This window comes from Bombina bombina, chromosome 1 (genome assembly GCF_027579735.1).
Source record: "Bombina bombina isolate aBomBom1 chromosome 1, aBomBom1.pri, whole genome shotgun sequence".
In the NCBI taxonomy this organism is placed as follows: Eukaryota; Metazoa; Chordata; class Amphibia; order Anura; family Bombinatoridae; genus Bombina; species Bombina bombina.
The window spans coordinates 1,338,103,848-1,338,164,795 of NC_069499.1; the positions used below are offsets into that span (position 1 = coordinate 1,338,103,848).

General features: G+C 38.1%; 1 protein-coding gene across 1 annotated transcript; it reads left to right on the forward strand.

Annotated features, from left to right (window-relative positions):
- The first annotated feature begins 23,632 nt into the window (after positions 1 to 23,632).
- Positions 23,633 to 60,033, forward strand: GOT2 (glutamic-oxaloacetic transaminase 2). The gene is made up of 10 exons (XM_053702400.1): positions 23,633 to 23,771; positions 38,418 to 38,574; positions 41,188 to 41,316; positions 41,991 to 42,050; positions 42,557 to 42,718; positions 42,992 to 43,096; positions 50,032 to 50,182; positions 52,752 to 52,917; positions 59,085 to 59,235; positions 59,407 to 60,033. The coding sequence occupies exons 1-10, from the start codon at positions 23,692 to 23,694 to the stop codon at positions 59,527 to 59,529; spliced, it is 1,284 nt and encodes a 427-aa protein (XP_053558375.1). The 5' UTR covers positions 23,633 to 23,691; the 3' UTR covers positions 59,530 to 60,033.
- The last annotated feature ends 915 nt before the right edge of the window (positions 60,034 to 60,948 follow it).

Sequence of the window (60,948 nt, forward strand, 5' to 3'; positions counted from 1 at the left end):
AGCAGATCAGAACTGACCCCCTCATAAAAGGAGTCACCTTGTCGGGCACTGTGCACAAAATTGCACTCTTTGCTGACGACGTAACTTTGTTTCTATCACACCCCGATCAAGGGATACCTAGGCTTCTCGACATACTCACCACGTTCGGGGCCCACTCTTACTATAAGTTGAATTTATCAAAAACACAGGTGTATACGCAGGGGTTTACGAAGGCTCAATTAGTTCCTCTTACGGAGTCTTATAAATTTAACTGGACTGAACACTCTGTCCTACACTTGGGTGTCAGGATCTCTAGCAGCTTTCCCCAAACAATAAAAGACAACTATCTCCCTCTCCTAACCTCCCTTCGCTCTCTACGAAAGGACTGGAACCTCCAGCATGTCTCCTGGGTGGGTAGGATTGCGGCTCTGAAAATGTCTTTCCTTCCCAAGCTGACATACCTATTCCGCTGCCTGCCTATTAAAATACAGAGGCATCTGCTCCTTCAATTTCAAAGTGGGTTCACCAAATTTATATGGTTAGATAAACCTCCCAGAGTCGCACATAGAGTACTTCAACTTCCCAAAACCGCGGGGGCATGCATAGCTTCACCGTCGGTGATACGGTACTATGAGGCTGCAATGCTTACCCATGTATCTCAATGGGGGGTAAAGTCATCGGAGGCCAAGTGGAAATCCATTGAACAGGCTTCGCTGCCCTTTCAAATTGCCTTACGCGACTTAATTTTGTCCCCTCCACACTGTCGTAGGGAGCTTGCCCTAACAAACCCTGTGGTTTGCGAATGCCTCAGCTTTTGGGACAGAATACGGCACCACCCCCTCGTGGCCCCGCATCCCTCCCCAGTCGCCTCCATAGTAGGCCTCTTATCGGGCCTCCAAGACTCTCACCCTAATAAGTGGGTCCAACTGGGAATCAACAATATAGCGGACCTCTGGTCCACGTCCCCTCGAAACTCATTTAAACAATTATCCCAGATCAGTGCCGAGGACCAGATCCCATCGTATCTACCTTTTGAATACCAGAGGATTAAGAGCTTTTTAAGCAGTTGGGGCTTCAAGCCTACCCTAGACAGACCTCTGACCCTCTGGGAGTCCATCTGGGCAAGGGGAGATAGGCTGTGTAGGCCACTTTCCGTTCATTACAAGCTGCTAGGGGGGTCCCAAGACCTTGAGACCCCTCCCCATCTCTCCCGTTGGGAGACGCTGACAGGTAGGCACGCTTCTTTGGAGGAGTGGGAGCGAGCTCTCTCCCTGACCCAGAAAGCTATACATTGCACAACATTATATGAAACTTATTTTAAACTTCTCACTCATTGGTACTACGTACCCACTAGGTTAGCGAAAATATTCCCGGCGGCGTCCCCCAATTGCTGGAGGAATTGTGGCCACAGGGGTAATGCACTACATATATGGTGGGAGTGCCCCGTGATCCGGCCCCTGTGGACTAGGTGCTTCTTGGTGCTACAGAGCATTGGCATCGGGCTTCCCAGTCTAGCTGACTCAGCCCTCCTCCACTTAAATCTACACTCTTTACCTAAAAATCACGCGTATATCTGCATTTACCTGTTCATGACTATAAAGTACTCTGTTGCATGTTCCTGGACGAAGGAACGGGCACCAAGTTGGGCAACGATCTATAATAACATGGCATACATTTACACAATGGAAAAGGACATCTTTTACAAACTAAATAAGTCTGACCTGTTTGAGTTAATTTGGGCTGACTGGAAGGAGCTCCAAAATACAGACTGGAGGCCCAATGCAACTGCCCAAGACACATAGTTCCAAGCCTATATCCCCTCTACGACAGTAGCCCTCCTAACACATACACTACCTCAATTAGTTGGTCCAGGCTCCCCTCCTGATACCTTTCTTTATACTTCCCCCCCTCCACTTCTACCACACCTCCTTTCCACCACCCTCCTTTCTTATGCTTAGAAAATCTATTATATGATCAGATATTAAGTCCCCCCCCCCTTTTTTTCTTTGATCTCAGACTTGTCAGCCATGAATCAAGGCTTGATAAGTCGACTCTGTTCATAGTGCTATGTAAGTGTTGAAAATATGTTTCAATTTGTAGGGCGCAGACCCCCACTTGTTATATCTGTAAACTTCATCTTGTCAGATAGGAGCTGCGTCTCCACAGTATTTGTACATTCTTCTATTTACTACCAATAAAAATTATAAAAAAAAAAATCAAGACTTTGTGCAACTGCCGGACGGAGTATGTGGTATATGTCCTACAATGTGGATGTGGTCTCCAATATGTGGGGCGGACTACTAGGCCCTACAAAAAGAGACTACTAGAACACATTAATAATATAGAAGCAGGGGAGAAAACAGCCCACTATAAAGAGAAACATCAACAAAATCCAGGCTGTCTAAGGGGCACTATTCTTGAATGTATTCAAAACAACAAAAGAGGGGGCAGTAGAGAGCTCCGTCTACGTAAAAGGGAGACATTTTGGATCTACACCCTTGGGTTTCTGGCTCCCCATGGCCTGAATAAAGATATAGATATTGGAGCATTTTTGGTCTGAATATGAACAATAAATATTTCTAGAAACTCTAAATTTTGATACATGACCCTCTCCAATCCCTGTTTTAGATTTTACTATAAGTCTCCTCTACACCATTACAAATGTTCTCTACATTTCTACATTTCTTTTGGGGACATATACTAGTAAATCCTTCCTAATTTTTACACAAGGTTTTATCACTGGTTATAAATCCAGTTGTTACTATCAAAAATATCAAAAATATAAATTTATCTTTTACTATCTCTCCTGTTGAAGATATATACTATCTGCTGTAACAAATATACGGGTGTTAGGTAGTTTTATAAAACACGGATACAGGATGAGACCTAACAGCTTTTTTTATTATGGTTGATGACATCACATTGGTAGTAACTATTCAACCAATATAATCAATGAACTACCATGTTATTAGATTAGCCACACATACGAGTTCATGTGATCAACAAGTGACCAATCATTTACTCGCATCACAAAGGGGGCGTGTCGCCGCTCCGGTTGAAAGGAGTCCATTACAGTGCAGACATTAAGATCCTCTAAGGAAGAAGGTCACCATTATTAAACCTTCGAAACCTGTCAGAATACACTAGTCTGCTGTTCCACAATTCAAAGAACTTTGTTTCTGACTGTATATCTGTTTCTGTGGCAAATAAAAAATCACTAATTTGGATGCCGGTTTGCTTATATCTTGTGAGCATACATGTATATGTTTTCTGATTACTTCATATGACATTGAGGTCTTTTAATGTGAGCACCTGAATTTATAATAAATATATCTGTTTGACATTTTACAAACAGTGATGCACTATTATTATCCTTCTGTTTTACATGTAAACTGCCATTTGAAAGGAGACTACAGCTGGTTTCTACATCTATGATCTACATCCTTGGATGCCCTTGAAAAGACTCTCCCTACACTGCGTGACACTTAACTCATATTGATTGAGGGTTAGGAGTGTAAGTAGACACCCTACGGGGTCACTCTTTTCCTGGCTCTTTGGACTATTTTGTGCACCCATTCATATACCATTTATATGGTTTTTATTGTGCACCGTCTATTCAATCCACTGAATCTATTGCATCTATCGCATTTTAGTGACTTTTTAAATAAGATTATTCTATGTGTTTTTTTAGACTGTAATTTATAGTAACTGTATTGTATGTATCCTCACATCACCAAGCGTATGCTATAAACACTGTTATTTATTGATAGGATATATAGATATATTTTCATTTACGGATACTTCTGCAAGCATTATTATTATAAATTACCATATATTTGTATTTTTTGTGACAAAGCTTATGGACATCGTGCTAATTACAATACCAATATATTTCTAAAGCTCCTCTTTTACTATTTGCTGCTATGGTTTAGCTATCCTGTAAATATTCACACAGTAATATATTTTTTAACTATATACTTCATTGCATACAACTGGAGTTCAGCATAGTACATCAGCTTACCTTATCTAAACTAATGTTGCAACAACCACAAAACACTTTGGTACCTTATAGGTGACACCTTTTTCTTAGTTAGCTTAGTGCGCCCTCTAGTTCTATCATACCCTCTTGTTTCTACACACACACACACACATATATATATATATAGAAATGTACAGATATGTGTGCAAGGAGATTTGCAACACACAAAAAGAAAGACTGCAGGTTACTGGATTGTGTAATAACTGTACCCACTGTAGGCAAGGGTCAGACACATAAAGAATAAGTAAATATAAGAATCAAAATCATCCAATCATACTCATTTGTACTAAATAACTTTATTAGTGAAAAAATATTGAAAGTCCGACTGGACTCATACACATGCACACACACACATACAATTAAAACTAGCTGGAACTCAGATAATATTATTGGTATATCAAATAGCACTCACGCGTTCAAATTATAGTAACTAACAGGGAATCTTAACTATTTATAGTGTTACAATATTGAACCCTGTTAGTGTATAATAGATTATAGACAGCAAGAAAAAATAATTGCTGTATTAGTTAGTCCTCCTTAAAGGAAAGTCTACACTAAGTTAGATAGGCAAAAACACTATATAATCTGAGGTGCTGGGTATTAGTGCACAAATTAGCCAACCCAAGCACGGCCTTAAATATCTGCGTGTTTGAGTCCTAAACTGAGTGAGAGTTGCACTATAATTATTGGATACTATTGCTAATAATAGTTAAAGTGGTCAGTATATAGGCCCCATAGATATAAAGTATAAGCCTTGATTTAAGAGACAAAATATGGTGAGTGCCTCTTATTGAACCACAGTATAGCTGTTTGCTGTGTGTGACCTGATATTCAGGGTGAGTATATTGGAATAAATTAGCATAAACCGATATTGTTTGCTACAAACTAACAAGCCTTGTCGCAATTTAAACACATCCAATAGTAGTGCTTAATCAGCTAGTTTGAATGCTGTGCAGTTAGCCTGCTTAATAACATAAGTTTACAAATTTATTAAATAAATTAGCATAAGCCGATATTGTTTGCTACAAACTAACAAGCGTTTCCGCAATTTTAACACATCACATAGTAGTGCTTTATCAGCTAGTTTGAGTGCTGTGCAGTTAGTCTGCTTAATACCGTAAGTTTATGAGTTTTAGAAATCTGACCCCTATTATCGTCAGGAGAATTACCACAGAAATACTTAGAAATTTCCCATTACAAACAGCCACCAAGTTAAATCGTCTACAATCAACATAAATGAGGACTAAGCTACCAAAAGGTCTCTTCTATAGCGGAGACCTGATTACTTTTAACTGTCTATAGATATTATGGTTGTATCAAGAGTGCTATGACTGAGTCAGCAAATTAAAAATTAGGGGTTCAATAACCCCGTGTTCGTGCCCCTATTGAACCCCTAATTTTTAATTTGCTGACTCAGTCATAGCACTCTTGATATCTATAGACAGTTAAAAGTAATCAGGTCTCCGCTATAGAAGAGACCTTTTGGTAGCTTAGTCCTCATTTATGTTGATTGTAGACGATTTAACTTGGTGGCTGTTTGTAATGGGAAATTTCTAAGTATTTCTGTGGTAATTCTCCTGACGATAATAGGGGTCAGATTTCTAAAACTCATAAACTTACGGTATTAAGCAGACTAACTGCACAGCACTCAAACTAGCTGATAAAGCACTACTATGTGATGTGTTAAAATTGCGGAAACGCTTGTTAGTTTGTAGCAAACAATATCGGCTTATGCTAATTTATTTCATAAATTTATAAACTTATGTTATTAAGCAGGCTAACTGCACAGCATTCAAACTAGCTGATTAAGCACTACTATTGGATGTGTTTAAATTGCGACAAGGCTTGTTAGTTTGTAGCAAACAATATCGGTTTATGCTAATTTATTCCAATATACTCACCCTGAATATCAGGTCACACACAGCAAACAGCTATACTGTGGTTCAATAAGAGGCACTCACCACATTTTGTCTCTTAAATCAAGGCTTATACTTTATATCTATGGGGCCTATATACTGACCACTTTAACTATTATTAGCAATAGTATCCAATAATTATAGTGCAACTCTCACTCAGTTTAGGACTCAAACACGCAGATATTTAAGGCCGTGCTTGGGTTGGCTAATTTGTGCACTAATACCCAGCACCTCAGATTATATAGTGTTTTTGCCTATCTAACTTAGTGTAGACTTTCCTTTAAGGAGGACTAACTAATACAGCAATTATTTTTTCTTGCTGTCTATAATCTATTATACACTAACAGGGTTCAATATTGTAACACTATAAATAGTTAAGATTCCCTGTTAGTTACTATAATTTGAACGCGTGAGTGCTATTTGATATACCAATAATATTATCTGAGTTCCAGCTAGTTTTAATTGTATGTGTGTGTGTGCATGTGTATGAGTCCAGTCGGACTTTCAATATTTTTTCACTAATAAAGTTATTTAGTACAAATGAGTATGATTGGATGATTTTGATTCTTATATTTACTTATTCTTTATGTGTCTGACCCTTACCTACAGTGGGTACAGTTATTACACAATCCAGTAACCTGCAGTCTTTCTTTTTGTGTGTTGCAAATCTCCTTGCACACATATCTGTACATTTCTATGTATATTATTGCAATAGGTTCTGGGATTCTGGGACTATAAGTATTATACAAAGTGATTCAGTCCTTGAATATAAGAATTACAACCCACTTCCTTTCCCTCGCCATCCTCATATATATATATATATATGAATACACAGAGAAAAATACAGCGCTATAGGAAAAAGGAATCCCAATGTAGTAGTCACCAACGTAGATTCTGTAAATATAGTGCTCCTTTGTCTTTAAATCACGGTCAGTTCCTGATAAAGAGGCAAACAAGGTTCCCAGTATACTCGCAGCCTAATCCCAGAGAAGGGGGTCACCAAAGAAGGAAATCCTGTATGGCATCTAGAACAACAGAAGAGGGAAGGGCACACAGACAACAGGGCCCTCTTGGTGTAGTATGTTAGGTATCAAATGCAGCTGTACAAACAACAAGCCAAATGAACACTCACTTATAATAACCTCAACTCAAATGAGGTATGGAAACGGCAAGGAGGGTAATTTAAGCCCCAGGTTCCTCTCCAAATTGAAATCCGAGCCCAGTCAACAGAAGATGAACCATTGAAAATTGTGGAATTCCCAGTCCCTATATTCTCATGCACAGGACACAACAGTGCAGGAATCTAGGAAAGGAAACTTGGCAGGTGATGACTGTTGTAGCACTGCTAGTAGAGCACAGTGTATCACTGCTTCCTTGTGATCTGACGAGAATAAAAGAGCACCTCTTAAGTGCTAAATCCGCAGGCTGGAGCTTCTCAGTAGTCCAGCAGACTGACACTGGCAGATCTGGGAATTTGCTTGTAGAAGGCTTTCCAATCCTAAATAGAGAAGGCACAAACAGCACATCAGCAAACCAGCACATCCTTATTCTGATAAAAAATAAGGAGCAAGTGGGAAAGCAAGTGTTGAAATGTAATATAAAAATAGTGACGCGTTTCTCAGTCACAGAAAGACTGTTTCCTCAGGCTAATACAATCCATTATGTAGGAGTTAAAAAAATCCCCCTTTTGCATCATGGCATCACACTATACTGCAGAAGAGGCTTACACAATTCTTGCACAGGATTCAGGGAGTGACACCTTATCTGCCTTATCTGATTGTGGAAGTCTAACTGCATCACAAATAAAGCCCCTAAGTGACACATCTAGTGTTGGTGCTCCCACCCTACCACTATCTAAAAGGAGGTATCCAATAAGTTCTGATGAACATTGGCAACCCCTAAACTTAACTGCCCCTAAAATACCCCATTTACAGCAACTCCTGGCATCACAACCAGAGTTTCATATCTGGTTCAGCTCAACACCAAAAGCTGGTACAAAAAATTAGCCATGTATGTAACGCAGACAGCAGTTTTTAATGCATATGTGCTGTACAAAAAAGCAAGCACAGGGAAGCCGTACACTTTCCTGGAATTTACACTAAATATTTTGTCAGATATTTTGTTTAACCAGATCCCTAATCCTCCCACATTTCAGTTAGAGAATGACCAGATACTTTGTGGCAAGAACCTTCTTTCTAGCCCCCCCCCCCCCCCCCCACAGCCTGCAAAAACTTACCCAAGAAAAAGAGTCTGCTACAAAAAATAAGTTAGGAGGGACTCTGTATCGGCTAGATTACAAGTTTTGTCGGTAAAAACTTGCGTTGCTAACAAGCCTTTTTTTTCCAGCGCTCACTTTAAACAACACTGGTATTACAAGTTTCTGAATGGCTGCGTTAGCCTCAGAAAAGTGAGCGTTGAGGAAATTTAGCGCCACTTCTCACTGTAATACCAGCGTTGCTTATGGTAGCGGTAAGCTGGCAAAACGTGCTGAAAAAAAAACCTAACACCTGCAAAAAAGCAGCGTTCAGCTCCTAACGCAGCCCCATTGTTTCCTATGGGAAAATACTTTCTAAATCTACACCTAACACCCTAACATGAACCCCGAGTCTAAGCACCCCTAACCTTACACTTATTAACCCCGACATCCTCGACACCTGCATTATATTATTAGCCCCTAATCTGCCGCTCCAACACCGCTGCCACCTACATTATACCTATGAGCCCCTAATCTGCTGCCCCTAACATCGCCAACACCTACATTATATTTATTAACCCCTAATCTGCCGCCCCCAATGTTGCCGCCACCTAACTACAATTATTAACCCCTAATCTGCCGCCCCCAACGTCACCGCTACTATATTAAATGTATTAACCCCTAAACCTAAGTCTAACCCTAACCCTAACACCCCCCTAACTTAAATCTATTTTTAATAAATCTAAATAAAATTACTATAATTAAATAAATTATTCTTAATTAAAACTAAATACTTACCTATAAAATAAACCCTAATATAGCTACAATATAACTAATAGTTACATTGTAGCTATTTTCGGATTTATTTTTATTTTACAGGCAATTTTGTATTTATTTTCGGACTAACGACGAATGAATATTCCTTTAAATGATGTCTACCAAGATGGCGTCCCTCGAATTCCGATTGGCTGAATCAACCAATCGGATTTTTCCTACCTTAATTCCGATTGGCTGATAGAATCCTATCAGCCAATCGGAATTCAAGGGGCGCCATCTTGGATGATGTCATTTAAAGGAATATTCATTCGTCGTTAGTCCGTCGGCCGAGAAGGATGTTCCGCACCGGAGGTCTTCAAGATGGAGCCGTTCCTCGTCGGATGGATGAAGATAGAAGATGCCGCTTGGATGAAGATGTCTGCCGGTCCGGATGTCCTCTTCTGCCCGGATAGGATGAAGACTTCTGCTGGTCCGGATGTCCTCTCCTGCCCCATTCGATGACCAGTGGTGCCCGGCTTTTTTAAAGGGGGATCAGGTGGGTTTTAGAGTAGGGGTGTGTGGGTGGTGGGTTGTAATGTTCGGGGGGTATTGTATTTCTTTTTTTACAGGTAAATGAGCTGATTACTTTGGGGCAATGCCCCGCAAAAAGCCCTTTTAAGGGCTGCTAAAAGAGCTGATTACTTTGGGGCAATGCCCCGCAAAAAGCCCTTTTAAGGGCTGGTAAAAGAGCTGATTACTCAGGAGGAAATGCCCTGCAAAAGGCCCTTTTAAGGGTTATTTGTAATTTAGTGTAGGGTAGGGAAGTTTATTATTTTGGGGTTTTTTTTATTTTATTAGGGGGATTAGATTAGGTGTAATTAGTTTAAAATATTGTAATTTCTTTTTTATTTTCTGTAATTTAGTGTTTGTTTTTTTCGTAATTAAATTTAGCATATGTAATTTAATTGTAGGTAGTTTAGGTAATTAATTAATTAATTTTAACTTAGGTTAGGGTTTATTTTACAGGTACTTTTGTATTTATTTTAGCTAGGTAGTTATTAAATAGTTAATAACTATTTAATAACTATTGTGCCTAGTTAAAATAAATACAAAGTTGCCTGTAAAATAAAAATAAATCCTAAAATAGCTACAATGTAACTATTAGTTATATGGTAGCTATATTAGGGTTTATTTTATAGGTAAGTATTTAGTTTTAAATAGGAATAATTTATTTAATTATAGTAATTTTATTTAGATTTATTAAAAAATAGATTTAAGTTAGGGGTGTGTTAGGGTTAGGGTTAGACTTAGGTTTAGGGGTTAATACATTTAATATAGTAGCAGCGACGTTGGGGGCGGCAGATTAGCAGTTAATAATTGTAGTTAGGTGGCGGCGATGTTAGGGACGGCAGATTAGGGGTTAATAACAAATTTTATAGTGTTTGCGAGGTGGGAGTGCGGTGGTTTAGGGGTAAATACATTTATTATAGTGGCGGCGATGTCCGGTCGGCAGAATAGGGGTTAATAATTGTAGTTAGGTGGCGGCGACGTTGGGGGAGGCAGATTAGGGGTTAATACATATAATGTAGGTGTCAGCGATGTTAGGGGCAGCAGATTAGGGGTTCATAGGTATAATGTAGGTGGCGGCGATGTCCGGTCGGCAGATTAGGGGTTAAATCATTTTATTATAGTGTTTGCGATGTGGGGTGGCCTCGGTTTAGGGGTTAATAGGTAGTTTATGGGTGTTAGTGTACTTTGTAGCACTTTAGTTAAGAGCTTTATGTTCCGGTGTTAGCCCATAAAACTCTTAACTACTGACTTTTATTTGCGGTAGGAGTCTTGGAGGTAGAGGCTGTACCGCTCACTTCTTCCAAGACTTGTAATACCAGCGTTAGGAAAATCCCATTAAAAAGATAGGATATGCAATTGACGTAAGGGGATTTGCGGTATGGAAAAGTTGCAGAAGAAAAGTGAGCGGTACACCTGTACCTGCCAAACTTGTAATACCAGCGGGCTTTAAAAAGCAGCGTTAGGACCCCTTAACGCTGCTTTTTATGGCTAACGCCAAACTCGTAATCTAGCCGTATGTGTTCTTTTTTATTTTATTATTCTGTATTCCTGACTTCATGGACCCCCTGACCTTGTCCTTAGAGTAACCCAGTCACTCTAAGGTCATGATAAATTAGCTACACAAAACAACTTAAAATACCCAATTTAGAATACCCTGGGTTATTTACTTTTGCAAATGATATTTGCCATGATGGGGGTAATTTTCATTTCTGGGCTGTCATACTGTCTCAAAGGCGTTATGGGCCCAGAAAATCAATGTGCCAAATTTCCATGTAAATGGACAGGCCCCATATTTGGCCCTATAACGTGCTGAAACTCCATACAATCTGTACATGGGGGGTATTGTTGTACTCATGGGAGATTGATGAACACAAATATGGGTGTTTTATAGCAGTAAAACACAGTAAGATTATATAAGTACCAAACATGCAGTGCTTGTATGAAAAAGCAAAAATAAATAAATAAAAAAGGCCACTAAACCTGGCCAGGTGTTGTGACTAAGTGGCTACAAAAAAAAGACTGGACATACCCTTTTGGAATACCCTGGGTTGTCTTATTTTGCAAGTGGTATGCCATGATGGGGGGTAATTTTATTTTTTCTGGGCTGCCATACTGTCTCAAGGGCGACATAGGCCCAAAATATCAATGTGTCAAATATCTATGTATGAAGACTGAAATGGGCAGTCCCCATATTTTATCCTGTAACTTCCCGAAACACTATAAAACCTTTTATGCCCACAAATATGGGTGTTTTATAGCAGTGAAACATATAAGGATGATGATATAAACAGCGAAAGTACAGTGTTTATGTGAAAAATTAAAAAAAAAATCATGACCACTACGGGCGAGATTACATATGCGGTGCAGGCTTCAGCTTAATTTCTGAAACCTGCGCCACCATTTTCTTGGTTGTGTTTGGATTGTTCATTGAGCTACAACACACGGCCCAGGAGTGAAGGATTAGTGAGAGTAGAGAGAGAGTAGCGCAAACAGAATAAATAGTTAGTTAGGTCGCATTGGTGGATTGAGTAAACTTCTACACTTACACATATTCTGACATATTGCACACATTGCATACATACATATACAAATACACCACACTTTTTTTTCTATCCCCTCACATATTTTATTTTATTTTTACAGTGTGATAGGCTGAGTGTTTAGTTGTGATTGTGTGTGACTGAACTGGGAGTGAGTGTGAGTGTGTGTAGTGTGATTAGTGTGAGGATGGCAGGGAGAGGTAGAGATGAGGAGGGGAGGAGGAGAGACGGGTGGCAGAAGGGAGGAGCGAATAGGAGAGGACAGGAGGAGCAGTGGGCCCCACGACAGGGAGTAGGTAGAGTGGGGAGAGGGAGAGCCAGAAGGGATGATGGGAGGAGAGATGCCAGAGAGCCCCAGATACCAGGCACATCCAGGAGAGGGACAGAGGGTGCACATGGGGACAGAAGGGGGGAGGAGGGAGAGGATAGGGAGGAACCCACACTGCCAGGGACATAACAGGAGGACTTGGAGGAAGCCAAGTGGCCATGGAGGATAAGAGGCTGAGATGTCCCAACATCTCATTTGATTAAAATTTTTCCTAGTCCAGGCCATCATGGACAACTACAGTGACCTCATTGGGCAGGAGAAGGGCAAAGGCAGTGCCAAAAAAAAGCACTGCATGAATGTCGGTAGAGGATGTATGTCGTCAACAGCGTGGCCCTGCAGAGGAGGACTGCAGAGGGCCTGAAAAAAAGGTGGAATGATTGTAAGAGGCGGGTCAAAGAGAATATAGGACAGGAAGCTATCCACCAGAAGGGAACAGGCGGTGGGCCATCCCTGGAAATGGAGTACAACACCTGGCAGGAGATGATATGCAGATCCCTGAGTATGACAGCAGTCCGTGGACTTCCAGGGGCTCGGGACTCAGGGGTTGCAACCACAGCACATCATGCTGGTGAGTAACACCCCACACACCTCTATTATATGTAATTGCAATACATCATCCGTTAATATCACACATTCATGTACATGATGAGGAGCATGGTATTTGGAGTACTAACAACAACATCTACAATTATACTTGACATATATATGATATATGATATACTGCTACATAACACAATGCAATTCATGATGTGAGGTGGAATAGTGCAATATTAACATGTCTCAGAGTAACACAGGCCACAAGCCACATGTAGAGTTTTCATTAAATGGACACTATAGTCATCCCAATACATTTTAGCTCAATAAAGCAGACTCTGTACCTAGATCAAACTAAAGTAAATTGTGTGACCATACTGTCACTTAAAGAACACATTATTTCATCATTGATATGTACACATAACTATTGTATGAAACACATCCCTGTAAACTGCTGATATTTAAATCCCTCATAGACCAACTCACAATGCGCACATGCATGTTTTAGAGTTTGACATGTGAATCAGTATAGGCCCTTGCATGTATCAATGTACATTATATGCCCACATGGACAAATATCTGACTGTACTAATCCCTCTTATCCTTTAACTCCTCCACAGAACCTCCTGTCAGAAAGATAGAAACCACCACCAGTCTTCAGGCAGCCACAGGAACAGTATGCTCCCAGGCATGAGCATACTTTATTTCTGAACAAAGGGGATCCCAGAGAAGCATCCAAGTATTGGTGATTGGTTTATGAACAGATATAAAATAAAGAAGCAAGTATATGAACACACTGTGATAATGAGATCTGATTATACCTACAAGCTCAACCCATTTTATCATGTTGTGACTTCAAAACACAAAATCAGCTATTTCATATACACAAATAAGCCTTAAAAAGCAAATCTCATACATGTTATACTCTGCAGCTAGTAAAAAAGTAATTGTAAAGAGAAAAACTATTTAATAGTATACTGTCCCTTTAACTATTTGAGATGCTGCTTAAAGGGACAGTCAAGTCCCAAAAAAACTTTCATGTTTCAAATAGGGCATGTAATTTTAAACAGCTTTCCAATTTACTTTTATCACCAATTTTGCTTTGTTCTCTTGGTATTCTTAGTTGAAAGCTAAACCTAAGAGGTTCATATGCTAATTTCTTAGACCTTGAAGGCCGCCTCTAATCTAAATGCATTTTGATAGTTTTTCACCACTAGAGGGCATTAGTTCATATGTTTCATATAGATAACATTGAGCTCATGCACGTGAATTTACCATGGAGACAGCTCTGATTGGCTAAAATGCAAGTCTGTCAAAAGAACTGAAATAAGGGGGCAGTCTGCTGAGGCTTAGATACAAGGTAATTACAGAGCTAAAACGTGTATAATTATAACTGTGTTGGTTATGCAAAACTGGGGACTTGGTAATTAAGGGATTATCTATCTTTTAAAACAACAAAAATTCTGGTGTTGACTGTCCCTTTAAATGTATGTGTTTGCAAGGCGCACGATCTCCCTGGTCGACTACCTGAGCAAAACGCGGACGCCTTCTCTGCTCCTCTCACTGGCCGCGGAGAAGGCGTTCAATAGAATAGACTGGGACTTTATGCTGGAGGTCATGGCTAGGATGGGATTTGGGGGACCATTTGTCCAAGCAATAAAAAGCATATACTCATACCCCACTGCACACATAAGAGCAGCAGGCTATCAATCTAAAAGGATAGACATTAGAAACGGTACAAGACAGGGCTGTCCTTTATCGCCACTCCTGTTTGCTATATGCATAGAACCTTTAGCGGCAAGGATTCGCCTTGCCCCAGAAGTCCATGGGGTCTCAATAGGGGGAGAGGAATTCAAAATTTCTCTGTTTGCAGACGACGTTCTCCTCACCCTGACTAAACCTCTGATATCCCTGCCCCACCTATATCAAATCATACAGGATTACTCATGTATCTCAGGCTACAAGATCAATCAAGACAAATGTGAGGCATTACCTATAGCCCTTCCAGCCCACACTAAAAAACTTATTGAAACTAATTTTTCATTTGTATGGGCCAAAGAGGCAATTAAATATCTAGAAGTTCAGATCTCAAATGATAATACACAACTCTATAAACTGAACTATATCCCTTTATAGAAGGCAAATAGAAAGGAGATTAAAAGCTGGAGAATAGGTGGCTTTTCGTGGTATGGCCGACTGACGGCGATTAAAATGAATATTCTCCCAAGATTACTATACCTTTTTAGGGCTTTACCAATTAAGATTCCCTTACCAGAACTTACCAAACTCCAGACAGATTTAGTCGGATTTCTGAGAGGGAACAAGAAGGCTAGTATACCCTCACAGATATTAATGCAGCATAGACAATTGGGGGGGGGGGGGGGTTGGAGTTCCAAATTTGATTAATTACTATCACTCAGCAAGACTGGCGCAAACTACACTGTTGAGCCAAAAAAATAACATACTGGTATGGTTTAGAATGGAGACTCTGATGGAGGGTTATAGCCATTCAGACGATATATTATGGGATTACACGAAACACAAACAGAAACTGTCAAAAGCCCCAAAACCAATGGAAGAAATGATGGCAATGTGGTATTCTCTAACCACTAATCTGAGGCTGATGCCATCGGATTCTCTAATAAGACCGCTAAGGACACTGCTGTGTCAAGACTTTCATGGACAAATTGGAAAATGGGCAAATAAAGGGCTTTATAGAGTGGCGGACTTCCTCCACAAGGGTAAAATAGCCACATACCAGCAGATACAGGAAAAAATACTACCAGAAAAATTACAATGGTTTCTGTACCTGCAGATGGCGTCAGCTGTCACTAGGGTCTTACCTCAAACTTGTAGGAAAAGCCTGACTACAATTGAAAAACTCTGTAGCACTGAGTCTAGACACACAAAACTAATTTCCACCGTTTATCTCACATTACAAACAGCTAAATCTACCTCAAAGTCTCTTTTGATGGACAGGTGGGAACGGGACACTAACATTATATACTCAAAAGAAGAGTGGGAAGAGATATTTCATAACTCTGGAAGGGGTATGGTCAGTGCAGATTTTAGGGAAAACTGCATAAAGACAGTTTTTAGGTGGTATCTTACTCCGGTTATTACTTCACACTACACTCAGAACAGGAGTAAAGATTGTTACAGGGGGTGCAGGGAAACAGGAACATATATTCATATGTGGTGGGAGTGTCCTCAGATACAGCAAATATGGACCAATTTATCTAGACTACTGAGTGAGGTGCTCTCTGAAGATATTGCTTTAACAATGATTCAGGCTCTGTTGAATGAGCGAGTGAAACCCTTCAACTCAGCAACAAATACATTCATACGCACCCTATGTACAGCCACCAGGATAAGTGTAGCTCGTTATTGGAAAACGGGGATACCCTCATGGGGGGAGGTATTGGAAAAAATTAAGATCACATATAAGCTATCTGAGTCAGCATCATTCATACAAGCTAACCATGAGCAGTTCCTTAAGGTCTGGAATTATTGGATATTAAGTGGCCACTAAGTTTTACACAGAAAAAGAGTATATTTACATAAACAATTAGGACCCAGGAAATACACAGGGAGATGAGAGACGATAAGCGACATTAAAAGACGTTTGTAAGTCTAAATTGGACGGGGCTCTCTCCCTGGATCGGCGGCAGGAGCAGGATGAAGACAGGCAAGTTCTTGTTTGAGATTAAGTTTATGGGGGGGAGGGGTGGGGTGTTTTATTGGTTATTGTTGATTATGTAAGGTTTAATGTTAAGATATAGAGAAAGGGGAGGTAAGATGGAGAGGGGAAACGAGTTATTTGCTTTAAGAAAACACAACAACAAGAGATAGAGAAAGAGAGGAAAACAAGGAAGTTTGAACCTTTTCTACTGTTCTAAAGTCATATCCTCTATTCTCAGTCAATATCAAAGACGGGTTGCTCCACACACTGAAGGAGAACACTTTCTAAACCCGATGAGTCAAGGTACACTGCTCAGTGGAAGAGACTGTTCATCCTTTTGACTTGGTTTGTTAACCCAGAACTAATATAATAGACTCTAAACTGAAGGACTCTTACCGTAAGAGAGGGGGAAGGGGAAGTTTTTATTGGAAATTGTAAGAGATGTGTTGCATTCTTTATGTGTTGTACAATAAAGATTATTTCAACTAAATGTATGTGTTTGTTAAGGCTTACAGGGAGTTACGTTGCTTTTTTAGTCAGTGCAAGGGTTACTGCGCCTGCCTATGTGTGGCGAGATGAAAATGGAGTAGATCTTCTCAATTCTACGCACGTAAGTCCTTGCGCTGAATATGTAATACCGAATGGTGATGCCAGTTCTATGATAGTTTATGGGAGTAAAAAATGCGGGCGACGGTTAAAATATAAGCGCGTAACTTGTATGCTATGCCGTTTATGTGATACCAAAACCGTGTAAAAATCGGCGTCGCCAGCTTTTACGGGCAACGCCACATATATAATCTTGCCCCACATTTGCATAGCCTCCAACTGTCACGATTTGTGCGGGACAGTCGCAAATTTTAAAGGTCTGTCCCGCAGTCATGCACTGTGAGCCTTCAGTCCCGCATTGCCCCTGGGCTGCTACAATCAAGTTAAACAAAAAAATAAATAGAAAAGACTTGGCTCATTATCACAAACCTCAAGGGGCTAACTCTGAATAATGCTTTCTAAGTCTGCAGGGGGTATTGGGATATTCAGAGGAGCTCTGTTAACGGCGAATAAAAATGTGTCCCTCTTTTGCCATTTCAAATGTTGGGAGGTATGATTTTTTTGGCCAGGTGTAGTGACTAAGTAGCTACAAAAAAAACCCCACCTGGGATTCAAAATACCCTTTTTAGAATACCATGGGATGTCTACTTTTGCAAATAGTATGCCAGGATGGGGGATAATTTCCATTTCTGGGCTACCATACTACCTAAAAGGTGACATAGCCCCAGAAAATCAATGGTTCAAATTTCCATGTAAAAGGGCAGGCCACATATTTCGGCCTGTAACAACCAGAAATCCCTGAAAACCTGTATATAGGGGGTATTGTTGTACTTGTGGGACTGTGTGGTGTTTTATTGTAGTAAAACCTATCAGGATTATAATATTCACAATAAAATTGTTCGGAAAATATTTCTCACACTTACTTAGATTTTGTTCATATTAAATCATAGTTCATATATAAATATTTTATTTCAAAAGGAAACCCTATTTGTCCTCTAAAAAATGATGTATAATAAGTGTATAGCTCAAATTCTAGATTTTGTTTACGTTCAGAACTTGGACAATTGCCTCCATTCTAAAGGGGTTTATAAATTGAATTGTTTTGCAGTTGTTATCTCATTATGCCAATAAGGGACAAATATTGTAGCAGTGTCAGCCTTGAGAAATCAGCAGTTTGTATTCAGCAAAGTGCATTTCTAGGCCTGAGAATTAGAAATTGCTCAATTTTCAGATCTACATTACATGAAAAGGGGCAAAATATAAAATGAAACTATATTGCAAAGTTGTTTCATTTATGCATAACTAAACATTTTAAATATCAATATCAATGTGTTTAGTGTTCCTTTAAAAGAATAGGAAAGTCAGAATTAAACTTGCCTGATTCATATAGAGCATGTATTTTTAAGACACTTTTCATTTCACTTCTTTTTTCAAATGTGCTTCGTTCTCTTAGTATCCCTTTTTGAAAAAGAATATGCACATATCATACACTAGTGGGAGCTGCTACTTATTGGTGCCTGAACACATTTGTCTCTTGTGATTGGCTAACTAGATGTGTTCAGCTAGCTGCCAGTAGTGCAATGCTGTTCCTTCAGCAATGGATAACAAGAGAATGAAGAAAATTTGATAATAGAAGTAAATTGGAAAGTTGTTTAAAATTGTTTGTTCTATCTGAATCATAAAAGAAAATTTTGGGATTTATTATCCCTTTAACCCCTTAACGACATACGTCGTACAGGGTGCGTCTTGCACAAACTGGTCTTTAAAGACCAGCGACGTTAGGGGTTTAAAGCATCTGGAAGCGATCCTGATCGCTTCCAGCCGCTTTCCGGTTATTGCAGTGATGCCTTGATATTGAGGCATCTTGCAATAACATTTTTTCCCCATTCAATGCAGAGAGAGACACTCTGTGGCCCTCTCTGCACCGGACATCGATGGCCGAAAATCGTTGGTGGGTGGGAGCCGAAGTGGGAGGCGGGTGGGCAGCCATCGATGGCTTCTTTGATTAAAAGGGCGGCGGGATTGGGGGCAGGGGTGCCAGGGGCGCGCATGGACACACGCGCGTTCACGGGGGGTGGCGGGCGCGTGCACGGGGAGGGAGCGGTGGGAACCGCTGCACTACAGAAAAAAATTATACTTATAAGTGGGAGAATGGGGGGAGGGAATGGGTTAATAAAATAGCTAAGGGATTTGGGAGGATGGTCTTTGGGGGGGAAGCTACACTACAGAAAAAAAAAAAGTTTAAAAAAAATAATCTATTTTTGTATAAAGTGGGTACTGGCAGACAGCTGCCAGTACCCAATATGGCTCCAAATAAGGTAGAGGCGAAGGGTTAGAGAGCTGTTTGGGGGGATCAGGGAGGTTGGGGGCTAAGGGGGGCACCCTACACAGCAGCTTATGTAAATATGCTATTAAAAAAAAAAACTTTTTATTTTAGTACTGGCAGACTTTCTGCCAGTACTTAAAGGGACATTATACACTCATTTTTTCTTTGCATAAATGTCTTGTAGATTATCTATTTATATAGCCCATAAAGTTTTTTAAAAAAAATAAATGTATAGTTTTGCTTATTTTTAAATAACATTGCTCTGATTTTCAGACTCCTAACCAAGCCCCAAAGTTTTATGTGAATACTGTCAGCAGTGACGTGCAGTGACGTCAGAAGTTGGTGAGGCAGTGACTAGGATACGCCTTCATTCTTTAGATATCCTTTGTTGAAGAAATAGCAATGCACATGGGTGAGCCAATCACATGAGGTATCTATGTGCAGCCACCAATCAGCAGCTACTGAGCATATTTAGATATGATTTTCAACAAAGGACATCAAAAGAATGAAGAAAATTAGATATTAGATGTAAATTGGAAAGTTATTTAAATTTGCATATGGGTTTCATATGGGTTTCATATGGGTTTCTTGTCCCTTTAAATGGTGTCTTTGAAAACTGGTCAACTTAGTAAACATCTGATTTTAGTCTAAAAGGATTGTAACAAACTCTTGCCAGATAACACAATGCTTGCTCTGATTATGAGATCTAGAAATCCATGCCCATTAAAATATGTTTAAAACATACTTTTTACTTTAATGCTGCAAATTATGCTTATAGATTCTTTCATTACATAAGGGATGAGAGTCAGAGGGGGAGGAAGAGAGACAGAGAGGGAAAGAGACCATGGGGAGAACAACACATAAGGAGAGAGATGGATAGAGAGAGAGACACACACACACACACAAGGGGGGGACCACTGCATTTTAAAGTAATAAAACAGCAGAGCTACAGAGACTAAGTGAGACTATAACTAAATGAGACTATAATTTAGTGTAAAGTACAGAGGCAATCTGCTAAGTTAGTGGGTGTAAAGTTTGAGTAAACAAAATACAAAAACGACCCTGCTGTAAAAGAGTAAAAAACACTAAACCACATTCATTAAATTATCATTTTCACTAACAGAATCCCTTTCAGTAAAATCTTACTTCAATAAGATGTGGCTGAATAGAAACATTGCTCTCTGTGCCTCTCTCTTCCTGCTCTGTATAAGGATTCAGGAAGTGACAGTGGCACATTCCACTGCACTTAGAGGGGAAGAACAGAACTCTCTTTTTCACTTTAGCAAAGCTAGCAGGTTCACAGGACAGCAACAAAATATATGAAAGTTGTTTTTTTCCGTTTTTGTTTTGTTTTATATGATTTAACATCCAGCCCCAACCCTATGTTCCACTTACTAATGCCTCTCGCTGGATTGGTTCAGCCCAAATAGGACTGCCTCAAATAAAGCACTTATGGGCCATGCAATGATCTTAACCACTGTCATCCAGTAGATGGCGCAGCATGTTGTGTAATGGTGGGCAGACCTGCTTGTGCCTCTCCATTGCACAACATCTAGCTGTGAAAAAAAATGCTGGGGAAAAAAAATTACAATTTTTTTTTTTTTAAGCCAATAAAAAAAAAATATATTTTTGCCCATATGAAAGGTGAAGCACTGCCTCACCTGCCTCTAGTGACTGCACTGCACATCACTGACTGTCAGCTACCTTCTCCAGCTTGCTCCTGTTTGTGTAAAGGGTCTTTTCATATGCAAAAGAAGGGGGAGGGGGGGGGGAGTGTCTTATTTGCCACTTTATATCAGTTTCTGTGCATCTTATTCTTTATAGTAGTGTCTATTACATGCAGTTATATGAAAATGAGTGTATACTGTCCCTTTAAGATGGCGGGGACAATTATGGCGTGGGGGAGGGAAGAGAGCTGTTTGGGAGGGATCAGGGGGTGGGATGTGTCAGGTGGGAGGCTGATCTCTACACTAAAGCTAAAATTAACCCTGCAAGCTCCCTACAAGCTACCTAATTAACCCCTGCACTGCTGGGCATAATACAAGTGTGGTGCGCAGCGGAATTTAGCGGCCTTATAATTATCAAAAATTATCTGCTATTTCTGAACAAAGGGGATCTCAGAGAAGCATTTACAACCATATATGCTATACTTGCACAAGTTGTTTGTAAATAATTTCAGTGAGAAACCTAAAATTGTGAAAAATGTAACGTTTTTTTTTTTTATTTGATCGCATTTGGCAGTGAAATGGTGGCATGAAATATACCAAGATTGGCCTAGATCAATACTTGGGGTTGTCTACTACACTAAAGCTAAAATTAACCCTAGAAGCTCCCTACATGCTCCCTATGTAGTGGCATTTAGCGGCCTTCTAATTACCAAAAAGCAACGCCAAAGCCATATATGTCTGCTATTTCTGAACAAAGGGGATCCCAGAGAAGCATTTACAACCATTTATGCCATAATTGCACAAGTTGTTTGTAAATCATTTCAGTGAGAAACCTTAAGTTTGTGAACAAATTTGTGAAAAAGTGAACGATTTTTTTTTATTTAATCGCATTTGGCGGTGAAATGGTGGCATGAAATATACCAAAATGGGCCTTGATCAATACTTTGGGATGTCTTATAAAAAAATATATACATGTCAAGGGATATTCAGGGATTCCTGAAAGATATCAGTGTTCTAATGTAACTAGCGATAATTTTGAAAAAAAGTGGTTTGGAAATTGCAAAGTGCTACTTGTATTTATTGCCCTATAACTTGCAAAAAAAGCAAAGAACATGTCAACATTGGGTATTTCTAAACTCAAGATAAAATTTAGAAACTATTTAGCATGGGTGTTTTTTGGTGGTTGTCGATGTGTAACAGATTTTGGGGGTCAAAGTTAGAAAAAGTGTGTTTTTTTTATTTTTTCCTCATATTTCATATTTTTTTATAGTAAATTATAAGATATGATGAAAATAATGGTATCCTTAGCAAGTCCATTTAATGGTGAGAAAAACTGTATATAATATGTGTGGGTACAGTAAATGAGTAAGAGGAAAATTACAGCTAAACATAAACACCGCAGAAATGTAAAAATAGAAAGAAATTGAAAAATGGCCTTGTCCTTAAGGGGTTAAGATAAACATAATCTCCAATTGTTTTAAATGTTTTTGTTTGTAAGCCTTTTGCATTTCAGAGCTTAACCTTTTAACGCCGTTATGCCATTCTATTCCATCATAATTACACTGGGCTTTAGAGCCGTTATGACGGACTAGTACGTCATAGCCAATGGCTGTCCTGAAGCCTACTGTGCTTCTCAGATTTGATCGCGGTCTGGAGGGCCCCCCAGACCCGATCCAATAATTGAAATCTCGTGATCGTGTGCACGATTGCGTGATTTCAATTTGTCTACATCGGAACAGTTGTTCCGATGTAGACACTTTAACCCTGGCAGGAAAGGGTTAAAGGGACACGAAACCCAGCATAGTAGCTGGCCCATTTTTGGTTCAGCAACTGGGTAGCGCTTGCTGATTGGTGGCTACACTTGCATAATCTATCTGGAGCATGAAAGAAAAAAATTGTGTTTTGTGTCCCTTTAGCAGTAATATATGTAAATGGATTCAATGCAAAGTTATTTATCCTTTTTTTTTATTTATAACTAAAGATATCTACCTGGCAATTATGCAATAAATCGGGTCAGCTGACTTCATGATATTGTGTAAGGATGCAGCAGCAGCAGTCTGTCTGGATTGTGACAAAAATATACCACTTGGATTTCAAAGTTTCTAATCCCAAACAAAAGTCAGAAATAATTTGAATAAGATTGAACTAGGTTTGTTTAAGACTGTCATCCCTGAATAAATGAAAATAATCTAACATTAAAATCGAGTTATTGGTTTTCATGTCCTATACATTTAAATATATGTGACGTGACTAACTGAAGTATTTTTTCAAAGCCTTGTTCATCAATGTAACACAATAAGGCATCAAACATATGCTGAACCAATCGTTTAAAATTGAATAGTGCCAAGACAATGACAACTTGTATTTAACCTTGAGTGCAGAAATACCTGTGACTTGTTTATGTTAATAGAAGTAACTAAGTTGTATTTATTGATACAATATGCTCTGTTGTATAATGTGAGCAATGGTTGCAGATAGCCTCCACACCCCTAGATGGTGCTGTGAGTTTGATTGTGCACAATCTGTCATTGCGTGACGGACAGGGGGTGTGTGTATGTGTCACTTTATTAACCTGTCTTTGCTCAGTCGTGCTCCTCTCTTTCCTCCTGCAAACATGGCTCTGCTACAGTCTCGTTTGGTGGCCGCTGTATTTCGCTGCCAGCCTGCAGCTGTCACCCTGCAGAACAGAGCCAGGTAAGGCTAGATACTTTGTGTTTTATACTACCCACAAAAACGTAACTGGGAATATATATTTTAGTAATTTACACTGGTTATATGTGAGAGTATGTGGCTGGTTTAGTACGTACCTGGTACTGAAGGGGTTACACATGCTTTAAATTATGTGATTAACACCTTCCTTCCTGGTACAGTGACAATGTTTGCGCTCTGGAGGTTCAAGGACTTTGTCATGCGGAGCCCTTCTGATCCTGAAAGACAAAGGATAACAAGTCACCAGCGGATTGTAGAATTTTACTTACATCCAGTGTTGAATAAAAAATGCATACTAATACTAAATGCAAATGCATAGATTATTCTTATTAAAATATATTCCAATTCCCACTGCTGAAATAACACTAGAGAAAAAATATTTTGAAAGTAAAATTTAAATTGGCTGCCAGTCTTCACGGGTAGTTTGGGTAAAGCTTTAACACTTGCCCTTCTGGCATGCCCATTAGTAGAATGTTGGGGTGCTTCTACTCCCTGTTGACCTTATATCATATGAGCTGGGCAAATCTGTATGGTAACACAATATGCCTGTGTAACTATGGCAGAATGCCACTGCTAAAGAACATTCAAGGTCATAGAATATGACTGCAGGGGGCACAGGATTTACCCATCCGATAAAAACACAAGGTGGTTAAAGGCTTTTGCAAACGACTTGATCCTTGTGGCTTTAACTCATTAAATCTTAAGTCAGCCAGGCAACTTATGTTTAGTATGCAGCCAAGGGGTCACATATACCGATCAAAGGCACAGAGTAGAATCCATATTATACTTCTCATCTACAGGCATCAGTCTGCTGCAATTAGTACCCTCACTTGTAGTGAATTGGTTAAGTAATTAATGTATGCTAAAATGGTTACGAAAGCCTAGTGTGATTTGGCCCAGTGTCTTAAAGGGACAGTCTAGGCCAAAATAAACTTTCATGATGCAGATAGAGCATGTAATTTTAAACAATTTTCCAATTTACTTTTATCACCAATTTTGCTTTGTTCTCTTGGTATTCTTAGTTGAAAGCTTAACCTAGGAGGTTTATATGCTAATTTCTTAGACCTTGAAGGCCACGTCTTTTCAGAATGCATTTTAACAGTTTTTCACCACTAGAGGGTGTTAGTTCATGTATTTCATATAGATAACACTGTGCTCGTGCACGTGAAGTTATCTGGGAGCAGGCATTGATTGGCTAAACTGCAAGTCTGTCAAAAGAACTGAAATAAAGGGGCAGTTTGTAGAGGCTTAGATACAAGATAATCAGAGGTTAAAAGTATATTATTTTAACTGTTGGTTATGCAAAACTGGGGAATGGGTAATAAAGGGATTATCTATTTTTTTAAAACAATAAAAATTCTGGTGTAGACTGTCCCTTTAATGCCTAAGTGCATGAAAAACAGTATATACATTGTTTCTGACATTAGTACCCTCCCTATTCACTGTTTCTAAAAGTTACGTGTGTGTCAATGTATCCCTTGGAACATGACCAGATAGTAGCTTGAATTTGTATTCTGGTCCAGTATTTAATTTCACTGCATATTCTACATATCTATGCATGTCAAAACATTTAGACATTGACACTGTGCTGTATAAACTGGATTTAGGGACACTGTATACTAAATGTACAGATTGCAACTGTATTTGGCTTACATGCCTGTATGTTCTATCTGGTTGCCAGGACTGTTCAGAGCTGGCCTCTGATCCATTCCTGGATTTAGAAGACTTCTATTTAACATGTAGAAATTGGAAATTAACTTAAAGGACCCGTAAATACATTAGATTTGCATAATAAATGCATGATAAAAAGACAACTCAATAGCACTTAGTCTGAACTTCAATTGAGTAGGTTGTTGTGTGTTGTTTTTTTGTCTGATAAATTTCAGTTATGTTTATTTCCACTATCACTGCATCATGTGACAACGATTAGTCAATCACAAATGCATATACATATATTCTAAATTCCTGCACATTCTCAGTAGGAGCTGGTGACTCAAAGTGTAAATATAAAGAAAACTGCACTTTTTAAAGGGACAGTATACACTTTTCATATAACTGCATGTAATAGAGACTACTGATCTAAAAAATCCAGTATAAAACAGTTTAAAAACATAGAAGCTTCCTGGAACACCCACTTTACATGTGGGGAAAAATCAGACACTCCCCCTCCCTTTGCATATGGAAAGACCCTTCACACAAACAGAAGCGAGCTGGAGTAGGTATACATCGGTTTTCTCCTAAAACTTTGGGGCTTGGTTAGGAGTCTGAAAATCAGAGCAATGTTATTTTAAAAATAAACAAAACTAAAAACAAAAACAAAACTGGGCTATATAAATAGATCTACAAGACATTTATGCAAAGAAAAATCTAGTGTATAATGTCCCTTTTTAATGGATGTAAATTGGAAAGTTGTTTAAAATTGCATGCTCTCTGTAGAATTAATATTTGACGTGTCCCTTTTTTTTAATGATCCATATTGCAAACATATCTCGTGTGTGCCAGGATCGTAGACTCGGTAACTTATTTCTGAGTTTAGAAATCCATTTTGGTATAAAATCGTAATGTGCTCTAAGGGTAAGAGTGGAGCTGAACTCATTGTGCGTGTCTTGTGTTTTTCTTGTTTTGAGTCCTATGTAGTAATATCTAAGGATAGGTTGGAAGTGTTTTGAAACATCCATTTGTAGGTTTGGGAGTTCTGTGTAACACATTAAGAAATGTGCACTGGGAAGGCTAAAGCTGGTCACCGATCCTGTGTTTTATTGGGAGGGACAAGAAAAATTAGCTAAATTGAAAATTACCTTGCACCATCTTAAAATGATGGTAAAGTTCCGGTAATCTAGATCAAGTATTGCATAAATAGATTAAATCAATTCATTGGTTTTTATAAATTTGCATATAAAGCAGTTATAACCTTTATATCAGTATCTAAACAGCAGATATTCAACTTGTTTGTGTTTTTTTTTTTTTGCATGCGCAAATTTTTCATCATGAGCGAGCATATAGCTGTAGGAGTGGGTGGGACCACTCTGTAGTCTAAGTAGATATGGGAGGAGCTTGGAGTGGTAAGAGGAAAAGTTTTTAAGATTACAATCTCATATTGTCAATTTTCAAGGTTTAAAAAGTTGACTAAGTGACAGGAAAACTAGTTTGTGGCACAAAAGTGATACTTTACCATCACTTTAATCCTGAAAGTTGGTAGAAATAAAACCTGGCTATTTTCTGTTTTCCCATCATTGTTACTCATTTAAACTGATCGTATTACTGTATAAACTAACTTACATAGTTTTTAAAAAAAAAAAAAGCACCACCAAAAATATTCTAGCAAAGAAAAAGGGGTTGTTGAGTGGCGCTCTGGTGGGAGCTAGAGTATGTTAATTGGCAATAATCCGATGTATAGAAAGAGAATATTTAATTCATGTGAGATGTGTAAAACCCAAAAAGTGTATATGACAAATAAAATTGTCAGAATATGCGTAAAAAAAATGTTGTGGCCACAACTATAAAACATATTTGATCCAAGAAAATGCATACACAGTACACATAAAAACGAACTGCAGTTTAAAATGTAATCTAACACTATTAAGTGAAATTATAGCATAACTCTGACTCAAAACCGTTAAAATTAAGAAGTGTTGAGGTCGGTATATTCTATTTTAGTAATTCTTTTACCCTTTCATACTTAGGCAGCTTACTAGGATGGAAATAAAAAAAAAACCTGAGTGATTTAAAGTGAATGTAAATTTTGATGCTAAAGTGCCCGTTTTTTAAAAATTCGATTAAAAACAGGGGCACTTTAATTAATCAATTTACATTTCACTTGTGTTGTGAAAAAATTCTTGACAGCCACTCCAGTTTCCTTCCGCCCGTCGCAAAGCCTCTTCCTGGGTCTAAAATGTGGACTCTGGCTTCCTCTAATCACGACTTCGAATCAGACACTGATTTTTCCCCCTCCAGGGGGAAGCCGTGATTGGAGGATGACCGATTCATCATTTCTGAGGTCAGAAATGGCTTTGCGACGACCGGGGGAAGCTGGAGCGACTCAAGTTTTGAAAGGTAAGTATTTTTTTCACAACACGAGTGAAATGTAAATTGTGATGCATTAAAGTGCCCCATTTTTAATTTTTTTTTTTTTTAAAAAGAGATTACTTTAGCATCAATTTACATTCACTTTAAATTTAATATCAGCCGCTTCTAGTTGATAGATACTTTGCTTGACACTTGAATAAGGTTAATGTAAATTAATAAAATACAATGTTGCTAATAGGCACAGTGGTGGTCAAAAGCTTTATACAATGTATAGAATTCCTTTAGGACAGTCAGAAAGCCTTCTCTGCTGAATCGCAAAAATATTGATGTCTGTTAGCCTTGAAGTCAACACTGCTGCCAGGTGATCGTTCTTACAGATGTTAATTGAAAGTCCTAGTAATGATATGAAACATATCAATGATGGAAAGCCCCTATTTTAGAGTGGGCGGAGGTCTTGTTATATTTCTATGTTGTGGGGGTGAATAGTTACTATTCCCAAAATAGTACAAACTGTGTGAGGTATCTGTCTTTGACAGTCACCTGGCTGCTAGACAGACACAGGATCACTTAGTTGAAAGAACAGGTTTACTGCTTTTAAACAATATATCCCATGTCCCTCTATTGTGTGTGCAACAGAGGGGATATTTCACTCCCCTTGACTTAATCATTGCCTATCCCATAATGTTACCTAGAAGATGATCACCTGCTATCTAAGCCAACATAATACCCCTCATTCCAAAAATAATGGTAAGCCTCTTTTCAGTGGAAGACTGTTGTAGTTATGAAGACCTTATTCCCTCTGTGCAAAATTGTATTTAATTCCATTTGATGGGGATGATGGGGGTTCTAATTGACCCCCATGCCCCTTTTATTTAAAGGTCCATAATACCCAAATGTTGAAACACTTGAAAGTGATGCAGCATAGCTGTAAAAAGCTGACTAGAAAATATCTCCTGAACATCTCTATGTAAAAAAGGTATAGAGAGATGGAGAGATAGAGAGATAGAGATATCCTCAAAAGTTCCTCAGTAGCCACCTCCCATTGTAAAGGATTTCTAAGCAGCATTTTAGTGTAGGATGAGCCTTGTGAACTCTCATATTATTTCACCAATCAGGTAAAGGACGCTTACTATGAAATCTCATGAGATTTAAAGGGCCACTGTAAGTAAATATTTTCTATGCCTGTTACTAACTAACTACCCCAAATACGCTTTTTATCAATAGAATTTCATTAACATATCTCTACCGTATATCAGAAATCTTGTCTGCAAATTTAATTGTTTTCCAAACCCACTCCGTGGGTATCCTTTGCTCTGTACCAATCCGTTTACAATACCTAGGTTTCAAAATGGCGCTTTAAACACAAAGTTATTGGTTTAAGTATTTTGAACATGCAGTGCTTAAAATAGTGGGCAGGATAACGTGACATCATCGGCGAATAAAAGATATAACTTTTAGAACGTTATGAAACTTCGTTTTGGAGAAAATATAGGTCAGTAGGTTTTAATTAATGTTTATTAACTTTAATATGTTTATCTTAAAAATTATAACAGAACGTAATCCTTTAAGTCAAATCTCATGAGATCACAGTAAGAGGTCATGACCTCAGCACTACTGATGCTGATTGGCTGCTGTTCTTTATTTTTTTTTTTTTTTTTTTTTTTTAACCTGCAGCTGGGAGCAGGTGAAGTATAACTTTTTACACAGAACTTACTCTGAGCTGAGGAGATTGTGAGGTAAAATATCTTCCTTTTTTACATAGATGCTCAGGTGATATTTTCCTGTCAGCTTTTTAGTTATACTGCATCAGTTTCAAGTGATTTAGCATATCAGTATTATGTCCCTTTAATTGTAGAAAAATTGGTACTTGAGGAGATGTAACATTTTACTGAAATAAGGGTTTTCATCCCTGTTCTGTATGGGTGTTTTTTTTTTTTTTTTTTTTTTTTTTTTTTTTAAACTGATTACCTGCCAGGGATGTGCAACTACTTATGTGGGGCCAAAGGAACACTTATTTTGTTTTGTCACATCATACTGACGTTTGGAATGAGTGAGGGGGCCATGTCAGCTATACTAACAAGGGTATCGGCGGGGGGGGGGCTTTTAAAAATAAGACTATCCTTATTCTAAGGAAAGTGTAGTCCATCAAGGTGTAAAAAATGCACTGGAAAAAATACCCCTTGACTGTTTATTGTAGTTGATGGTGGCAATCCTTTATGTTGGGGGGGAAAAACTAAACATTCCACATAACTATATGTAACAAATTGTGAAGACGGTGACCAAGTAGTGGTGACATTTCAGCTAAATTTTTTTTTTTTTTTTTTTTTTTTTTTTAATAACTTGGCTGTCTCCAGCAAGGGACCTTAAAGGACTGCTAAACGCAGCAAAAATATCTTAATAAAGACACTGCATCATGTGACAGCCATCAGCCAATTAAAAAATATATACCTATTTTCTGTGAATTCTTACACATGCTCAGTAAGAGCTGGTGCCTCAGTGTGCATATAAAAATGTGCACATTCAATAATGGAAGTGAACTGGAAAGTTGTTCAAAATTGTGTGCTCCATCTGAATCACGGACGTTTAATTTTGACTTTGCTGTCCCTTTAACTTTTTTATATTGCCCTACTGATTAGTATTAGGTTGCCTGCATTGATCATACAGATGATTTGAGTGATAAAATTATAATAATTGTAAAACCTTTATGATCCCATGTCTTTGTTCCTAGAGGAAATGCCTCACATAGCAGGTACAAGACAATTTAAGTTCTTGGTGACTGCTTCTGTTAATAACTGACCTTGACATTACCCCCTCGTGTACTAGAGCAGACTGCTTCAGTTGTTGTGCTGTCACAGAACTGGACCTCCCTGAGCTTGGGCTGCGACAGAAGTAGAATGTCCTACACTGGGGACCTGTGTGCATTCTCAGTAAGATATCTGCCCATAATCTAGACAAGTTTCACTGTATACTAGCAAGTAGTACCTATCCTCCCTGTACTCGCTATATACTGGAGTTTAGTAAACACTTCTAACTGTACTGGGATTAGTTACCGATTGCATCTGCAGCATAATCGATAGTATCTCTATTCCAGTAACTGTTGTACAGTTAGATCAGTAATTCAACTTTTAATCTTATTGAGGTGCCAATATCCTTATCTGCACCTCTGTACAGAGGACTTTTCTTTCTCTATTATGGTAATCAGTGACCCTAATACCTGAAGTATACTAGGATTTGACAAACCTTTATATCAAACTGAGGAGCCAGGGATGTGTATTGTGTAGGAGTCATAGAAGGATTTGCATGCAGACATATGTATCACAAAGATAGGAGCCAGAAGAAAATTATAGTGTGTATTATAGCAACATACACAAATGTAAGTGTTTTTATACTAAACCCTTTTTTCTTTTTTTTTTCTTATGATTCAGAAAGAGCATGCTACTTAAAGCTAACTTACTCTTTCTTTTTTGTTCTCGCTATCTTTATCTGAAAAAGCATGAATCTAAGCTTAGCAGCCAGCCCATTTTTGGCTCGGCACCCTGGATAGCGCTTGCTGATTAGTGGCTACATTTAGCCACCAGTCAGCAAGCGCAACCCAGGTTCTGAACCAAAAATGGGCTGGCTCTTAACCATACATTCCTGCTTTTCAAATATGCCAAGCGAAGGAAGAATTTCATAATAGGAGTGAATTAGAAAGTTGCTTAAAATGTCATGCTCTATTTGAATCATGAATGAAAAAATGTCTGATATCCCTTTTTAAAGGGACAGTGTACTGTAAAATTGATTTACCCTTAATGTGGTTCTTGTTATACCAGAATCTGAGTATAAAATGTGTGATAACTTGTATTTTTTTTTTTTTTTATTTTTTTTTTCATATGAAATAGCTTTTTTGTTTGACATCACAACCTATAAGAATGGGCCGAGCTTACAGAGAAATCAGATCTAATTTTCTGTACACACAAATGCTTCCTTATATCTGCCTGCCTACCAAAGCCTGATACTTACGGGCCAGTACTATAAAATGTACTAGTCTAAACATGGTTTTCCGCCCCCTCATGTGTAAACTTTAATATTCTGCCTAATACAAATCAAAATGCACTGTTCATTAAATTTGCAGTTAGCTTTGTATAGGTTTCCCTTTAAGAGTAATTTTGGTGTTTATCTGTAGGGCAAAAATTTACAGAATTACGCAGGGATTTGAGACTGTTTCATATACGTACACGTTCACCCCAATTTATGAAAAACTATGCTTTGTATTTTGTACTTAGAAGTACGAATTTCTATTTTATTTAATTTTTTGCGCATCCATTGTACTTATTTACACTGTGCATATTTATTTATTCCTGTGTAATTTATTTACAATTTTATGATTTTGATGCATCTTAACAATAAAAAAATTCTGTATTTTTGTGTAGTTTAATTATTTTGTATGATTTTTTTTTTTAAGTGTGCACTTGTTATGTATGCATCTCTTTCCCATATAAAAACGCACTATATGCCCCTTAGTGAGATACTGTTTTCACTGTAAAAAGTGGCTTTATAGAATTCCACCAGATAAACAGAAGTACTAGCAAGCATTCTTAAAGAATCTCACAGCCCTGAAGAGCTTTATAAAATCAGGCCCTTAGAGTGAACTAACTTTTTTTTTTTTTAATCCTCTCCTAACTCCCAGTGGAAGTATAATTTCTCTGCTGGTGGTGTTGAAAGTTTTTCTATTTCTTGTATTTAAATGTTCAGTATAGGTGGAAATACCCCAGGCAGAACCAGCTAATTTAAAGGCCAACATTAAAGGTGAATGATTTATTTGTAAACAATTTAATACATTCTAGCAGGTACAATGGATAATTGGGAACACATTAAAGGGGAGACAATGTTCCATGCACTCCAATTACAGTGACAGAGTTCAGTAACATGCACACTTTTCTGGGGCAATTTGACAGTAAAATCCTTTGTTCAAAAGCATTCCTATGTAGGCTCAGGAGCAGCAATGCACTGCTGATTGGTGGTTTCACAGAGATGCCTCTTGTCATTAGCTCACCCAATGTGTTCAGCTAGCTCCCAGTATTGCAGTGCTGCCCTTTCAACTAAGAATACCAAAAGAATGAAGCAAATTTGTAAACTGTGTAAAATTGCATGCTCTATCTGAGTCATGTCCTTTTACACAGCACTACTATATCAGGGATATGACCCCTAGGTTTTCAGTAACAAATTACTGCTGTGTTACTGGTAACAAATGGTTAAATTACATTTTAACACCTTGGCTGCCCTAATGTCTGCAGCATTTATTTAATCCTTGGTTGGGACATTTTCTGTTTATTTTGCTGCTTTGTATGTTGTGCACCAAACATGGTCATGTGTTACATCAGTAACCGTTTGTATCTTCAGAATGTATTGTAGACTCTAGTTTTAGGCCTTTGCATAAATGTGCTTGACGGGTATTTTGCTTTTCACCAAGAAAACAATAGCCGTTCTGCTAATCGGGCATTGAAGAATCCCTACAGAAGATCTAGTTCTTGTTGGCTTCAATCTAAACCTGTTGGAGCATGTCATTTTAAGACTTATCGTATACCCCACCCCAAAGGGGTTATTCACAGAATACAGATTTGGATGTGCAAAGCACTACTGGTCCGGGGAGAAACTGAAAAGATTAGCAGCACTAGTCCTGTATTTTTTTCTCTGGACCAGCAGTGCTCGGCACCGAATACTACTTGGGACATGCATTTCTCTCGAGAGCATGTAAAGTATGTGTGTGTATTGGCCCTTTAAGTGTTGTAAGCATTTGAAATCAACATTTTTAACATGGAAATACTTGTTCTCACTTAGCTATGGGTGCACACATTAGGACGAGCCTGTTAAGCAAAGTTATCAGTTTGCCATTTTAAACCTGTCCTCAAGCCTTCCCAACAGGATTACATTAAAGGGGCACTGAACCCAATTTTTTTTTCTTTCGAGATTCAGTGCATGAAATGTTAAGCAACTTTCTAATTTACTCCTATTAAATTTTATTTATTCTTTGTATCTTTATTTGAAATGTAAGTTTAGATGCCGGCCCATTTTTGAACAACCTGGGTTGTCCTTGCTGATTGGTGGATACATTCATCCACCAATAAAGTGCTGTCCAGAGTTCTGAACCAAGAAAAAAAAAGCTTAGATGCCTTTTTCAAATAAAGATAGCAAGAGAACGAAGAAAATCTGATAATAGGAGTAAATTAGAAAGTTGCTTAAAATTGCATGCTCTATTTGAATCATGAAAGAAAAAAAATTGGGTTCAGTGTCCCTTTAAATGAGCAGTTCAAATAACCGTTTACTAATCGGCTGATTAATTAACCTGTGCTCCAGTTCAGATATCCTCAAAATGTGGCCTGTTAGGGAGGACTAAGGACAGGTTTGAAAGCCAGTGCCCTAGTCTGAAACGGGAGAAATACCATCCTGGTGTCCCATACCAGATTCTGATAACTGGCTGACTAAATGATTAGTCAAATGCGACGTTAAAGGGACATGAAACCCAAATTATTTCATGATTCAGAGAATACAACAACTTTCCAATTTACTTTTATTTAATTTGCTTGCTTTTATTATCATTTGCTGAAATGTTTATCTAGGAAAGCTCAGGAGCAGCAAAGAACCTAGGTTCTAGCTGCTGATTGGTGGCTGCATATACAGATTGTCATTGGCTCACCCATGTGTTCAGTTAGAAACCAGTAGTGCATTGCTGCTCCTTCAACAAATGATACCAAAGAGTAAGCACATTTGATAATAGAAGTAAACTTGTTTAAAATTGTATGCTCTACTGAAATCATGAAGGATGTTTGGCTTTCATGACCCTTTAAAGGATTAAGGATCCCATTAAAAACACTGAATATATTTCTAAATATACCCGTTAGGTAAGACCTGATGTCCATCATTTTAAATTGGTTAGTTTGCAGCAGTGTGTTCTCTGAAAAGACATTGTGTAACCTACATCCAAACGATGATCTAATCAAGGCCATCCAGTTTATCATTTTGTAAAAAGGATAGCAAATATCCCTAGCAAAGCAGCTGAAAGAATTAACACTAGTGTAATAAATGACATGAGCGATACACTATGCAAATCAGGATAGTTAGTGGGTATCCTTAAAGGGCTGGAGTTCAGAACCTTTAGTTAACTTATTAGCATAAAAGGTACAAAACTGTCAGTATTGTATAAAAGAACATTAAGAAGCATTGCATATACTTATAGGACTGCTGTAAACGCCATGAATTGAACTAAGACCTAAATTGTATTAGCCTTTCTTATGAAGGTCCTTAGTGTTAATCTAAGGCATTTAAATTTACATACCAAAAATCCAGCGTTTAGCCTTGAAGCATACAAGGATTTGCTTGTTTAATCCACAAAGATGGCGCTGCACACTAGGTCAATAGTTTGTAGCTCACAACAAACTTATTACTGTAGAGTCCCTTTTGGTTTCCACTATGATACACAAACCCTCACTGCTCCAGATAGTAAAAAGAATCTTAGAAGTGGTGGTGCTTTTTGCATTGAAACAACTTTCTAATTTACTTCTATTACATGTGTGTTTGGGATTTAAAGGGATAGGAAAGGCATAATTAAACTTGCATGATTCAAATAGAACTTGTAATTTTAAGACTTAACGGGACGGTCAACACCAGAATTTTTGTTCTTTTGAAAGATAACCCCTTAATTGCCAATTCCCCAGTTTTGCATAACCAACAGTTATAATTATACATGTTTTACCTCTGTAATTACCTTGTATCTAAGCCTCAGCAGACTGCCCCCTTATTTCAGTTTTTTTGACAGACTTGCATTTTAGCCAATCAGAGCTGACTCCATGGTAAATTCACGTGCATGAGCTCAATGTTATCTATATGAAACATGAACTAATGCCCTCTAGTGGTGGAAAAAAATAAAAATGCATTTGGATTAAAGGTGGCCTCCAAGATCTAAGAAATTGGCATATGGAACTCCTAGGTTTAGCTTTCAACTAAGAATACCAAGAGAACAAAGCAAAATTGGTGATAAAAGTAAATTGGAAACTTGTTTAAAATTACATGCCCTATGTTTTTTTTTTTGTTTTTTTTTTTTTTTGTTTTTTTCTCTCTCCTCCCCAACTTAACTGTCCTTTAAATTCACTTTTATTTGTGCTTCGTTCTCTTGGTATCCCTTGTTGAGAGAATACGCTCCTATCCTACACTAATGGAAGCTAGCTGCTGATTGGTGCCTCCACACTTGTCTCTTGATTGGCTTACTAGATCTGTTCAGCTAACTGTCAGTAGTGCAATGCTGCTCTTTCAGCAAAGGATAATGAAGCAAATGTGATAATAGAAGTAAATTGGAAAGTTGTTGAACATTGTATGTTCTATCTGAATTTTCTGATTTCCTGTCCCTTTAAGCTCAGGCATGTACACATGTCTAGATCACTACTTACAATATCATTTTGCAAGAGCACTAGATGGCAGCACTTTTTCCTGCCATGCATTGCTCCAGACACCTAGGTATCCAAGGAATACCATGGGAACTAAACAAATTTGATAAACGTTCTAAATTGGAATTATTTTTGTCTGAATCACAAGATAATTTTTATGCTTCATATCTCTCTAATGCTATGTTGAATCCCTGAAATTGCAGCCATAATATGGGTTGTTCCTGTGCCATACAAGAAACTTCTGCGTCTTGACAGGTGATGAGATGCAGGGATAGTGCATCTTTGTCCATACACTCTAGGAAGACTGGGCAGATCATTGTTGGCAGTGTTAAATATGTTCCCTTAGGAAAAGTCACAGTGGGACATTATCCTCCCTTTACATGCAGGGCTTAGATCCACTTGAGTTATGTATCAGCTACTGCTTAAAGCTAAGGCAAACTCTGTAGTTGTACAAATTACTAGGCAATGCAAGGGAGAGGAATGGCCAGATTTGACTAAAGAGGTTGTCATCTGTAGCTTTGGAACAGGTTAGAGCTGCAACTTTGTCAGCTAATTTTATATGAAATGCAGCATAAATTATTGCATAAAGCATATCACACCAAGAATGTTAGTTAAATGTGCTCCTTTAACAGAAAATATATGTAATACATTATCCTACCCCCAACCCCTCCATTTAATTTGGGAATGCCCAAAGATAGGTTTTTTATTTTTTGGAAAATTATCAAGTACTAGTTGAAACTGGTATGTAAGAACACAAACTAACCTGTTCCTCAGTAATGCTTTTAATGGGAGACTGGTAACCACTCCAAATCTGTAAATATTTTCTTGCTACTGGCAAGGGATCTTGTACTACCCAGTGGGTGTCCTGTGCTCGGGCCCCCACAGATGCACTTTTGAAGCTTTAAAAAAAACACGTTTGGATGACTAATCCACATTCCTCCAATCATTGCGTGCTCCCTTTGGCATCCAGCTCATGGGGTACACTATTTTTTTTTTGTAAACTGGGCTCAACATGGATATATATGAAATTCTCTCAAATCCCAGCATAATTCTTCACCCTACACTTCTTTTTTTTTTCTTTATAAACTTTAAAGGTGGCAAGCTTTTATAAAAATACTCAAATAATTACTCTGAAAGGAAAACCTATGTATACGGAAATAATGGTGCATTTAAGGTACAGTAAAAGTTTTAAGCATATTCCTGAGTCTCCCTCTGTACTTTTATTAATCAGAGCTCTCATTTATTTCTTTGGGAGACCACTCACAGGGACAGCCCCTTTTCATTATAGAATTCTGGGGGCTGCGTGAGTGTCTCTTAAAACCCACGTCTAGACTTGCAAATTTTATAGAATCTGCCCCAAAAGAGAACAATTGAAAAATGTTTTATTGCTTCTCTCCTGGGAGTGTGATTTTCTTTTGATGGCTGTTTACACATCTTTTCTATAGCCTATACTTAAAGGGCCATTATACACATTTTTTTTTTCTTTGCATAAAGGTTTTGTAGATCTATTTATAAAGCCCATAAAGTTTTTTTTTTTTTTTTTTTTTTATAAATGTATAGTTTTGCTTATTTTTAAATAACATTGCTCTGATTTTCAGACTCCTAACCAAGCCCCAAAGTTTTATTTGAATACCGTCTGCTACCTTCTCCAGCTTGCTCCTGTTTGTGTAAAGGGTCTTTTCATATGCAAGAGGGGGAGGGGGAGTGTCTTATTTCCCACTTGCAGTGGGCTTTCCAACTGCCTTTTCAACAGAGTTAAACTGAAAGCTTCTAAGTACGTTTTTAAGCCATTTTATACTGGATTTTTATATCCGTATCTGTGCATCTTATTCTTTATAGTAGTGTCTATTACATGCAGTTATATGAAAATGAGTGTATACTGTCCCTTTAATTAAAGAAACGTTCAGTATGGGTAGGAATTTCACTGGCAAAATCAGCTATTTCAAATGCCGATATACAACAGTAAAGGAGCTTAAACTAATGTACCCCAGCAGGGAATAAACTATAGGGGAGAAAATTTTAGGGTAAACTGTCCCTTTTTAAATTTAACTCCAGTTTACAGAGCACACAAAGTATGCCATACCCAGCTGCTGCTGGCTAAGTTGCATGTCTTGTGGCCCTAACACTAACATCATTATGTTGTAACTTCTCTTTTTTTTTTTTTTTTTTTTTCCCCCCTCCTTAGCTCTTGGTGGTCCCATGTCGAGATGGGCCCTGCTGACCCTATCTTGGGTGTGACAGAGGCATACAGACGAGATACTAACTCCAAGAAGATGAACCTTGGTGTGGGGGCATACAGGGATGACAATGGCAAACCTTATGTCCTGAACAGTGTACGCAAGGTGGGTAATATGACCTTTCTGCGGGTTATCTGTAAAAAAAAAAAAAAAAGCATTACTAACTTGCACAACGTTAAATGTGAATGCACTCTTTGAAACAGTCCCGTGATACACTGGTCTTGTGTTTTTTTTTTTGTGTTTTTTTTTTGTTCCCCCATGTTGACACAACTTGGGCCAGCTCTTGAGAAAGTAATGTTAACTGTTAAGTTCCCAAATGTATAGCAGTTTCTCAGTTTGCATAAGACGGGTTAATATGTACTAGTGGTATGTGTTGCACTATGTGTAATATAAACTTGTCATGGAGGCTGGGTTCAGACCTCACTCCCTTCCCCTTCATTGGCTTGTATGTTCTAAGGTAGGTTTTGTAAGAGTAACCCATTAGCAATAAGCTGGCATGAGTTCCTTGAACTCTATTGCCCAATAAAATTGTTTGGGCTTGAGATCAAAATCTGAAATGTGCTGATAACATGTCAATGCTTTGTCCTCACTACTGTGCCTCTCTAGCTATACATGATCATAATACTGTGATTTCCTATACCCTTTCGGTTCAGTTCTACTGCAGTGATTTCTCACTGGAGAGGCTGGATGTTGGGAGTAGTAGGGTAATGGGTACCTGGGCATGTGTCTCCAATAAGGTCACCAGTCCTCTACTAGCTGTCTCCACCTGCCCATACTCATGCCTGCTGTGCTTAGCTATACTGCTCTAGTCCTTTGTAAAATACAGTGTCGGTAAAACAAGTCTGTTCCCTTAGTATAATACTCACCCACTCACACCATTACTCCCAGTCATTCTTTCATCCTGCTGTTACCCATGCAGCCTTTTCTTTCACAGTCTACACCCTGAATACCCATGTTTGTCTGTCACTTTTATTGTCCTTATGCCATATTAACTTTATCTCTAATCAAATGCTGTAGTACCACCTTTTCACATTATGCTGTACTCTGGCTCTTCATAACTCACTGTTTGTCCCATCTTCCTCAGTCTACTCTGCTTGTTTTTTTTTTTCTCATCTGTCCTTTCCCTCATATCTCTCATGGTCCGGCTCTGCTCCATTCACCTAGCTAAATGTCTCAACATGCTTGTTTCATTCTGTATCGGGACCATCCGGTGCAATCTGTTAATTCAGTAGTGCCACGATTTATGTTTGTTAGATTTTCATACCATCATTAAAAAGGCACCTGTTACCTTGATACATGTTTACTGTTTGACTGGATTAGAATAGGATTAAGGACTGATTTAAATCAGGGGAAGTTACAAACAGAATGCTAGAAAAGCACTTTTTTTTTAAAGGGACATTAGCTTAGAATGCTGTGTACAGATACATAATAGTGGATTTCATCCTGTTTATGCAGCTCTTTACAAATCAATTTGTAATAGCTTAAAGGTGCCAGATTTAGAAGTTCTACCTCTTTTTATACTGGTGATGGCCATCTTGGAGCACCAGGGTTTCTCCCAGCCTGTGACAGAAGCAGTGCACACTCAATCAGTTAGTGACAATGTCTTTTACAGCTGTGTAAAGTGCTTCAGGTTAGTGTTTATGATTAATCATGTTGTGAGCCATATATGTGTGGTGTGTTTTTTTTGTTTTTTTTTACACTATTTTTTTTAAAAAAAAGCACCTAGCAATAATATATAGCAATGCAGCCACTGCACAAATCTACAGCTTCTGCTTTGTATCATGCACATTATATAGCTATAAGAAAAAATTGGACTGTATTACTGATCTGAGTGTGTGCAAAGCTGTCACAGGCTGTGAGTATACCTGAGCTCCAAGATGGCTGCCCCAGTAAAGAGGCGGAGCTTCAGTAACTGGTACCTTTAAGCTATTTAAAATGATTCGAAAAGAGCTGCAGGAACAGTATGAAATGCAATAACCTAGTGAGTAGTAATCATTCTAGGGTAGCTGTGTCCCTGTCCTAAATTAGGATGTATCTACCATATTACCCACTCACATCTTTCAGTGTGTTTTGATGCATTTCAGATTATATTTGGTATTCAGCACCACTCTGTAAGGTTTGCCAGCCCTTTTACTAGAAGTCTCTGCAGCAATATACTGGCCAAGCGTTAACATGGTCATTACCATAGTGATTTTTTTTTTTTTGATTTTTTTTTTTTTTTATCAGCAATATAATGGCTGACTTTGCTACCAGAGTTGTAATGGGAGACTAAATTGTGTTAACGGCTTGGGTACCACGCAGGGCAATGCACTGGAAACCTCACTAACATCCTACACCCAATTCTAATCTGTTGATGCAACATTCTCCTATAGTGCAGATGCAATATGCTCTTTGTGATTTGTTTGACATTTCTGTGTCTCTAATATAGCCTGATCATAAAATTAAATAGCTGAACATCCATTTATAAAGTAAATTAGACTGCTAAAATCTTCCTGCAGTTTTACTGTGATTTTTTTTTTTTTTTTTTTTTTGAAGCATCCTTAAAGTTCTCACTTCTAAAATTGGGTTTACAACAAAACGTACCAGAATACACCCTACTTCCTTTTTTTGTTCGACAGCAACTCTTCAACTTTTTGTTTTAAAGGTTCTGCTAAAGGTGTTAACAGATTGAAGATCTGCTTTATTTTTATTTTTTTTGTTTGACTGTTTATTTTTCAGGCTGAGGCACTTATGGCAGCAAAGAATCTGGACAAAGAATACCTCCCAATTGGTGGTCTTGCAGAATTTGCCCGAGCTTCAGCTCAGTTAGCACTGGGAGAGAACAGTGAGACTATTCAGAGTGGACGGGTAAGAATCTGCACATTACACGTGCATCAGACTGATCTTTATAAAGTATCCAGGCATTAGACTCTGCACATTACACACGTGCATCAGACTGATCTTTATAATTTTGCAGTGAATAACAAAAAAATTTAATGTCCCAGGTCATTGGGTTTATAAATCTCCCATCAAAAATCATAAACTAAGGTTTTTTTGCTTTGTGTAGGGTTTTGTTTCTCTTCAGGAAAGCTTACAATAGAGATTTTGGTCTTTGCAGGATGGACTTTTTTTAATGTCATTGCTACTTTTTGGGTAAGACTAAGGGGAAAATTGATCAGTATTGCAGACAAACAAGTTCTGAAATAGACAACTTTCCACCTGCAGTTGCCACTTGTGATACAACATAGTGAGCAAAATTTTACATTGCACAAGAGCTCTTGTGTGATGCCTCCACTTGCTCACATGCAATCAATTAAGTGAGAACAGGGCATGTCAAACACTTCAAACAAGACTTGGGGGGGTTGTTGTTTTTTTAAGTTGGCTGAGAATAAAGGAGCAGTTTTGTCTTAATCTGTTTGCAGCCTGCCCCACAAAAGCAATGAATGTAGTTTTTATGGGAAGATTAAGCTAAAGTGTGCTAATGACAAATAACGTGCTATAATAAAAGTGAACTAAACTTTTATTTGATCTATTACTTTTAGTATATAACTGTACAGACCATCTCTGGAACAGGATCACTGCGTATTGGTGGCAACTTCCTGGTAAGAGTTTCTCTTGAAATATTGATTCCATGTATTGGATGGAAACTATACATACTCGTTTTACCGATTTTTAAGTCTGTTTTGAGGTGTGTGTAGTGTTTATAATCTTCCAGCCAGGAGGCCAGAAAACCCTATTCTGAAAGGGACACTAAAGTAAAAATTAAAGTTTCATTAATCAGAGCATGTAGTTTTAATGCTTTTCAATTCACTTCTGTTAAACTATGCACATTCTTTTTATATTCACCCTTTCAGAGACTCCTGAGCATGTTCACAGGGTATATGTACAGTACACTAGTCAAAGATTGGCTAATGGCTGTCGCATGATAAAGGGGCCAGCAAATGGGGAGGGGGGGAAATTTGTCAAAATCGACTTATTTGAAATTCAGAGTAAGTGCTTATTGCATTATCTTTCATTATGCACGTTGGTTACAAAATTCTACTGTATTGAGTGGTCCTTTAACTAAAGTCTTGATGGGTAAATCTTATCTTGTGGCCTTTCCTAACAGCAAAGGTTCTACAAGCACAGCCGTGATGTTTACCTGCCCAAACCATCTTGGGGGAATCATACCCCAATATTTCGGGATGCTGGACTTGAACTGAAGGGTTATCGATATTATGATCCCAAAACATGCGGTTTTGATTTTGCAGGTGCTCTGGATGATATCTCGGTAAGATCTATTTCCCTTAGGCAACCATTCTCTGATAATTTCCAAGTGTAAATATCAGTATGCAAAACTGCTTCTGTGGTTTTGCACCTTTTTTTATCTATCTAGCTGTCTCTTACCAGATTTTATTATTTAACTTGCTGAATTGCTAAGTGACTTTTAGAATGAAATAAAATAATTCACTTAGTCCTCCCAAAGACTTACCTTCCTCATGGTTAATGTCTATTTCTCCATCCCCCCCCCCCACACTTCTACTCCCCTCCTGTTTTATTGCAGAAAATGCCAGAGCAGAGCATCATCCTGTTCCATGCTTGCGCTCACAACCCCACCGGTGTAGACCCCAAACCAGAACAGTGGAAAGAGCTGGCATCTGTTGTCAAGGTATGAGTTGTATACATAGGAAAACTTCAATGTTTGAGTCTTTTTCCAGTACAGAATTTAGATTAATCTGACCTTTTTCTCTGTTGTTGACAATGAAAGTTTACACGTGTGTGGTGGTGTGTTTTGTTCCCCCCTCCTATTCTGATTTAAATGTAAAAGCCTGCTGTGCATTATACAAATACAATCTGTCTCAGTCTGTGTCAAACATCGCCATATTAGCTGCTTTGATGTTTGAGCAGGAAGTGGAGCATGAACACAGTGCTGTTTGGTAGCCTAAACACACATGAGCTATCTGAAAATATATTTACAGACTTAATGCTTTTTCATTTGGATAATGGTGTTTTTATCCTTTCATGAAAAGGAAAACGTATCACAGAATACAGGGGGAATTGGTCTAACCAGTTTCCCTTTATAAAAGGCAGGAATTATTACATGTTTAACATTTTAACTGCTTATATTCCTAGAGATTTGACAAATTAAACTATATAATTGTAGATTAAAAAAAAAAATTGCAATAGCAGTTTTTGTCCCCTTTTTCCTGTAAATTTTAACTTTGACAACTGCTTTTCAAAATTCAACAGCATCTCTGTAAATTAATGGGTGCTACCATTTCTGATCTTAGTTCTTCCCCTTAGTTAATCTGTCCCCAATTGTCCTCAGCAGGAAAGACAAACAAAAACAAGGCTGTGTGGGACATAGGATTATCTAAACGTTTCCATAGACGTGTTTGCCCAGAAATAAATCTATTCACTATTTCAAACATGGAGGCACCATAAAAACTAAGTACTTTGTATTTTATTTTACATTTATATTAGTTTATAAAAACGAAACCTTTTTTTCAATATTGAATCTACATATTTGAAGGCTAATCTATGCCTTGAATACATTATGTCTAGCATTAATTTACTGTTTAACATCCCTTTTTAAAGGTACAATACAGAATTTTGCATGGTTTATAATAATATATTACAATATTTTCTTTCATGTAATTAACAAGAGTCCATGAGCTAGTGACGTATGGGATATACATTCCTACCAGGAGGGGCAAAGTTTCCCAAACCTTAAAATGCCTATAAATACACCCCTCACCACACCCACAAATCAGTTTTACAAACTTTGCCTCCAAGGGAGGTGGTGAAGTAAGTTTGTGCTAGATTCTACGTTGATATGCGCTCCGCAGCAAGTTGGAGCCCGGTTTTCCTCTCAGCGTGCAGTGAATGTCAGAGGGATGTGAAGAGAGTATTGCCTATTGAATGCAGTGATCTCCTTCTACGGGGTCTATTTCATAAGGTTCTCTGTTATCGGTCGTAGAGATTCATCTCTTACCTCCCTTTTCAGATCGACGATATACTCTTATATTTACCATTTCCTCTACTGATTCTCGTTTCAGTACTGGTTTGGCTTTCTACAAACATGTAGATGAGTGTCCTGGGGTAAGTAAGTCTTATTTTCTGTGACACTCTAAGCTATGGTTGGGCACTTTATTTATAAAGTTCTAAATATATGTATTCAAACATTTATTTGCCTTGACTCAGAATGTTCAACTTTCCTTATTTCCAGACAGTCAGTTTCATATTTGGGATTATGCATTGAATTATATTTTTTCTTACCTCAAAAATTTGACTTTTTTCCCTGTGGGCTGTTAGGCTCGCGGGGGCTGAAAATGCTTCATTTTATTGCGTCATTCTTGGCGCGGACTTTTTTGGCGCAAAAATTCTTTTCCGTTTCCGGCGTCATACGTGTCGCCGGAAGTTGCGTCATTTTTTGACGTTATTTTGCGTCAAGGATGTTGGCGTTCCGGAAGTTGCGTCATTTTTTGACGTTATTTTGCGTCAAGGATGTTGGCGTTCCGGATGTGGCGTCATTTTTGGCGCCAAAAGCATTTAGGCGCCAAATAATGTGGGCGTCTTTTTTGGCGCTAAAAAATATGGGCGTCATTTTTGTCTCCACATTATTTAAGTCTCATTATTTATTGCTTCTGGTTGCTAGAAGCTTGTTCACTGGCATTTTTTTCCCATTCCTGAAACTGTCATTTAAGGAATTTGATCAATTTTGCTTTATATGTTGTTTTTTTCTTTTACATATTGCAAGATGTTCCACGTTGCAACTGAGTCAGAAGATACTACAGGAAAATCACTGCACAGTGCTGGAGCTACCAAGCTAAGTCTGCTATAAACTTTTGGTATCTGTTTTCTCCAGCTGTTATTTGTATTGCATGTCATGTCAAACTTATTAATGCAGATAAAATTTCCTTTAGTACTGTTACATTACCTGTTGCTGTCCGTCAACATCTAATTTTCAGAGTGTTCCTGATAACATAAGAGATTTTATTTTTTAAATCCATTAAGAAGGCTATGTCTGTTATTTCTCCTTCTAGTATACATAAAAGTCTTTTAAAACTTCTCTTTTTTTCAGATGAATTTTTAAATGAACATCATCATTCTGATACTGATAATGGTTCTTCTGGTTCAGAGGTTTCTGTCTCAGAGGTTGATGCTGATAAATCTTTGTATTTGTTCAAGATGGAATTTATTCGTTCTTTACTTAAAGAAGTGTTATTTGCATTAGAAATAGAGGATTCTGGTCCTCTTGATACTAAATGTAAACGTTTAAATAAGGTTTTTAAATCTCCTGTAGTTATTCCAGAAGTGTTTTATCTCCCTGATGCTATTTCTGAAGTAATTTCCAGGGAATGGAATAATTTGGGTAATTTATTTACTCCTTCTAGACGTTTAAGCAAATTATATCCTGTGCCATCTGACAGATTAGAGTTTTTTGGGACAAAAATCCCTAAGGTTATGGGGCTGTCTCTACTCCTGCTAATGTACTACTATTCCTACGGCAGATAGTACTTCATTTAAGGATCCTTTAGATAGGAAAATTGAATCTTTTCTAAGAAAAGCTTACTTATGTTCAGGTAATCTTCTTAGACCTGCTATATTTTTAGCGGATGTTGCTGCAGCTTCAACTTTTTGGTTAGAAGCTTTAGCGCAACAAGTAACAGATCATAATTTTATAGCATTATTATTATTCTATAACATGCTAATAATTTTATTGGTGATACCATCTTTTGATATCATTAGAGTTGATGTCAGGTATATGTCTCTAGCTATTTTAGCTAGAAAAGCTTTATGGATTAAACTTGGAATGCTGACATGTCTTCTAAGTCAACTTTGCTTTCCCTTTCTTTCCAGGGTAAATAATCATTTCGTTCCTTTCCTCACAACAAGGAACAAAAGCCTGATCCTTCATCCTCAGGAGCGGTATCAGTTTGGAAACTATTTCCAGTTTGGAATATATCCAAGCCTTATAGAAACCTATAGTCAGCTCCTAAGTACCTATGAAGGTGCGGCCCTTATTCCAGCTCAGCTGGTATGGGGCAGATTACGTTTTCTTCAAAGAAATTTGGATCAATTCCGTTCTTAATCTCTGGTTTCAGAAACATTGTTTCAGAAAGGTACAGAATTGGCTTCAAGTTAAGGCCTCCTGCTAAGAGATTCTTTTCTTTCCCGTGTCCCAGTTGACACAGCAAGGCTCAGCATTTCTGAAATGTGTTTCAGATCTAGAGTTGGCTGGAGTATTTATGCCAGTTCCAGTTCTGGAACAGGGGCTGGGGTTTTATTTTATCTCTTCATTGTACCAAAGAAGGTCAATTCCTTCAGACCAGTTCTGGATCTATCATTATTGAATCGTTATGTTAGGATACCAACATTCAAGATGGTTACTGTAGGACTATCCTGCCTTTTGTTTAGCAAGGGCATTATATGTCTACAATAGATTTACAGGATGTGTATCTGCATATTCCGATTCATCCAGATCACTTTTAGTGTCTGAGATTCTCTTTTTAGACAAGCATTACCAGTTTTGTGGCTCTACTGTTTGGCCTAGCCTCAGTTCCAAGAATTTTTTTCAAAGGTTCTCGGTGCCCTTTTTTCTGTAATCAGAGAATAGGGTTTTGGTATTTCCTTATTTGGACGATATCTTGGTACTTGCTCAGTCTTCTCATTTTTGAAGAATCTCATACGAATCGACTTGTGTTGTTTCTTCAAGTTCATGGTTGGAGGATCAATTTACCAATCAGTTCATTGATTCCTCAGACAAGGGTAACCTTTTTAGGTTTCTAGATAAATTCAGTGTCTATGACTCTGTCCTTGTCAGACAAGAGAAGTTTAACATTGATATCAGCTTGTCAAAACCTTCAGTCACAATCATTCCCTTTGGTAGCCTTATGCATGGAAATGTTGGGTCTTAGGACTGCCGCATCAGATGCGATCTCCTTTGCTCGTTTTCACATGCGACCTCTTCAGCTCTGTATGCTGAACCTATGGTGCAGGGATTACTCAAAGATATCTCAATTAATATCTTTAAACCGATTTTACGACACTCTCTGACATGGTGGACAGATCACCATCGTTTAGTTCAGGGGGCTTCTTTGTTCTTCCGACCTGGACTATAATCTCAACAGATACAAGTCTTACAGGTTGGGGAGCTGTGTGGGGGTATCTGACGGCACAAGGGGTTTGGGAATCTCAGGAGGTGAGATTTCCGATCAATATTTTGGAACTCCGTGCAATTTTCAGAGCTCTTCAGTCTTGGCCTCTTCTGAAGAGAGAGTTGTTCATTGTTTTCAGATATGACAATGTCACAACTGTGGCATACATCAATCATCAAGGAGGGACTCACAGTCCTCTGGCTATGAAAGAAGTATCTCGAATTTTGGTTTGGGCGGAATCCAGCTCCTGTCTAATCTCTGCGGTTTTTATCCCAGGTATGGACAATTGGAAAGCGGATTATCTCAGTCGCCAAACGTTGCATCCGGGCGAATGGTCTCTTCACCCAGAGGTATTTCTTCAGATTGTTCAAATGTGGGAACTTCCAGAAATAAATCTGATGGCTTCTCATCTAAACAAGAAACTTCCCAGGTATCTGTCCAGATCCCGGGATCCTCAGGCGAAGGCAGTGGATGCATTTTCACTTCCTTGGAAGTATCATCCTGCCTATATCTTTCCGCCTCTAGTTCTTCTTCCAAGAGTAATCTCCAAGATTCTGAAGGAATGCTCGTTTGTTCTGCTGGTAGCTCCGGCATGGCCTCACAGGTTTTGGTATGCGGATCCTGTCCGGATGGCCTCTTGCCAACCGTGGACTCTTCCGTTAAGACCAGACCTTTTGTCTCAAGGTCCTTTTTTCCATCAGGATCTGAAATCCTTAAATTTAAAGGTATGGAGATTGAACACTTGATTCTTGGTCAAAGAGGTTTCTCTGACTCTGTGATTAATACTATGTTACAGGCTCGTAAATCTGTATCCAGAGAGATATATTATAGAGTCTGGAAGACCTATATTTCTTGGTGTCTTTCTCATCATTTTTCTTGGCATTCTTTTAGAATACCGAGAATATTACAATTTCTTCAGGATGGTTTAGATAAGGGTTTGTCCGCAAGTTCCTTGAAAGGTCAAATCTCTGCTCTTTCTGTTCTTTTTCACAGAAAGATTGCTATTCTTCCTGATATTCATTGTTTTGTACAAGCTTTGGTTCATATAAAGCCTGTCATTAAGTCAGTTTCTCCTCCTTGGAGTTTGAATTTGGTTCTGGGGGCTCTTCAAGCTCCTCCATTTGAACCTATGCATTCATTGGATATTAAATTACTTTCTTGGAAAGTTTTGTTCCTTTTGGCCATCTCTTCTGCAGAAGAGTTTCTGAATTATCTGCTCTTTCTTGTGAGTCTCCTTTTCTGATTCTTCATCAGGATAAGGCGGTGTTGCGAACTTCTTTTGAATTTTTACCTAACGTTGTGAATTCCAACAACATTGGTAGAGAAATTGTGGTTCCTTCATTATGTCCTAATCCTAAGAATTCTAAGGAGAAATCGTTGCATTCTTTGGATGTTGTTAGAGCTTTGAAATATTATGTTGAAGCTACGAAATCTTTCTGTAAGACTTCTAGTCTATTTGTTATCTTTTCCGGTTCTAGGAAAGGCCAGAAAGCTTCTGCCATTTCTTGGCATCTTGGTTGAAATCTTTAATTCATCTTGCCTATGTTGAGTCGGGTAAAATTCCGCCTCAGAGAATTACAGCTCATTCTACTAGGTCAGTATCTACTTCCTGGGCGTTTAGGAATGAAGCTTCGGTTGACCAGATCTGCAAAGCAGCAACTTGGTCCTCTTTGCATACTTTTACTAAATTCTACCATTTTGATGTATTTTCTTCTTCTGAAGCAGTTTTTGGTAGAAAAGTTCTTCAGGCAGCGGTTTCAGTTTGAATCTTCTGCTTATGTTTTTTGTTAAACTTTATTTTGGGTGTGGATTATTTTCAGCAGGAATTGGCTGTCTTTATTTTATCCCTCCCTCTCTAGTGACTCTTGTGTGGAAAGATCCACATCTTGGGTAGTCATTATCCCATACGTCACTAGCTCATGGACTCTTGTTAATTACATGAAAGAAAACATAATTTATGTAAGAACTTACCTGATAAATTCATTTCTTTCATATTAACAAGAGTCCATGAGGCCCACCCTTTTTTGTGGTGGTTATGATTTTTTTGTATAAAGCACAATTATTCCAATTCCTTATTTTATATGCTTCGCACTTTTTTTCTTATCACCCCACTTCTTGGCTATTCGTTAAACTGATTTGTGGGTGTGGTGAGGGGTGTATTTATAGGCATTTTAAGGTTTGGGAAACTTTGCCCCTCCTGGTAGGAATGTATATCCCATACGTCACTAGCTCATGGACTCTTGTTAATATGAAAGAAATGAATTTATCAGGTAAGTTCTTACATAAATTATGTTTTTTGGTTCTGGAAGGTGTAATCTTGAAAAGCGTGCACACACACTCACTCTATTAGCCTTGTTGCCTTAATTACAAGAAGTTGCATTAAACTTTATTTCTTAAGTATATATATTTATTAATATTAAAGTATGTATAATCTCAACTTTAGAGCCGCCGCCTCTTTCCATTCTTTGATATGGCATATCAAGGCTTTGCCAGTGGAGACACTGATCGTGATGCCTGGGCTGTGCGCTACTTCATCGAGCAGGGACTAAATCTGGTTTTGTCACAATCTTATGCCAAGAATATGGGATTGTATGGTGAGTAAAAATGTGGCCCATGAGTAGAATTATTCCCCCCCCCCCCCATATGCCACATTACAATGGACCACTGCACCCTGGTACTATATAACAATTTAATGTCCCCTAGGGGGTTAAACTAATCTGCATTTAGAGCTGTTCAACAGACTACAAGTAGAAAACAGAAGTGGCTCTATATAATGTATCCTCCAACAAAACAGTTCCCGCTGCTGTCATTTTAACAACATTTAGAAGTACACGGAGGACATTAAATAGTAGTATATTTTGTATAGAAGAAAGGATTGCAATAGTGTGTGTGGGGGGGGGGGGGGGTTGTCTATTGCCAAGGTAATTTTACAAGTAAATTCAAACATCACATTTTCTCAGATTCAGCAGTGGCTTGTATGACACAAATTAAGTATTCACTGACCCAGTACACACCAATGCCAGATCTCTGAACAGGTATGGTGTTAAATACTGATGCACAACCCTAACAGCTATGTGCATATGCCACTGAAAGTGGTAAGTTTTACTAGAAGCATTTTTGCTAATGGAAGTTTATTTCAAAAATGCTTCTATTTAAAACAAATTAACCTTTCAAATTTGACTTTTCTATCCCTTTTAGTTGTTGTATATGCAAACGTTAGGTTATTATTTTTTAGGGACATTTTATTAACCCCTTAATGACCTATGACCTGCCAGATAAGTCATGCAAAAACTGTCAGTTATCATGTACGTACCTGGCATGTCATCCGGTAAAACAAGCACTGGAAGCAATCTGTTATCGCTTCAACCGCTCTTAGTGCATTGCCACAATGCCTCGATATTGTGGCATTGTGCAATACCTGCCAGAGTAACCGATGCAGAGAGGGGATGGGAGTGGGGATTATAGGATAGGGATATGATCTTGGAGGGGCTAAGTGAGGTAGGGGGCAGCTACACTACAAGAACTTTTTTTTTTTTTTATATAAAAAATAAATATAAAAAAACTGGTTACTGGCAGACAGCTGCCAGTACCTAAGATAGCAGAAATCAGTTGGAGCAGGGAGGTTTAGAGCTGGTTGGTGGGTAAGGGGAATCCTACACTACAGAAAATATTTTTTTTAAAAGTTATTTTCATACTGGCAGACTTCCTGCCAGTGCTTAAGACAGGGGTGACTATTGGGGGGGAGGGAAGAGCTGTTTGAGGGGTATTAGGGGGTGGAAAGTGTCAGGTGGGAGGGTAATCTATACACTAAAGCTAAAATTAACCTTACAAGCTACTTAATTAACCCCTTCACTGCTGGGAATAAGTTTGGTGTACAGCTGCAATTGGTATCCTAATTACCAAAAAGCAATGTCAAAGCCATATGTCTATTTCTGAACAAAGGGGATCATAGAAGCATTAACAACCATTTGTGCCATGATTGCACAAACTGTATTTTATCATTTCAGTGAGAAACAGTTTGTGAAAGTTAACTTATTTTTTTTTTAAATTTTTTTTTATTGCATTTGGCAGTGAAATGGTGGCATGAAATATAACAAAATGGGTTGTCTTCTAAAGTGTGTGTGTATTGGAGTGATGGCAAAAATGCTGCAAATTCTCTGGTCTTTTGGGGAAGTTTCAGTTGGAAATGCTCAGTCCTTTAAGGGGGTAAACGTTGGGTATTTCTAAACTCAGGACAACATTTAGAAACTATTTAGCATGTTTTTTTCCATATTTTATTAAAAATGTATAGAAAATTATGATGAAAATAACAGTCCATTTAATGGCAAGAAAAACAGTAAGTGTGGGTACAGTAAATGAGTAAGATGAAAATTTCAGCGAAACAAACACCGCAGAAATGTAAAAAGCCCTGGTCCTTAAAGGGCCACTGTAAGTAAATATTTTCTATGCCTGTTACTAACTAACTACCCCAAATACGCTTTTTATCAATAGCATTTCATTAACATATCTCTACCGTATATCAGAAATCTTGTCTGCAAATTTAATTGTTTTCCAAACCCACTCCGTGGGTATCCTTTGCTCTGTACCAATCCGTTTAAAATACCTAGGTTTCAAAATGGCGCTTTAAACTCAAAGTTATTGGTTTAAGTATTTTGAACATGCAGTGCTGAAAATAGTGGGCAGGATAACGTGACATCATCGGCGAATAAAAGATAACTTTTAGAACGTTATGAAACTTTGTTTTGGAGAAAATATAGGTCAGTAGGTTTTAATTAATGTTTATTAACTTTAATATGTTAGTTGTTTAGCTTAAAAATTATAACAAAGTAATCCTTTAACAGTAAGAGAATTGAGAAACTGGTCACTAAGGGGTTAAGCAAATTTAAATTTTTAATTATGGGATTAAAACAAAAATGTATGGTGACATTAGCATTTGTTTCATAATAAAATGGACAAATGAATTTGAGAATTTTATATTTAGAGGTTTTTTTTGTTTTGTTTTTTCTTCTGAAGTATCTTGCACAAATATGCAAAGATTCTTACCTGTAAGGTAACTATATTGTCTTGTTTCAAACCCCCAACACTTTTTAATATTCCTTTTGACTTTTTTTTTTTGCAAGACCAGTACATTTTGTGGCAATTTAAGACTTATCTTTTGTATAGGTGAACGTGTGGGTGCATTCACTGTGGTATGCAGTGATGTGGATGAAGCAAAAAGAGTTGAATCCCAGTTGAAGATCTTGATCCGTCCTATGTATTCCAATCCTCCAATCAATGGAGCTCGGATAGCCGCTTCTATACTAACACAGCCTGATCTGCGTAGTGAATGGTAAGAGACAAACGGGTTTTTTTTTTTTTGGTTTTTTTTTTTGGGGGGGAGGAATTTAAAGCGACATTAAACACTAAGGGGTCGCTTTATCAAGCTGCTGGAATTTAGCATTGTACAAGAATGCAATTTTGCACTCTTGTGCAACGCCGCCTGCACACAGCCAATCACGCCCATGCATAAACTGTCAATCTCCCCGGTCGCACAAAACCAGAGAGTTTAAAATTCGCCTTCTAAGAGGTGGCGAAGAGGTTGGGGAAGCAGCGGTCTGATAACCGCTGGTTCATAAATACGGACTGCAGGTTCTCTTGTGACTACCTGCAGTCGTAGGGGTGCGGCTAGTTTTGTTTTCTATCTAGCATTTAAGGGTCGATTTATCAATCACATACTCTACCTATTCATTATCTCAGAAATCTATCTGGCATAAATGAGTTGGAGATTTAAATCTCCTCCCTCTGAGCCTTTCTTTTATCCTTTTCTACCGCCTTTTGAGAGGACTGGTATGAGAATGTACAATGAGATGTTGTGTAACTATTTTGTATCTTGGTATTAAACTATGAGACTCTGAAATATTGTCAACATGTGAAAGCTTAGACATTTCTTGTCTGAAGTCATGCATGTTATACTTTGTGCATCTCAACATTAACAGTTTACGCTTATCTCATTTATTGTTGTTGTGACTTAAAAATTTTAATAAATATCTAATAAAAAAATGCTAGAATGAATCGGTCAAAGAAAAGATTAGTCTGAGAATAACATGTGGATGCATTTCTTTAAGGTTTCATTAGTTTAAAACTTTGTCCATTTTTAGTGTATATAAAACAATGGGAGCTGCCATGTTGTAACTTAGGTTACCTTCTCTGCTATGGCCAATTAGGCACAGTTATAAATAGGTCACTAGAGTGTGCAGCCAATGGCTGTGAGAAATGAAAGTGCAGAACACTTATATTCCAAACAGGAACTAAAAAGCTCACAATTTCAGAATGGAATTGCAGGAAAGGGGACAAATCAAACCATGAAATTATATTGCAGAGGTTGTGTTTTTTTTTATATTTTTTTTTTATTTACAATCTCTGGGTTTACTGTCCATTCAAAGATCGGCTAAAAACTCCAGTAGAAGTGTGCATTGTAACTGACATACTAGACTTTATTTTTTATTCCCCCCTTACAACTTAACACTGACTTTTCAGGTTTCTAGTGACTTAAACTTCTAATGGTATGACACACACTTTTGCTTGGAAGCTGGTAAATTCTCATTAAACTAACTTTGAAGTGCAAAAAAATACAGTAGTGCATTGGCAGATTTTAATAATGCACTGTTGCTTGCATATAAATGTTACCTTGCAAACTGGCTAAAGGGACATGAAACCCTTAGTGCGTGCAGTTTTATACCGCATTCTACTATTTACTTTGTTCGTATCTTCTCTTGAAAAGCTGTGACGTAAGCTCAGGAGCGTGCATGTTCCTGGAGCACTGTATGTCGGAATGTTACCCATTTCCAAGAGCACTAAAAGACAGCGCTACTTCCTGCCATGTAGTGTTCCTGATACCTACTCGGGTATCTTCAGCAAAGAATACCATGGGAACAAAGTCAATTTGATAATAGAAGTAAATTCGTGTTTCATATCCCATTATGCAGTGTTGGCTCCCAGTAGTGCATTGCTGCTGCTTGTGAGCCCACCTAGGTATGTGCAACAATGGTACAATTGCATGTTCTATCTGAAAGTGTTACTCTTGTCTCTGAACACAATTGCTAGATATGCAGATTTTATTTTTTTTTAAATCAGAAAGTATATAAAGCAAAAATTAGCCTATTATATTAGGTCTTCAGATATTTTAGAAATAAGTGCCAATAAGTTCTAAATTAGGTTTCCTTCTTAAGGCCATTTTAGGGACGGTTATAAATTGTGGTCACTAGTGAGCAACCAGGACTGTGTGGAATCTGCACTTCTACTTGCAACAAGAAATCGGACAGACCAATCTTTAACCCCTTAATGACGTCCCATGCCATCCTAACACTGGGCTTTAATGCCTTTAGGATGGCATGGAACATCCTACCTTCGGCATCCTGCAGTTTCCTCGTTTTGTTAAATGGAAAATTTGCTAGCTTGTGTCTCTCCCTCAAGCTTCTATGGTGTCATTTGCATCAAATCATGATAGGAAAATTATTTGCACTAGTAACTAAGTTGAATCAGTGCTAATCCTCAAGGGTACAAGAGGCCAGGCTACCACAGTCTGCACGTGTGCAAACGTTTTGTGTTGTATCTGAATATTTGTGATTGGTTAGCAGTGGTTCTTTTGTTCTGGGGACAGGGAAATCGGTGAAAAGAATAAACCTAAAACAATATACTAATTTGACAAAATGAAAGCTGCAATTTTCAATGCAAAATGTTACAATTTGTGTCAAGTGTCACTTTAAGTATATTTTAATAGTAGTTTTCTGAAATATTTTTTTTGCTGCTTTTACTAACAGCATTACCAGGTCCTGCCTTGAATAAATTTAGACGTTGTCTGCTGGGTTTTACAACTCTCCCTCCCCCGAAGGTGGCGGTGTGGTATGGGCTTGGTTATCGCCTTCTCTCTTTACATAAAAAAAAAAAAAAAAAAAAAAAAAAAACTTACTAGCCAGTCACAGCCAAGGTTCTTTCTATTTTCATTATGATACAAACCTCAGCTTTCTAAAGCTAACTAGAAAAAAAGTTTGTGTGCAGAACTAACAGCATTGTAGGGGATCGTAGCATTTAGGGATAGCTTTAAAGCAGACATTCTAAGGCACAAAATAACTGCCTGCTCTAATTTTGTTTGCGTTCCTGATCCTTGCTAAATGTATTTAAAGGGACAATTAAACTGCTGGGCACACAGCTACCCTACAATGGTTACTACTAGGTATGTTGCATTTCCTCCTGTTCGGTCGGCTCTTTAAACCTAAACTAATACCCCTATAATCAAATACTAAACTAACCAATAGCCCTTAAAAGGGCCTTTTGTAGGGCATTGACCTAAGTTAAACAGCTTTTACCTTAAAAAAAAAAAAAAAATATTAAGTCCCCCCCCTTCAGCTCTTTTTAAGAGTACCCAATAAATCCTTAATCTAAAAAAAAACAAACCCCAAAAATTAAAAAATAAAAGCTTAAGTCTAACCCCCAAATAGGTACTCATCAATCTGGCAGAAGAGGTCCTGTTCCTGGCGGTGAAGTCTTCTTCCAAGCGGGGACCACTGCCGCCTTCATCCAGGACCAAGCTGATTTGAACAGCCAATAGAATTTCAGTAGCTCTCATCCTATTGGCTAATTTGAAGAATCAAATCAGCCAATAGGAATGCAAGGGATGCCATATTTAAACACTTACCTTGAATTCACTATTCAGTGTACAGCGACAATCGTACGAAGAGGGTCCTCTTCGGCTCCGCGGTCGCCAGTCCTGCTCTGCGCTTATCTCCACTCTGTGCCGGCTTGGTCCTGGATGAAGGAAGTGGGGCTTTTGTAGGGCATTGTCCTAAGTTAAAAAGCTTTTACCTAAACAAATTACCAATTACTCCTAACAGTAACCCCCCCCCCATAAAAAAAACTTAACCTACCCATTGCCCCTTACCCATGGGCATTCAGCACTTACAGCCCAAAAAAAGCTAATCTAAAAAAGCCACCCCAAAAAAATAAAGACCAAGATCTAAACCCCAAATAAGTACTCACCGTTCCTAAAGTCCGGCGGAGAAGGTCGTCTTCCAGGCGGCTCAATCTATCTTCAGCCACAACGAAGGCAGCATGGAGTGGTCTTCCCAGATGTGTGGATCCTCAGAAGCAGTCCAACGGTGGTGAGCATTCTTTGGCAGCGTGGAGGCTCCTCTTTATCCGATGTTCGTCGTACACTGAAGATTGAATGCAAGGTATTGCATTCAATTTGGGGTACCGTGCATTCCTATTGGCTGAAATATTGAAATCGGCAAATAGGTTGAGAGCTACTAAAATCCTATTGGCTGTTCAAATCAACCAATAAGATTTCAGTAGCTCTCATCCCATTTGCTGATTTCAAAAATAGGAATGCATGGTACCCCAATAAATATGGGGTACCTTGCATTCAATCAGTGTGCGTTGAACAATCACACGAAGAGGAGCCTCCACGACGCTGAGTATCTGCATCAGGGAAGCTAGCTCCGCACCACAGTTAAGGACCGCCGCAGAGGATCCACGCATCTGGGAAGACCGTGCCGCTTTTGTTCCTGGTGAAGATAGATGATGGAGCCGTCTGGAATAAGATCTTTTCCGCCGGACTTCATGAACGCTGAGTATCTATTTGGGGCTTAGTCTTAGATTTTTTTTTTTTAAAAGATTAGGGATTTAATGGGCTGTAAAAGAGCTGATGGCAATGCCCATACAAATGCCCCTTAAGGGGGAATAGGTAGTTGAGGTTTTTTTTACTGTTAGGGGGCACTTAGTTAAACAGCTCTTTTACATTTTAAAAAAAAAAGCTAAGGGCAATGCCCTACAAAAGGCCCTTTTAAGGGCTATTGGTAGTTTAGATTAGGGGGTGTTTTTATTTTGGGGGTCTTATTTTCATAGGGATTAAGTTTACATTTTTTTAATTTTGTTTCTGTAACTTTATATTGTAATTTTAGAAAAAATTTTTTTTGTAATTTAATGTTGAGTTTTATTTAAGTTTAACTTGGTATTTGAGTTATTTTAGGAGGCTTAGTAATTTAGTTATTTTCATTGTGGGGTTGGCAGTTTAGGGGTTAACAATTTAATGTTTGCGGATTAGGGGTTAATTACTTTATTATTTTTCGGTGTTAATACTTAGTGAGGGAGGTTAGGTGTGGGTTTTTTTTTTTTTTTTTTTTTTCTTCATGTGGGTGGTTATTTCTTTTCGTGCGGACAGTAGCAACATTCTTTTAGCTGCCTCGCGCATCCAACATTCCTTTGAGGATGCGTGCGCAACTGGCGAATGACGTGTTACAAACATGATTATAGTATAGATGTGAGCTTTACAGGTACACAATATATCATGTACACCAACCTGGTATACGTTCTACAGCTGTATATCAGAGTGTGTGTGTGTAGCTTATGTCACAGGCTTTTAGAATACCTGAGCTCCAAGATGGCATCCTCAGTACAAAGGCAGAGCTTCAGTATCAAACGGGAGAACTGATTAGTAAAGAGCTGCAGGAACTGGGTGGAAAGCAATAACACAGGGAGTAGTTACTAATTTTTGTTGTAGTTGTGTGAACAGCAGTTCAATGTCCCCCTTAAAGGGACAGTCAAGTATAAATTAAACTTTCATTATTCAGATAGGACTTGTAATTTTAATCAACTTTCCAATTTACTTTTATCATCAAATTTGCTTTTTTCTCTTGGTATTCTTAGTTTAAACTAAACATAGGTAGGCTCATATGCTAATTTCTAAGCCTTTGAGGGCTGCCTCTTATCACAGGCTTTTTTAAATCTCTTTTCAACACAGAGACAAAGTGCACGTGGGTCATATAGATAACACTATGTTCAGGCACAGGGGGTTATTTAAGATTTAGCACAAAACAATGCTAACTGCAAGACAATATATAATAAACAGTCAGTCATGTAATCAGGGGGCTGGAAGAAGGTTCCTAGATACAAGGTAATCACAGAAGTAAAAAGTGCATTAATATAACTGTTGGTTATGCAAAACTGGGGAATGAGTAATAAAGGGATTATCTATCTTTTTAAAACAATAACAATTCTATGGTAGACTGTCCCTTTAAGCCCTATGCAGAGGTGTTGCATGCAATAGTCTATCAAGAAAGCACATCCATAGCTATATTAAAGGAGAATTAACTTTTTTTTTTTTTTTTTTTTTTTTTTTAAAACCCCAGCTGCAGAGGGTACTGCTAACTTCAAAGCTACTTCCACATGCTCCTGACTGGGGTGGCTGGAGAAATAAGTGCACTAATGTTGCCTGTCTGTTTCTAGTAGCTATCCAGATGTGAAAAATATGTGCAGGGTAGGGATACGCATCAGCCTTTTTCTAGTGTTTTAACACTTTAAAAGGTATACTCTAATTGTAGTAACAAAGCTGTATAATATTACCTAAATATTGGCAAGCGATTTGTCATGTTTGCATTCTTATGTTAACAATTGTGAATTATAAATATCTGCTGGAAAAGAAATCTGTAATCAAACAAGCAATGCTGGTGCTTGTTGCAGGCTGCAGGAGGTGAAGAGTATGGCCAACCGGATCATCAGCATGCGAGAACAGCTGGTGTCCAACTTGAAGAAGGAAGGATCTATCCACAATTGGCAACATATTAGTGACCAGATTGGCATGTTCTGCTTCACTGGGCTACGTCCAGAGCAGGTGAGAAGCTAATAAACTGCGTGGGAGCATTGCTTAAAACCATTCTATTCTATGCTTTTTTATATATATATATTCTTTCAATCTCACTGCCTCTGTTCTTATTTTTTTAGTTGTGTTTTTTTTTTTTTTTTTTTTATTTCATAATTTCTTTCCTACACGTCTTTTCTCCAGGTGGAACGTCTCATAAAGGAATTCTCAGTCTACATGACCAAGGATGGTCGTATCTCTGTGGCTGGAGTAACTTCAGGGAATGTTGGTTACCTTGCCCATGCCATTCACCAAGTCTCAAAATGAGCTAGTCTGACACTTGTGGTGAACTCCACCGGCACCTTCAAAGGAAAAAATAGCACTTAACTTGTCCCCAAACCTGCTTACCCATTGATACCTCTTAGAAGTAATAGAGAAATCTAGTGCAGTCAACTCTTAAATCCTTCCATGAAGAATTTTTAGTATGTCTAATAAATACAGTTTCCACTTATTAGTGTTTAACACAGCCCTCCCATATGAAATTGACTGTTGTAATGGTTGTGTTAGAATGTAGTGCTGGAGCCTTGCAGTGAGTAACTTGTAGAGGGAACACACCATTTCAGACTTTTGCTACATCCCATATCTGTCCCTTTTTACTGGTTTACAACAAATTGCTTTGGAAATAAATGTTGCCCCGTTCTAACCAAATGGTTTACCATTTTTGGCTGCCTTCATGTAATATCTAAGAATGTCGGTGCTGGCGTTGGGCAGAATGTCTGTCTGAAATATTCATTTGAATGTATTTTGGATTCAATAAAATTCATATGGGAATTGGTCTCAAGATTAATGTGATCCGCATATACATAGTTATTTAAACACCTTATTACTTTCTGTATAGCATTACACCAAGCATCTCCCTGACACTTACTAAAGATATCCAGTGGCACTACTATAATACAAAGAACTTAATCCCCAATTGTTATGCCAATGAATTCACTTTTATTCAAGGGTGTTATGTACCTTTATTCAGCTATTTGACAAATGGTCAGATGACCACTAACTATGGATACATGTGTAAGCACACCTATCCTTATGTTTTAAAGTGAAACTGATGTACACATGTAGCATGTCAAAATATATCCTTTATTAAAAATTCAACATTTAAAAAAAAAAAAAAAATGCTCTCCAAACAACTTAAATTGTTTGAATGTATAGTAGCAACATGCCACCATTGCTATCTGAATGAGTGGATACAGGATCCTTTGAACTATGTTAAAGTGAAAGTCAATTTGGATGAATTAGTGCCTGGTTTTTAATAAACCTATTAAAGTGTCTTTTTAAAAAAAAAAAAAAATCAAAATTGACATTTCACTCCTTTTCTTAAAAAATCTTACCTTTTTCTCCAACATTGGTGTGTCCGGTCCACGGCGTCGTCCTTACTTGTGGGATATCTCTTCCCCCAACAGGAATTGGCAAAGAGTCCCAGCAAAGCTGGCCATATAGTCCCTCCTAGGCTCCGCCCACCCCAGTCATTCTCTTTGCCGTTGCACAGGCAACATCTCCACGGAGATGGTTAAGAGTTTTTTGGTGTTTAAATGTAGTTTTTATTCTATTAAGTGTTTTGTTATTTTAAAATAGTGCTGGTATGTACTATTTACTCTGAAACAGAAAAGGATGAAGATTTCTGTTTGTGAGAGGAAGATGATTTTAGCAGACAGTAACTAAAATCGATTGCTGTTTCCACAT

Excerpts from the sequence above, each read along its gene's own strand:
- GOT2 (XM_053702400.1), top strand. The coding sequence starts at position 23,692 with ATGGCTCTGCTACAGTCTCGTTTGGTGGCCGCTGTATTTCGCTGCCAG. Across the intron at positions 43,097-50,031 it reads AGCTGGCATCTGTTGTCAAG|AGCCGCCGCCTCTTTCCATT; the intron begins GTATGAGTTGTA and ends TCTCAACTTTAG. Across the intron at positions 52,918-59,084 it reads CCTGATCTGCGTAGTGAATG|GCTGCAGGAGGTGAAGAGTA; the intron begins GTAAGAGACAAA and ends TGCTTGTTGCAG.